At 45.6% G+C, this 72,089-nt stretch overlaps 2 long non-coding RNA genes across 2 annotated transcripts; one reads left to right on the forward strand and one right to left on the reverse strand.

The window, feature by feature from the left end:
• The first annotated feature begins 10,088 nt into the window (after positions 1-10,088).
• LOC145543827 (uncharacterized) lies at positions 10,089-39,372 on the forward strand. The gene is made up of 8 exons (XR_014081080.1): positions 10,089-10,227; positions 10,937-11,069; positions 11,246-11,575; positions 11,775-11,978; positions 12,738-12,842; positions 20,047-20,124; positions 22,691-22,774; positions 38,874-39,372. It is a non-coding gene; the product is annotated as an uncharacterized LOC145543827 (long non-coding RNA).
• Positions 39,373-49,745: 10,373 nt separating this feature from the next.
• Positions 49,746-51,267, reverse strand: LOC145543828 (uncharacterized). The gene is made up of 2 exons (XR_014081082.1): positions 51,036-51,267; positions 49,746-49,930 (listed from the first exon to the last, which is right to left on the reverse strand). It is a non-coding gene; the product is annotated as an uncharacterized LOC145543828 (long non-coding RNA).
• Between the last annotated feature and the right edge of the window lie 20,822 nt (positions 51,268-72,089).

The raw sequence follows: 72,089 nt of genomic DNA on the forward strand, positions 1-72,089 counted from the left end.
GTCGTGTCCGACTCTTTGCGACCCCGTGGACTGTAGCCGGGCTCCTAATTCCATGGGATTTCCCAGGCAAGAATACTGGGGTGGGTTGCCATTTACCCAGGGATGGAGCCCACGTCTCCTGCACTGGCAAGTGGATTCTTTGCCCCTGAGTCACAAGGGAAGCCTGCTTCTGTCTGTGCAAACAGTAATTTAGGCTTTCGGAATCTTATCAACAGTGGGGGTGGATGACTAGGCTCCAGAGAAGGGCTCAGTATTCAGAACCTGTTGGGCTTTACCCAGACATTTTCATTTCTAGCTTCCTGGATGCTATTTTATTGTAGTAAAATCATTTCCCCCTCTTTTCTTTCATTATTGGAAAACTTAGAAATAAATTTGAATTGGTCCTGTAGCAGGCAGCATGCCTTATATTCTGCACACTGATTTCATTTCTAGCATTTTGTATTTTCCTACTTGTATTTCACTTTCGCTTTGTCTCCCCTTCTCCTGCTTTACATGTAAATTAAAGAAATATATGTGTATATATCTATCTATCTGGCTGCACTGGGTCTTAGTTTCGGCACACGGGATCTTTCGTTGTGGCATGTAAACTCTTAGTTGTGGCATCTGGGATCTAGTTCCCTGACCAGGATCGTATCTGGGCCTTCTGCATTGAGAGAACTGAGTTTTAGCCTCTGGACCATCAGGGAAGTCCCATATATATAAATTTTTTTTTTTTACAGTTTTTTTTTGTAGTATAAATGACATAGAGTAAGCCACACATATTTAAAGTGTGCAATTTGAGTTTTAACATATGAATGCATCTGATAAACCGTCACCGCAATTAAGATACTGATCATATTCACCTCTGAAATTTCCCTCATGCCCTTGGGAATCCGTCCCTCCCATTCTCCAGATTACCCCTGACTTGCTCTCTATTACTGCTGGTTGTTTTAGAATTTTGAATAAATGGAATCTATAACACGTACTTTTCTTCCCTCCGAGTCTGGCTTCTTTCACTTAGAATAATTTTTTTTGAGATTTGTCTATGTTGCTTATGTACCAGTAGTTTGTTGTTTTTTATTGCTGAGTAATATTCCATTGTAGGGATATATCCCTCTTGGTTTATCCATTTACCTGTTGATGGGCATTTGAGTTGTTTCCAGTTTGGAGCTATTATGAATAAAGCTACTATAAATATTTGGTTAAAAATTTTACCTATCCGTATGCTTTCATTTTTCTTGGGTAAATATCTAGAAGTAGAACAGTAGGATTGTATGTTAAATCTCTGCTGAACTTTTAAAAAAATATATTTTACCAGCTTTCTTTTTTTAGTCATTGCTTCTATTTTTGTTTGTTTATTTATTTATTTTCACCTGCGCTGTGTTTTCATTGCTGCGTGTGGCTTTCTCTAGTTGCAGTGAGTGGGGGCTACTCTCTAGTGGCGGTGCTTGGGCTTCTCATTGCAGTGGCTTCTCTTGTTGCAGGGCGCAGGCCTGAGGTGCGGGCTCAGAAGTTGTGGGGCTTAGCTGCCCAGTGGCATGTGGAATCTTCCTGAACCAGGGGTCGAACCCGTGTTCGCTGCATCTGCAGGCAGATTCTTAACCAGTGGACCACCAGGGAAGTCCTGCTTAACTTTTAAGAAACTGCCAATTTCAGTCTGTTTGTCATGCTCTGTGACCTTGGGCAGGTGACTTAACCTCTCTGAGCTTCAACTTTGTCATGGAGCTCGATGATGTAGTTCCTGTTCATTTCTACCTTCACACAACTCTTTAGGACAGACAAAACCGTCTCGGTGAAAATGCTGAGGGCTCGCAGGAAGAAAAGTGAGGCTGAGAGAGCCAGTCTTTTTATTTCCACCATCATCAGACTCTCAGAGCTCTTTAATTAGATTGTTCATCTCCCCTGTGGGCCTGAAGGGGATGTTGGGTTGGGATGGGGGACACTTAAGGTTCCTACCAAATTTGACACTGCCCAACCCTTTCCCTAGCCTCTGGGCAGTGCTGATGCTGTCGCAGATGACAGGCCTGTGAGCTGCCCGCTGAGAAGGCTTTGGTCAAGGCGCTGGGATCTTTGTGTGACGTGTGAAGTGCCCTAATCAGTTCTATAGCCCACAAGTCAGCTGGGGAACCTCGTCCTCTGATCAAAGGCAACATTAAATGATGAAGCATACTCCAACCCAGCCTAACAGACTCTTAATATCCAGACGACTTGGCTAGCGGGGACACTTGCAGAGGGCTTGGAAGGGTGTTGCAGGTTTGTGGCTTTGATCTGAGGCCTTGTAGGGTTGACACTTCTGTGCCGTGTGTGATGGTGAGATTGTGTGTGTGTGTGTGTGTGTGTGTGTGTGCGCGCGCCTGTGCTGCGGGAGTGAGACTGTCAAGGGGATTTTCTTACTTGGTGTGACCAAATGGGCTTCCCAGGCGGTGCTAGTGGTAAAGAACCCACCGGCCAATGCAGGAGACTTAAGAGACATGGGTTTGATTCCTGGGTGGGGAAGAACCCCTGGAGAGGGAAATGGCAACCCACCCCAGTATTCTTGCCTGGAAAATACTATGGACAGAGGAGCCTGGTGGGCTACAGTCCATGGGGTTGCAAAAAGTCAGACACGACTGAAACGACTTAGCACGCACAAATACATCTGACGGGGACTGACGTGGTGAGGTTTCAGGAGAACAGGTTGGGAGGGGTGGGGAGATGGGGAGGATTCCGTGGGCAGGCGGGTTGAAGGAACTCCCCTGCACAGTTCCAGCCCCCTGGGTCTGGTGTAGGGGCTACAGATTCTCCAGCTTGGCTGAACCCATGCTGTGCACGGCCCCTCTGGGCACCTATGGGCGCCTAGCAAACAAGCCAGGGCCCGTGGATGCCCCCTCCTCCCCTTGACGTGGGATAACAGATGGCGGATTCTTGACGATTTGCAGATTCAGAAGGAAGCTGATGTTCAAGATGCGTCAGTTTGTCCAATCTCCCTGCCTCTGCAACTGCAGTTTCTCATTTACGTGCTGGAGACTGTGGCAGAGATGGGAGGTGAGGGAGAGTGCTGGGGAGGAAGGAATAATGGGGGGGGGGGGAAAGATTTGTGTCAGCAAATGAAAGAGCCAAATTTTTCATGTGTTTCTGGGGAAATAGAACTTTGCAAGGCTTATGCTTGACAGTAAATCAAGGCGGCTGCTTTGGGCAGCTGTTGGCTCTGTGTTTGCTCCAGGGGCTGGGATGTGGGTGGGATACAGGGCCAGGCAGAGCACTTCCTGGCTGTAGACATGAAAATGGTCCTAGGTATGGGATCTAAGAGAGAACTGAACCTGGCTAATGAAGGTCAGGCGAGGGACAGTGGAGGGCCAGGGGCAAGGACATCTGCTAACCCAAGGTTGTTCCCTGCTTGTTACCTCTCACACCGCGTCCAAGCCCAAGTTCAAGTTCTTTGCTGTGGGCAGCAAAATGTTTTAGACTTCCTGTTGCCAGGTGACGTAGGAAGAGGTTGGAGAGATCCTAGGGGATGGAATGAAAAGGGGAGCAGTTGTTCAGAGTGTGGATGGGGCCAGAGGAAAGTTCAAAAGCAAAGCTGGACTTCTGCAGGGCTAATGAGTTTGGAAAATGTTTTCGCAGAGCTGTTTCAGCTCAGAAGGCTTTCCGGGGACTAGGCAGCATCGTGCTTAGCTTTGCAATTTGAGGAAATATTTTGAAATGTAGAATTGATGGAGCATTCAGCTCCCTCCTACCTGGAGAACTTCCTCTTGTTTGATCCAAACCCTGCCTGGTCTACCCCTCAGAGGGCACCCCTGCAACCCCATCTCCAGGATGTTTGGTGTCTATGTCAGAGCCTGTTTATTGGTGTTTCAGTTTGACTTCCTTAACTGGGTTGGAAATGCTGTGAGGAGCCTGCCTCCCTAACCTGTTGAGCAGACTCAACAGAACTCATTGATTACCTATGTGCCTGTGTCCACAAGCTGAGGTGCACCTTCTGTGTGTGTGCGTGTGTGCATGCAGGAAGGGGTTACCTGTCTACCACCAGGGGAGCTTGGGACACCTTGGCTGATCATAGGATGTCTCTTGGGACCCCTGAGACCTCTGGCAGAATTGGTGAAGGGATTGACTTTGGAAGTGCATGCAGATCAGGCCCCCAGAATGATGGAAATGAGATTTTCAAAGAAGGAAATTGGTTGGTGGGAGAATGCATTGGTACCAGATTTCTGGAGGGTCATTGGCAAGATGCCTTAGAAGCCTTCGTTTTGTCTGCCCTTCAGTCCAGCCTTTCCATATCTTCCAAGGTTGTATCTAAGGAGGCAGTCATAGATACGTGTAAAAGTTTAGTTACTCAATCTGTTGGGGCCTCAGTTCCTTAATCTGTACAGTGGGGATGCTCAATTCTCAGCCTCCCTCCACAAAGGGCTGCCAGAAGGATAATGTGCGTGGTGCCCAGGCAGCTGTTGGTTGTCACTAAGACTGAGGATGGGGAGGCTGAGTGCCTTGCTCCAGGGCACAGAGCAAGGCACCCAACGGGCTGGGACAGGGAGTCAGTCCACAACACCCAGGAAGTGGAGGACGGGGTGCGGGGGCATCAAGAGTGCTGGGTGTGGGAGAGAGGCCAGGATGTCCGTCTACACACCTTCCCCTAGTTTCTCCGTTTGCTCAGTGAAGACAGTGGTCCACCCCGCTCCTCTGTCTGCTCACGTGGGAAGGCAGAGGCTTTCAGCTTTGGGGTCTCTCAGGTGACCCTGGACCCTTCCAGAGCCGTAAGTCATGGCGGGAGCCCCTGTGCATCCCCACAGTATCCCTCAGCTCAATTCATCTGGGCGCACAGCACCGGGAGGCCTTGGGAAACACACGTACACACACCCTCTCCCTACACACACCTCCCCCACACTCCCATTTATTCACGCACACTCACATACTTACACACGCTCACATACTCACACCTACACACACACACTCCCAGGTACTCATACACACTCACATACATACACGTTCATCTCCCTTCTTCCCAGTCTCCATGAAACACAATTCTAACAGTGTCATCAGCTGAGGTGAGCGGTTCCATTCTGGGCTCTGCCTCCGTTAAGTGAATCTGACAGGTCAGGGAACGTGGCTGAGAAGTCCTAAGAGGCTGATCAAGAGTGAAAAGCTTTTTGTTTGCTGGTTTGTTCTGAAATGCTGGCAGCAGGTTGGCAGGGGCGGTGATCAGTAGCTGGGTTACGGGAAAGAAGAGATTCAGCTGAGCCTCCATCTGCAGGCAGAGATGCAGAGCCCAGCCTGGGCTAGAGCAGGAGGCCCTGGGGACCCAGCAGGGGCTCTGGCTGGGGGAGCCCTGCTCACACGAAGACCCCACGAGGTGGTGGTGGGGGGACCCTGGCCTGGAAGTTGCCGCCAGTAGAGCTGCTTTTGTGACCGTTAGGGGCCTACCAGGCTTTGAGGCTCTGTGACTGTGGCCAAGGCCATCTCGCCTGACTGGGCCTCAGTTTCCTCTTCTGTAAAATGGGAAAATAAAATCCCTACTTCATTTGGTGTCGTGATGGTTTAATGAAAGAATGAAGGCCGAGGCTTATGCGGTACCTTGGAATGGGTGAATTCACTACAAATAAGTCCTGTGTGCGGACCCTTTGCCATGAGCCAAGAACCCCCACCAAGAGCCCCGAACCTGGGTAATCACTTTGAGTCCTCACAACAGCCCAGAACAATGAATATGATTATCAACATCTGCGTTTTACACCCGAGGAAACTGAGGCACAGGAAGCTTGCCCAGGGAGCCTGCGCTCGTGAGCGCCGCGCTTACTCACTGTGCTTCTCCGTCTCCCTGGTAAGTGGAGCAGGATGAAAAAGACTCTTTTTTTTTTCCCAGGAAGGCAGGAGATGGAGAATCAGCTGGAATTGGCTCTTTGGCTTCTGTCGTGGTTCACCTACCTTTCCCATATCCCATTTTCATGAGATGGCACAGTCTACCACGTTCTGGAAACTCTTTGGGGGCCTGAGTCCTGCCTCCTCTGCCGGTGAGCTCAGCTTGCAGAAGGAAAGGTGGGCAGCCAGCCATATTTTACACCATGAGATGGTGGATTGATCTCAGCCGTGCTTAAAAATTTATACTCTCCCCACCCAGACCTTTCCGTGCATGGCACATCCTTCAGTAGACACTCCACTGTGGTTCATAAAAACGACTCATCCTTATATCCCGCTCTTATGCTGCAGACTGGGAAAAACAAATCAGTTCTAGAACTTCCCGAGACCAGGAAGGAAGCTGCCCCAGTGGAACGCTGTGGTGGGTCCAGATGCCAGCAATAGAGCATTCAAGTCCCTGCAGATGACTCAGTCACCAGAAACGAAGCTCCTGCCTGGGACCAAGCGTGCATCTGCTTTGGCGAGCTCCGGGCCCCTGCACGTATCAGTCATCTGTCACCCGCCTTTTCCCCGCACGATTACCAAAGAACAGGAATGACGTTATGACGCCTTATTTGCCCAAATGACTTTTGTGGCCAAGTGGGGCCCCCAAATGATTAGGTATTATATTGCAAACATAATTTAGAAGACTATAGTTTCTAAATATCTCTAAATTTTATTTCTAATGTTTCTAAATATTCCAGGCTCAGAAAGGCTATCCTAGGATGAGCAGGACTGACTCTCTTCTTGATGTTGGAGTGTTCAATTGAATCCTGATTTGAAAGGAGAGGACCACGTACAGCCGGCTAGATCTTATATTACACCAGTGATTTACCCTATTAGTTGCTTTTATACAACAAGTGACAAGTAACACTGCTGCTTTTCGGCCAGTTGCATCCCTGAACCAAAGGAAAATCTGCTTTTCTTGGGTGTTCGATCACCTTCATGAAAATCTTTTGTTTTTTTCCTCTTGGAAACTTGATTTTCCTGACTTTCAGAAAGTCACTATTCTTTGGACATCTCCAGCCCCACCAACCCTTTCATCTTCCCTGTCCCCCTCAGCCATCTCTCCATCTTGCCTTCTTTATACTTTTTGAAGCGTGGATTCCAGATGGAAAAAGTGGTTCATCGTGCTCCTGGTTCTTAGCTGCAATGCTCACTGGACAACCTCTGAGCAGATACAAAGCCAGGCCACAGTTTCTCCACATTCTGGACAATTTTCAACTCTCTATAGAATTAGAGATGAAAAATAGCATCTTGCAGTTCTCTTGTGAAGACTGGAGATAATGCCCACTTGGCACCTAATAATGGTACTATTGATATTATTTTTTTTCCAGGCAAACCAGAAGTTCATAACAGCAGTTTTTCCCCTTTTCAGCTTGATTGAGGTATAATTAGCATATAGCGCTGTACACATTTAAAGTGTATAGCATAATGACTTGAATGATTTGACTTACATATAAAGTGAAATAATGACCATGATAAATTTAGTTAACATGTATCATCTCATGTAAACACTCATAATAGCATGTATAGGTATATATTAATGGACTTGAAAGTCCTATACAGGATTGCATGACAGATCAATTTCTCTTGAAAGAGCAAAAGGCTTTTTAAAAAAGGTTTCTATTATGAGATAATTATAGATTCACATGCAGTTGTAGGAAATAATACAGAAAGATCCCATATCCTCCTCACCCAGTTCTCTCCAAGTGTAACATCTTGCATAACTACAGTGAAAGTCAAAGTGAAAGTCACTCAGTGTCCGACTCTTTGCGACCCCATGGACTATGCAGTCCATGGAATTCTCCAGGCGGAAATACTGGAGTGGGTAGCATTTCCCTTCTCCAGGGCATCTTACCAACTCAGGATTCAATCTCAGATCTCCCACATTGCAGGCAGAATTTTTTTACCAGCTGAGTCACCAGGGAAGGCCGCATAACTATAGTACAATATCATAAGTAGGAAACTAACACTGATACAATCCATTGAAAATTAATACTAATACAATTCATCGACCTTATTCAAATGTCACTAGTATTACATGCACTCATTTGTGTTGTTTGTATTTAATTTGATTAGCATTTTATATTATAAATAATGTCAAGATCTTATTGGTCAAGGAGGTGCTTTTCCATTTTCTAAAGAATGACTGGGTTGTGATGGTTTATTGGTCTGTTTCCCCGAATAGCCAACAGATTCTTTTGGGGAAAGCCTGTGTCCTCTGCATCTTTATGTTCCCATAGCTCAGAGAGGGCCTGCCTCAAATAGATAACAATATAACAAACACTTACTGAGCACCTATCACTTTGCAGACAAAGATTCATATAGTCAAAGCTGTGGTTTTTCCAGTAGTCATGTACAGATATGAGAGTTGGACCATAGAGAAGGCTGAGTGCCAAAGAACTGATGCTTTGAACTACGGTGCTGGAGAAGACTCTTGCGAGTCCCTTGGACACCAAGAAGATCAAACCAGTCAATCCTAAAGGAAATCAACCCTGAATATTCATTGGAAGGACTGATGCTGAAGCTGAGACTCTAATACCTTGGCCACCAGATGTGAAGAGCCAACTCATTGGAAAGACCCTGATGATGGGAAAAATTGAGGGCAGGAGGAGAAGGGGACGACAGAGGATGAGATGGTTGGCTGGCATCACTGACTCAATGGACATGAATTTGAGCGAACTCCAGGAGATGGTGAAGGACAGACAAGCCTGGCGTGCTGCAGTCCATGGGGTTGCAAAGAGTCAGGCACTACTGAGCAAGTGAACTGAACTGAACTGATTGAGCCTCTATGTATGAAGCTGTGTTCTGAGTGCCTATCCCACAAGACACATTCTATTACTATTATTTCCACTTTACAGATGAGGAAACAGAGCCCTAAGATGCTCAGTAAACACTGACTGAGTGAGTGAGAGTCTGTGAGGGATCTGGCAGCATTAATCATTGAGGATGGCCCTTTTTCTTATGGTGAGTCCCAAGCTCCATAGTGTCAGAAAAGAAACGCTGCTCATTAATTCCTTAAATACGTCTTCCTCTTCTGGAAGCATCACGTAGGAATGAAGGGCAGTTTCCAGAGTCAAGGTTTATGATTCCAAAACTGGCTCTGCCACTTAGCTGTGTGGCTTTAGGCTAGCTACTAAAACTCTTTGGACTGCAGTCTTCTCATTTGTTAAATGGGATAGTAGTAGTACCTGCTTCAGAGGGTTGTTGAAAAGATTAAATCAGAAGCATCAAGTGCTTAGAGTAAGACCTGACAGTTTTCAGAGTAATGCATAACAGGGATGATACTTTCTGTACTTTTAACACCATCAATGCTGCTGGACTCCAGAAAGCTGATGTACAGAGCAATATGGCACCCATTTATGGATCATTCCCCCATTATAATTAAAGTTCCTACCCTCCTATGCTTCCAGGCACTGGACTGGAAGACTTTGGGCTAGGACTGAAGGTTTACTTGGTGATAATAACATTTATCTTGGGAGGACTCTTCTGGAAAATGCTAGTGACTCCTTCCTCCTTCCCCTCTTCATCTTCCTTCATAATTCCTTCCATAAATAACTGTTATGAGCTTGTTAGCTCCTATATCAGGCAGATGGGGACATAACAATAAGCAGAAACTGGCTTGATCCCTGTCCAGATGAAGCTTACATTCCAGTGAGGGGGGGAGCCGTTGCCTAGATAATGACACAAGGGCAGTGACATCACAGATGCAGCAAGCACTGTGGCAAAGGACAGGTGTGGGGACAGCTGAGAGATGCCCGACCTTGTTCTCTGCTCACCAGAGGGGCGAGGTGCACAGTGTGGCAGTAAGAAGCAGCAGCCACTGATGAGCCAGGCTGATCTTGAAGCTAAGCTGGGGAGAAGGTCCTGGTTTACAAAGTAACCATCATAGCTGACACTTGCCGTGTCAAGGTGCCCAAGTACTTTCCGTGTATTAACTCAAGCCAACCTATTACATCAAACCTATCGTCCCATTTTATAGACGAAAAAACCGAGGCTCAGATTCAATAACTTGTGCACGTGGAAGATGTTCGATAAGTAATGTACACACACCTGAACTTCTTTTATTTATTTTTGCCTGCCCTGGGTCTTTGTTGCTGCTTTTCTCTAGCTGCGGGGAGCAGGGGCTACTCTCTAGTTGTGGTGCGTGGGCTTCTCATTGCGGTGGCTTCTCTTGTCACAAAGCACAGGCTTTAGGCATCTGGGCTTCAGTAGTTGTGACACACAGGTTTAGTTGCCCTGAGGCATGTGAGATCTTCCTGGACCAGAGATTGAACCAGTGTCCCCTGCATGGTAAAGCAGACTCTTAGCCACTGGACCACCAGGGAAGCCCAACACATGGCTGAATTTCTAGTTGGTTTCCACAGACAATGGACTTTGGTAGGCATCTCGTGTGCTGAACATCCAGAGGGCAGGTAGTGACTATTAAAGGTCAATCATATCCCTCTTAAATCTTTCCTCTTCTAGGTGACCTAACCAACCAAAGAGAACTAACAGATTATAAATGATGCCTGCTTTCATTTCCAACATTATGCTGGCCTTGCACTAGGGAATTTACACCATTATTCATATAATGACACATACATGAGCTTTTTCAATTCCAACCTTTCTTCGGCAAAACAAAGAACAAACCAACCCAAATTCAACTAAGATAGCAGCCTTCATTACAAGTGGTAGATTTCAACCTCCCTCATCCTCTCTTTTTAAATGACTTTGGCATAATTTACATTCCATAAAATCTACCCATTTTAAGTGTACAGTTCAATGCTTTCTAGTAAAATTACCAAGTCAGGCATCCATCACCACAATCAAGCTTTAGACATTTTTGCCACCTCAATAAGATCCCTAGTGCCCATTTATAGTTAATCCTCGCTCTCTCTCTGAGCTCCAGGCAACCACTAACCTAATTTCTGTCTCTATAGATTTGCCTTTTTGGGACCTTTCGTTAAGTGTGGAATCATACATTCTGTGGTCTTTCATGTCTACTTTCTTTCACTTGGTGTAATGATTTTGTGGATTATCCATGCCGTAGTAGGTATCAGTTCTTCATTCCTTTTTATGGCTGAATAACACTCCGCTGTGTGGACAGATGGCACGCTGTTGATCCATTCATCTGCTGGTGGGCATCTGGGTCATTCCCAGTTTTGCGGTATTAGGAATGAAGCTGTTGTGATCCTTTGTGCAAAAGTCTTGGTGCGGACACCTGTGTTCATTTCTCTCAGGTCAGTATAGGCATGAACATGGTGGGGTCATATGGTAGGAGCATGTTTAACTTTAGAAGAGACTGCCAAACTGTTTCCACGGGGGCTGGACTGCTTCACATTCCCATCAGCAGGGAGGAGGGCTCCGATTTCCCCCCATCCTCACTAGCGCTGGTTCTTGTCCATCCTTTTTCTAGCTTCTCTTCTTAAAGGAAATGACTGCGCTTGACCTTGACGGAAGGCTTACCGTGCAGCAGGCACTGGGCAGGCTGCTCTTCCCCAGGCTTTGTCCCCATGACCCTATGAGCAGTTGTCCTCATCACAGCCCAGATGAGGGGCCTGAGTGTGTGGACATGTGAGGCGAGATGCTCAAGCCACGGGTGAAGTGATCACCTGGCAGGATGGGTGGACATGGGAGTCGGGCCCAAAGACAGCACAGCGAGAGATGCTGGGAGCAGCCGCTGGGGTCCGAGGTGGGAGGACAGGGCCTGTCTTGCTGAGGCCTGCGGTCCAGAAGAGACTGCGAGGTAAGGCTGGGAATTTTCCCCGTAGGACAGGAGGGTCACATGCCCCCAGGGAATGACCGGTTCCGGAGGCCCAGCCCCTCCCCAGCTCCTGTCCCCTGGAACAAAGAGGCCCTCAAGTCCTCCTGCCCTAACCCTGTGTGCCTCCCCCCGCCTTGGAGAGAAGCAGTGTCCAAAATAAGGAACATCTTGTTCTCCACAGGGATAGCCTCGCATGTGATGCCTCGTTGTAGGGCCCTCGGCTGTTAATTATGACAAGATTTCAAGGAAGAAAGTTTCCGCCCAGCCGCCAGCAGGTAGGAGGCGGGCCTGGGCTCCACGGCCCTCGGTAAATGACCTCGTTGAGTCGGCGTCTCCCTGGATTGCAATTACAATCCTTCAGGCCCGACACAAAATCATTGGGCTGGTAAGAGGAGAGTACCTGGGTAATGTGTTTAACAAAAACTAACCTGGTTAAGCCCCAACTCTATTGAAAATGAGAAAGTGCGAATGGGCCCGATCGATCCATCCGCAGCCCAATTTACTCCAGAGCTGGCTTTGGATTTCAGTTAAGTGGGCCGGCCCGAAAATGGGGACGCTCATTTTATTAAATTACCTCTTTGTTGTGGAGTTCAGATGATGGTGCTGTTTGTTGCATCAGCCGCAAGGGCTGGTGGACGGAAGGAACTTTGGTGCAGTGTGTGGACCTGTCAGCCCACATGCAGACCCCCTGCCCACATGAGTGTGCACACAAACCTCTCCAGAGTAAGAAGGATTAGTAAATATTTATCCCCACTCCTTGGGGAGTTGAAAGTACAGATGTGATCAAATACTCATTTACTCCCCACCCACCATCCCTCCCCATCCCCCTTGGCCTTTGGCAGATAAATGATGTTATTTGAAGGTATTCTTGAAATTTCTGATGGAGACTGTTTCTTAAGTGCTTTTAGAGCAGGCCTATACTTTGTAATACTTGTCATATTCTGGCTAGTAAACTCCTGGCCTTTAAAAGCCGGAACCTTACTCTGTTTCCTGAATCCGAGGGAATAGGTCATTAACTGTGAATTTCAAATGAAGCAGATTTACAGTATATATCACAGAAATAAGTTGATGAGAGATAGCGAATACCCAGGAATCCACGGAGCAGGAACAAACCGCGAACCTGGTTTTTCTTTTCTTTTTCAAGTTTTTGTGGCTGATTTGGCCAAGTCCGGGTCTCTTCTTCCAAGTTCCTGATAGAAACATCTTTCTGGTTCTGTTCGGCTCGCATCCCCATTCAGAACCCCACTGGGTAAGGTTCCTGGAGATCTTGACTGTGGAAATGCCCCTGTCTGGAGGTTAATTCTTTGAGATAAGGGTGGGGAGTGGGTTTGGCTGGGTTGGGAGAGAGGTTAAGGGAAGCACAAGTGAGGCTGGATCAGCTGGGTTGGGGGCCAGTTCTATGTGTCTGTGCTGGGCCAGGCTATAATACCCAGTTATTTAATCACACACGAATCTAGGTGTTGCTGGCGAATCCCTACAGAAGGGATTCTGTAGATGTACAATTGGTTGCCGTTCCAGTGAAGGATGTTACCCTTGATAGTGTAATGTCATCCAATCAACTGAAGAGCTTAGGAGCAAAACCAGAGAAGATTTCCCAGAGAAAAAATTCTGCTGCAAGACTGTTATATCAACTCATGCCTGATTTTTCAGTCGCTGGAAGATTCCAACCTGCTGCCTTATAAGATTTTGGATATGCCGGTCTTCACAATTGTGTGAGCCAATTCCTTAAGATAAATCCATCCATCCATCCATCCACTCACCCATCCACCCATCCATCCATCAATCCATCCATCCATCCACCTGCCTATTCATCCATCAACCTACCTATTCATCCATCCATCCATCCATTTCCACAGTTAGAATATCTAGGAACTTCTGTCCATCCATCTATCCATCCATCCATCCATCCATCCATCCATCCACCCATCCATCCATCCATCCACTCACCCATCCACCCATCCATCTATCCATCTACCTACCTATCCATCCATCCATCCATCCATCCATCCATTTCCACAGTGAGAATCGCTAGGAACCTCTGTCCATCCATCTATCCATCCATCCACCCACCCACCCATCCATCCATCCACCTACCTATTCATCCATCCATCCATCCTCCATCCACTCACCCATCCACTCATCCATCAACCTACCTATCCATCCGTCCATTCATCCTATTGGTTCTGTTTCTCTGGAGAACCTCGATTGATACAGCTGGTTTCTGGCAGTAATTTTTGGACCTTTTCTCTTCATCATTTCTGAATGTTCTTCTTCACTCGTTGCCATCTTGAAGAGGCAGGAGCAACCTATGCAAGTGCTTTAAGCAAATCATGGCCCGTGGGAGTGCCCAGGGGGCAGCAGCTAGTTTCCGCCCCCACTTTCTCTTTTTCCCTCTCTCCTTTGAGTCAACCTTAAATGAAGATAACAACCAATACAACAAGCTCGTGAATATGACAAAGGAAGTAGACTCCTAGATACAGAGAACAAACTGGTGGCTACCAGGGGGAAAGGGGGAGGGAGGAAGCGGTACAAACTGTTAGGTACAAAGTAAGCTACAACATGGGGAATATAGCAAATATTTTATAATAACTATAAATTTTTATAACTATAAACTATAAATTTAAAACTGTAAATCACTATATTATACACCTGTCACTTGTATGATATTGTATATCAACTTTACTTAAATTTTCTAAAAAACAAGGTAATAACCAACCGGTTTTTATCTATCCTTCTTCTATCCCCCCACCCACCCACCCATCCTTCTATCTCTAGCTCTCTACCCATCTATTCAATTTAGAAAAAAATTGGGAATAATATGCATTCATAGGACCTTAGCTTTGAAGGGCATTTTGTGATGTCCAGACTCTTCATTTTACTGATGAAAAAGCCAGGAAGCTCAGGGAGGAGGTGACTCACCAAGTGTAACACAGCACGTTAGGGTCAGCGTGCGGATGGCCCCCCCCGGGGTCCCAGCTCCCACTGCCTCTTCTGTGGCCCCAGTTACATTTAATCAGGGCAGAGTTGGAGAGCCTGGGACGGGGTGGGGGAGTCTATCTGGTGTGTGCTCTGCCCCCTTTCTGCCCTCATCCCTCTTCCTATTTCGGCCCGTGTGATGCCCTCTGGAGTAGCTGAGTTGGCTGTTAGTGACAGCTCTCTAGTGGGTTGTTTCTAGGGCGTCATGGTTAGAAGAGCCACCTCCTGTTGAATATTTACCATGTGCCAGGCACTGCACTTGGCACCCTAGGAAAGTCGTGATCAGGAGGTCAGCCCAAGATCTTAGCTGCTAAATGGCGCCTTTGGGAGGCCTCGCCCTGGCTCTTCTCCTGGAGTGGAAACCGCCTGTGCTCCTGGGAGTCGGAGGGTCTGCGCCCTCTGGCCAGCTGTGGCTTGGGCAGTCTCGGATTCCTTTTCCTTACCTGTCAAGAGCAGCACCAACCCTGCCTCCTTCTTGGAGCTCTGAGCACTGTAAAGCGCGTGGAAGATGTTGCCACCCTATGACTTGACTCTTCTCCCGGGCACAGCAGTGCCAACCAGCTACTGTTATATCCTGCTTCCACCTCTCTCTTTGTCTCCACAGGGTGAAATGTGCCCCAAGAGAGCCACCCCGGGACCAGGGCTGGGCTGAGGACTGTGGGCGCCTGGTGGGGGTTTTGATGTGTGGTCTTTGATGTGGGGGCTGGAGGATCAGGCGAGGATCCTGCTCCGGGGGGCCAGGATGGTGCCTGAGACAGTCACGTCTTTGTGAACCCTGCCTGGGGGCATCCGCCCACAGAAACCTGTTGACTCAGAGCTGCCTCTTGCAGGGAGAAGCAGCCTCGAGGGGAAGGGGAACAATGAGCTTGTCTTGTTAAGAGCAGAGTCAGGTGGGGGACAGCGCTATATGATTTGGGAAGCAGACTCAGGAGCCCTGTCAGTGCTTGGGAACGGAACTGGCTTCAACGCTGGCAGGGATGTGAGGCTCTGAAATGTGAGGAAAGGGCGTTGTCTCCTGCGGCTGTGTGATCGCGTCCCCACCTACTTCTCTCATCCTGTGCCACCTTGTTCTTTGCTCCCTGCTCTCTGGCCCACACTGGCTATGCTTCATCCTGCCTCAGGGCCTTTGCACATGCAGACTCCCGCCCTGAGATTTGAAATTTTCAAATATGCAGAAAATTACAGAACATGATTAATCAGATAAACTGGATACCCATCTCTGAGTTGATATTAACGTTTTGACACTTGTGCTTCAGACTCTCCCTTTTTTTTTATTGTGATAAAACCATATAACATTACTTTTGCCTTCTTAACCATTTTGAACTGTACAGTTCAGTAGTATATTTACATTACTGAACAATCGATTGCTAGAACTTTATCACCTTATAAATTGAAACACTGTAGCCACTAAACACTAAAGAAGGATTTACCTGACAGTCCAGGGGTTAAGACTCTGTGCTCCCAATGTGGGGGCACAGGTTCAGTCCCTGGTCAGGGAAGATCCTGCATGCTGCATGGTGTACCCCAAAAGAAAAAAACAGTGATGAATATGGGACAGTTCGTCCTTGCACGGGGGGCCAAGTCCATCTTCTCTATATCATTCTAAGTTTAGTCTGTGCTGTAGCCAGCACAAAGCACTCGTTTTTTTGTTTTTTGTTTTTGCACTTTTGTGTGTGTGTGTGTGGGGGATGGCCCTGACACGTGACTTTTGGGATCTTAGTTCTCTGACCAAGGATTGAACCTGGGCCCACGGCAGTGAAAGCACTGAGTCCTAACCACTGGACTGCCAAGGAATTCTCAGAACACTTGTTTTGTTTTTATTCATGTATTTATTGTCAGTTGCCCTGAGTCTTTGTTGCTGCGCACAGGTTTTCTCTAGTTGCGGTGAGCGGGGCTACTCTCTCGTTGTGGTGTGCATGCTTCTCATTGCAGTGGCTTCTCTTGTTGTGGAGCACAGGCACCAGGCATGCAGGCTTCAGTAGTTGCAGCTCAAGGGCTTAGCTGCTCCTTGGCATGTGAGATCTTCCCAGACCAGGGACTGAACCCACGTCCTCTGCATTGGCAGACAGATTCTTAACCACTAGACCACTAGGGAAGTTTCTAACCATTCATATTCAAAATTCAGAAGCTATGAAAAATTATGCCCTGTCCTCCTTTCCCTGTCATCCAAGCATCTTGTTCCTCTCAGAGGCCTCTGGTGTTACCAGTTTCTCGAATATGCTTTCTGAGATATCCAGTGCATGTGTACATCTGTTTATTACGCATGCATAGGTATGTGAAAGGCTTCCAAGGTGGTACAGTGGTAAAAAAATCTGACTGACAACGGAGGGAATACAGAAGATGCGGGTTCGATCCCTGGGTCGGGAAGATCCCCTGGAGGAGGAAATGGCAACCTGCTCCAGTATTATTTCCTGGAAAATCCCATGGACGGAGGAACCTGCTGGGCTACAGACCATAGGGTCGCAATGAGTTGGAAATGACTGAGCGACTGAGCACGTGTATGTGTATATGATAGCAGTAATATTTACTGTTCTGTCCGTTGCCTTTTTAAATTTTTTTCGTTATTTATTTATTTTTATTTTAATTGGAGGCTAATTACTTTACAATATTGTGGTGGTTTTTGCCATACATTCACATGAATCAGCTATGGGTGTACATGTGTTCGTTGCCTTTTTTTAAAGTAAAGCTTTTATTTTAGAATAGTTTTAGTTTTATAGAAAGCTTGCAAGGATAGTGCAAAAAGTTCCTATACACTTCTATCCAGTTTCCCCCAGTGTTAACAGCTTGCATTAGTATGGTCCATGTTTCATTAGTAAGGAACCAGCCCTGATGCACTTCTATGAACTAAACTCCATGGTTAATTCTAAGTTCACTGGTTTCCCTCTAATGTCCATTTCCTGTTCTCACTTGCCATCTAGGACATCCCACTGTGTTCAGTTATCTTGTCTCTTTGGCCTCCTCTAGTCGGAGAGTTTCTCAGGCTCCTCATTTCTGATGACCTTGACAGTCTTGAGGAGTATTCATTGGTTAGACGTTTTGTAGAATGTCCCTCATTTAGGGATTCTCTGATGTTTTTTCTATGCCTACACTGGGGCTATGGGAGGAAGCCCACAGAGATGAAGTTACTTTATTGTCACTTCACCTTGGGGGGGTCATATGTTATCAACATTACTTCTCACCATGACATTCCCTTGACCCTTAGGTTAAGGCAGTGTTTCCAAATTTCTCCACTAGCAAAGTTGCTCCCCCTGACCCCTTTCAATATTCTATTCTTTGGAAGGAAGTTGTGATGTGTAGCTCACACTTAAGGATGGTGGAGTTGAGCTCCACCTCTTTGGGGTGAGTGAGCATCTACATAAATTCTTTGGCATTTTTGTATGTGGGAGACGCATCTCTTCTCCCCATTTATTAATTTGCAATCCAGTCACTTATTAGTATCAGTATGGACACGTGGATATTAATTTTATACTATGAGCTATAATCAAAAATTTATAGGGACTTTTATTCTTATAGGATCAGAAGAAGATGAGGTTCAGGGAAGGAAGCTGGTAGTTTTTTAATTTTTTTCTTTTAAATGAAGGCAAAATTCACATAATATAAAACGAATCATTCAAGAGTGAACAATTTGGTGGCATTTAGTTCATTTACAGTGTTACGCAAGCATCACTTCTGCCTGGTTCCACAGCATTTTCGTCACCCCCCAAGGAAATCTCATGCCTTTTAGACAGGCACCCTTCATTCCCCTTCCTTCTATGCCCTGGCAACCACCAGTCTGTCTTCTCTCTCTGTGGATTTGCCTATTCTGGACTTTCCACATAAATGGAAGCATATAAACTGTAGCCTTTTGTGTCTTTTCACTTAGTATAATGTGTTTGCGGTCCCCCATGCTACAACCTGCTTCACTGCCTTTTCAGCTCAGTTCAGTCGCTCAGTCGTGTCCGACTCTTTGCGACCCCATGAATCGCAACACGCCAGGCCTCCCTGTCCATCACCAACTCCCGGAGTCTACCCAAACCCATGTCCATCAAGTCGGTGATGCCATCCAACCATCTCATCCTCTGTCGTCCCCTTCTCCTCCTGCCCTCAATCTTTCCCAGCATCAGGGTCTTTTCCAATGAGTCAGCTCTTCGCATCAGGTGGCCAAAGTATTGGAGTTTCAGCTTCAACATCAGTCCTTCCAATGAACACCCAGGATTGATCTCCTTTAGGATGGGCTGGTTGGATCTCCTTGCAGTCCAAGGGACTCTCAAGAGTCTTCTCCAACACCACAGTTCAAAAGTATCAATTCTGTGGCGCTCAGCTTTCTTCACCGTCCAACTCTTACATCCATACGTGACCACTGGAAAAACCATAGCCTTGACTAGATGGACCTTTGTTGACAAAGTAATGTCTCTGCTTTTAAATATGCTATCTAGATTGGTAATAACTTTCCTTCCAAGGCGTAAGCGTCTTTTAATTTCATGGCTGCAATCACCATCAGCAGTGATTTTGGAGTCCCAAAAAATAAAGTCTGACACGTTTCCACTGCCTTTGTTTGTAAGTACCACAATTTGTTTACCCATTCATTCTTTGCTGGACATCAGATTGTTTTCCATATGTCCTTTGGCTCTTGTGAGTAGCATTGCTATAAACATGCATATACGTGTATTTGCTTGCAGTTCTTTTGGATGAAATCGATGGGTCATTTTGAGGAATTGCCAAACTGTTTTCCAAAATGGCTGTGCCATTTTATTGATACATTCCTCCCAGCGTTGCCTGAGGTTTCCAACTTCTCCACATCCTTGCCTTCACTTGTTATTTTCATTAAAAAAATACAGAGCCATCCAAGTGGGTGTAAAGTGGTATCCCAGTGTGGTTTTGGGTTGCATCTCCCTAATGATTTGTGATGTTGAGCATCTTGTCATGTGCTTATTGGCCATTTGTATGTCTTCATCTTTTTCCCCCCAGGGAAATGTGAGAAGGTTAAAATAGACCTTTATTTATTCACTTATTTCAGCTTCATTGAGGTATAACTGACATATATAATTGAGAGGTATTAGAAGTGTACATCATAGTGATTTGATACACGTATAAATTGTGAAGGATTTTCTTCCCATCTAGGTAATTAATCCATCATCACCTTATTTATCTATTTATTTTTGGTGAAAACAGTTAATATCTACTCTCTGAGAAAATTTCAATTATACAGCGCAGTGTTATAAACTAGAGTCACAATGTTTACGTCAGATCTTCAAAACTTATTCATTCATTAGTACTGTCTCATCTTCAGACTCCACTCAAGTTTGCCCAGGTGTCCCAACAATATCTTTTATAGTAAAGGATGCAATTCAGAATCATTTAGTTATCATGCTTTTTTTTTTTTTCTTCAGTCTGGAACAATTTCTGTCTTTCCTTAATTTTCAGTGATCTTGATACTTTTGAAGATTGCAGGTCAGTTACATTGTGTAGTTACATTGTGTTGTCTGGTGTGTCTTCAGGATTAGACTCAGGTTTTGCACCTTCAGCAGGAGTGTCACAGAAGTGACGCTGGGGTTGTTCTCCGTGCCTCCTCTCAGGTGAGTGATTTCGTTTTTTCCCCATTACCGTTGAAGTTCTCTTTGAGACCCTGATTCAGACGGTGTCTGCCACTTCTTCACTATCAAGTTATTCTTTTTCTCTTTGTAATTAATATGAATCTTAGGAGGTAGGAAACTTTAAATATCCCTAACCTTATCAAACTCAATTTATTCATTTATTAATATATATCACTATTTCCTGTTTTATTTGCTGGGTCATAATCTGTTTTTATTTTTTAATAGACATTAATAGCCAATGCAGGAGACACAGGAGATGAGGGTTGGATTCTTGGGTTGGGAAGATCCCCTGGAGAAGGGAATGGCAACCCACTCCAGTATTCTTGCCTGGGAAATCCCATAGACAGAGGAGCCCGGCAGGCTACAGTCCATGGGGTCGCAAAGAGTCAGACATGATTAGTGACTGGGCAGGCACGAATTTTTAGAGCACTTTTAAGTTCACGGCAAAACTGAGTGGCAAGTAGAGATTCCCTATATGCCTCCTGTTCCCACATGCAGCCTTTCTGACTATTAACATGTTACACCACAGTCGTGCATTTGTTACAGTTGATGAATCTATATCAACATTATTATTGGCCAAAGTCCATAGTTTACATTGAGATTCATTATTGGTGTTGTGCAGTCTATGGTTTCAACAAATGTAGAATGACATATACCCACTAGTATCATACAGACAGAATATCACCATCCTAAAAATTTTCTGTGTTAAACCTATTTATCCCTCTCTCCCTGCTAAGCCTTGGAAACCACTGATCCTTTTACTCTCTATAAAGTTTTGCCTTTTCCATAATGTCATATATTTGGTATCATACAGTATGAAGCCTTCTCGGATTAGCTTCTCTAAGTTAGTAATACTAACATAAGTTTTCTCTATGTCTTTTCATGGGTTGATCATTTTTGTTAGTGCTGAGTAATAGTCCATTGTCTAGCTGTACCACAGTTTATTGAACCTTTCTCTTACTGAAGAACACCTTGGCTGCTTCCAAGTTTTCACAGTTATGCATAAAGCTGCTATAAACATCTCTGTTCAGGTTTTTGTGTAAATATAAGTTTTCTGTTCATTTGAGTAACTACAAAGTAGTGTGATCGATGAATTGTATGGCAAGAGTATGTTTAGTTTTGTAAGAAATTGCCAAACTGTCTTCCTAAGTGCACCATTTTGTATTCCTACCAGCAACGAATGGGGGTTCCTACAGCTCCACATTCTTGCCAGTATTTGGTGGTGTTAGTATTTTTGGTTTTGGCCATTTGAATAGATGTGTAGTGGTAACTTGTTGTTTTAATTTGCATTTCTCTGTTGGCATGTGATGTTGAGCAGTTTTTCATGTGCTTCTTAACCATAGATAAATCTTCTTTGGTAAGGTAATTTCTTTAGGTCTTTTGTCTATTTTTAAATTGTTTTTAAAATTTGTTTTCTTATTATTGGGTTTCAGAAATTCTTTGTATATTTTGAGTAACAGTCCTTTACCAGTCGTGTCTTTTGCAAATACTTTCTCCCAATATATGGCTAGTCTTATTCTCTTGATAGTCTTTTCCAGAGCAGAAGTTTTCAATTTTAATGAGTTTCAGTTTGTCAATTATTTCTTTCATGGGTCATGCCACGCCAAGGTCAAAAATATTTTCTTCTATGTTATCTTCTAGGAATTTTATAGGTTTGCATTTTACATTTAAGTCTATGATGTATTTTGAGTTAATTTTTTATAGCAAGTGTAAGCTTTATATCTAGATTAATTTTTTTGCAGGTGGGTGTTCAGTTGTTCCAGCACCGTTTGTTGAAAAGACTTTGCTCCATTAAATTGCCTTTGCTCCTTTGTCAACTTGACTGTGTTTGCATGCTGCTAAGTCACTTTAGTCATGTCTGACTCTTTGCAGTCCTATGGACTGTAGCCCGCCAGGCTCCTATGTCCACGTAATTTTCCAGGCAAGAGTACTGGAGTGGGTTGCCATTTCCTTCCCCAGTTGATCTTCCCAACCCAGGGATCGAATTCTTATGCATTGGCTGGGGGATTCTTTACCACTAGCACCCCCTGGGAAGCCCCCATGACTGTGCTTATGTGGGGTTATCTCTGGGCTCTGTATTCTGTTTCATGGTCCTATTTGTCTATTCTTTTGCCAGTATCACACTGCGTCTTGATTAATGTAGCTTTACAGTAAGTCTTGAGGTCTGGGACTGTCAGTCCTCCAACTTTGTTCTTCTTCAATATTATGTTGGCTATTTTGAGTCTTTCACATTTCCACATAAACTTTAGGATCACTTTGTCAATGTCTTCAAAATAACTTACTAGGATTTGGGGATTACATTGACTCTATAGATCAAGTTGGGAAAAATTGGTATCTTGACAATCTTGAGTCTTACTACCTATGAACAAATAATATTTCTGTATTTAGTTCTTTGATGCCTTTCATCAGAGTTTTGTAGTCTTCTTTACATAGATACTGCTTATATTTTGGTATATTTAACCTATTTCATTTTGGGGAATGGTGCTAATGTCAAAGGTATATTGCTTTTATTTATTTATTTTTCTGTTTTCTTGGCCATGCTGTGCAGCATGTGGATCCTAGTTCCTCAATCAGAGATAGAACCTGTGAAACCTATGGTGAAAGTTTGGAGTCTTAACCACTGGATCAGCAGGTAAGTCCTTTATATTGCTTTTCATTTCAAATTTCACTTATTCGTTGCTGGTATATGAGAAACTGATTGAGTTTAGTATATGAACCTTATACCCTGCACTTTTTATAATTGTTTATTAGTTCCAGGAGTTTTTTGTTTAAGACACATTTTTAGGGTAGTTTCACATTTACAGTAAAATTAAAAGGAAGGTACAGAGATCTCCTATATATGCCCTGCCCCCACACATGTATGGCTTCTCCCAATATCAACATCAATCACTATAATGGTCCATTTTTTTAGCCAAAGATAAACCTAATTGACATAATAATTACCCATGGTTCAAAGTTTGCTTTAAGATTCACTCTTGGTGTTGTCTATTCTGTGGGTTTGGACAAAGGTATAATGGTATGTATCCATTACTATAATATCACGCAAAATACTTCCACTGCCTTAAAATCCTCATGCTCTGCCTACTCATCTGCTTTCCACCATCTCCTGAGAAAAAAACCATTGATTTTTTTTTTTTTACTGTCTCCATTCTTTTACCTTTTCCATGATGTCCTATAGTTCGAATTGCATAGTATGTAGCCTTCTCAGATTGACTTCTTTTACTTCGTGAAATGCATTTAAGGTGCCTCCAAGTCTTTTCATGACTTGATGGTTCACTTCTTTTCAGTGTCAAATAATATTCCATTGTCTGGATATACCACAGTCTATTTATCCTATTGAAGGACATCTTCTTTTCTTCCAGGTTTTAGCAATTATAAATAGAGCTGGATTTCCAGGCACAGGTAGAGATCTAAGAGAGGAGCCTTGGTGGGTATTTAAGAGTTGGATAGGAGTCAGCAAAGTAGCCTGAGTACATCAGCTGCCTCATCTGTAAAATGGGTATAATACTTCTCTCATGGTATCGTTAAGAACTGAGTTGATTCTTGTTAATGACTCTAATGGGTAAGCTAACACTGACCTTTCCATTCCCCTTGCCTGCAACATGACTTCTGTACTTTTTACTGCTCCCAGACTCTCCTATCTCTCTTACTTCCTTTCAGTATATCTTTCCCACTTTTCCTCATCTCTGCCTCCCAACACACTTCAGGAAGGGGCCGTGTGATCCCTCTCCCCTCCTTTCAGTGGGGACCATCCCACTCAATGAACTCCTCCCTGTCACCTACCACCCAGTTTAAGAAAAATAACTCTACCATTGTTTTTAAAGTCCTTTGTGTGCCACACTCTCAGTCTTACCCCCTCACCTCACTCCTCCTCAGTAGTTTTAACAAGATGAATGTGTTTTGAAGAGTGAATATTGTCTACTTTTCACATCGTTAAGCCTTATAAAAATGGACCCTTGCATTCTTCTGCAAGCTGCTTTCAGCATTCTGGAAATGTTAACATACCATTTACATAATCAAATACTGAAATTAATTACCATTATTCTTTTCACCCAAATGTAAGCTAGAACTCCATTACCATGTTTCAATTCTACTGTTATCACAATGTTTTAACTTTATTTTGGTTTTTAAATCTTGCATGGTATTAATGGTTTGATCAATCTGTATTGCTTAGAAGTACTCACATATTCACCATCTTCCTTGCTTTCCATTCCTTCTTGATTTTCTAAGCTTCCATCTGGTATTAATTTTCTCCTGACTGAAGAAATCCTTTATCATTAAAAAAATGTAAGGATCCGTTTATGGCAAACCTGTTTGGTTTTCATTTGTTTAAAACTGTCTTTATTTTGGTCTCATTTTTAAAAGTACTTTCTCTAGATATAAAATTCTAGTTATGTTTTTTCAATACGTTGAAGACATTGAAAGTGAAAGTTGCTCAGTCGTATCCGACTCTTTGCGACCCCATGGACTATATAGTCCATGGACTTCTCCAGGTCAGAATACTGGAGTGGGTAGCATTCCCTTCTCCAGGGGATCTTCCCAACCCAGGGAGTGAACCAAGGTCTCCTGCATGCAGGCGGATTCTTTACCAGCTGAGTCACCAGGAAAGCCCAAGAATACTGGAGTGGGTAGCCTAGCCCTTCTTCAGCAGATCTTCCCCACTCAGGAATTAAACCGGGGTCTCTCGCATTGCAGGCAGATTCTTTACCAGATGAGCTACCAGGGAATTGAAGACATTACTCCACTGAGTATTGGCATCTTTAGTTGCTGTTGAGAAGTCAGCTGTCAGTCTAATTGTCGTTGACTTGGAGGTGGTCTGTCTTATCTTTATGTCTCTGGCTGCTTTTTGGACCTTCTTTTTTCTTTGGTGTTTTGCAGTTTCATTATAACGTGTTTACGTGATAGAGTTGCCAAAAAAAAAAAAAATACAGGAAGCCCAGTTAAATTAAAATTTTAGATAAACAATTATATTTTTAGTATAATATGTTCCAAATGTTGCATGGGACATGCTTTTACTAGAAAAAATTCATTCTTTATCTGAAATTCATACTTAACTAGAAATATTGTAGTTTTATTTGCTCAACTTGGTAACATTATTGGGTGTTCATTTCTTTATTTACCCTGCTTAGTCTTTTTTAGATTCTTAAATCTATGGCTATTTACCTTCATTATTTATAAATATTTCTCAGAGATGATAGTTGATTCAACAGTCATCTCTTCAAATATTGTCTCTGCTATATTCTTTCTCCTCCCTCCTTCTGTAACCACGATTAGATATATGTTACAACTTTTCATACTATGCTCTATGTATCTTAATCTCTCTTTGATATTTTCTACTTCTATGATTTCTGTTTTATTCTTCAATTGGTTCTAATTCACTGTTAAAGTCATTTACCGAGTGTTAAATTTCAGTCTTCATGTTCTTCATTTTTAAAAGTTCCTTTTTTGAATCCATGAAGCCATTTTTATAGACACTCATCAGTTACTTACATTTTCAAATGCCCTTTTAAAATATCATTAAATATGTTAGAATTATTTTAAACGGCACGTCTGATAATTCCAGTGTTTGAGGTCTTTGTGGGTCTGAGTCTACTACCTCTTGTTTCTGCTGACTCTTGTTCTGGATGTCTGGTTTCCTTGTGTGTCTTGTGATTGTGACCCTGAGCTCATATATCAGAACCTTACCTTTGGGTAATTTTTGAGACTGTGTTGGAGGTCAATTTCTACAAGGGATGTGCATTAACTTCTGCCAGGAGCCTGTGGTTATTACCGGCTTGAGACCACTTTAAACTAAACTCTTGGCTTGGTATTTTTGGACCACCAAAGTAGAGTGAATTTAGGCTGCAAAGCCTCTTATTAGGGTTGGCTTGTAGTTACAAATTCTGAGATGGACTTTTTCCCCCTGCTTCCACTCATTGCCGGTGTTCAGTATAAGCAATTTGCCTGTAATCCCCAGAGCATAGAGGGCAGGGTGGTTTTGGACTAGTCCACCTTGACACCAATGTATGTAAACTCTTTGGGCTTTATGCTGAGGGTTTTTTCCCTTAGAGTTCTCACTTTGGGTGGGCTCTGAATTTTGTCTCCCATCTGTACCCCATGCAGCTTTGGAATAACATTAACCTCTCTGAGTTCCACTGTTCACTTAGTTTTTGGTTCTGATAGGCATCAACTTCTGGAGACTTAGTTGATGCAGTTATTTTTTTTTTCCTAGCTGGCAAGTTTGGTTAGTTTTGGTTGGAGAGTCTAAAGAGTGTTTTAGTGCAGCATCCTGCTGGAAACACAAGACCCTCATTTCCCGTTAGCAATTTTTTAGTGAAAACCTGTGAAATTAGCTTCTGGGTGGTTTTCTCTTTTAATATGATATTGTTTTTGGACAGACAAGCAGAAGACACGGTCAGATGTAGTAATCACTTTATTGAATCTTTAATGTGGGCTAGCATGTTTATTCATTCATTCACTCATCATTTTTAAAAGCCTCTATTAGAGGATAGGCTTTTTGTTAGGTCCTGGGGATTCAGGCAGACTCCACCCCTGCCTACCGTCATGAGGCTCACAGTTCAGTAACTTGAACTTACAGTACTGTGCTAAGCACTTTGTTTTGTAAATTTTTTAATTTGGCTGTACGTGGTCTTAGTTGTGGCATGTGAACTCTTAGGAACAGCGTTCAAGGTCTTAGTCGAGGCTTCCACGGTCTAGTTCTCTGACCATGGAGAGAACTCGGGTGCCCTATATTGGGGGTGTGGAGTCCTAGCCACTGGACCACTGGGGAAGTGCTTATACACAGGATTTAATTTAATCCTCATCACAACCCTGTGGGTTGTAAACAATTATTTTATAGATCAGGAAAAGAAGGCACAGAAAAATTGCATAGGTTACAGAAAAATTACCGAAGTTTGTAATATAATTACAAAATTACATAATTACATAAGTTACAAAGTCAGACAGCTAGTAAGAAGGGGATCAGGTCTATCTGGTTACAAAGCCTTTGTCTTTAACATTATGCTCTTTGTTATGCCAAGAGAGGGCACTGTTGGGTATGCCAGGAAGAGAGGGCACTTTCTTTCTCACATATGTGGAGGGGTATGTAAGTAGAAGCCATTGTTAGTTTTCTTAGGAAGAATATGGGTGACAGTTTAGGTTAACTCATGATCAGAGCTTAGATTTCCAAGGCACAGGACTGAGCAGATGAAACCTCTTTTTCGGGACCTCCATAGTCATTTGTATCACACAATACTGTTGTTGGATGTGGAAGACAACCAGGAAGAGGGAATTAGCAGCATCCAGAGAGGTATCTCGAGGCTGTGGTGCTGTTGTTGTCACTTACTTCTGGAAAATGCACCCTGCATAGCAATAGTGTTGGAAGCCAAGTCTGTCCTTGATGTGAGGCCAGCTGGTTCCCTGGATGTGAACACCTGCGTTTCCTTGCTTGTTAGACTGTCAAACTTCCTGAGGGTCAAGCCTGGGTCACTCGCACCCCCATACCTCCTGCAGCATCCAGAGTAATACTAGCTGAATTCACAAATAAAAGGAAATAAACTCCTCTGCCCTCAGTAATTCTGTTGAAAAAATTTTTAAAGTAAGTAAAAAGCAAGGGAGAGGAGAGGGAAAGCTATATCCAATTAAACGGAGAGTTTCAAAGAATAGCTAGAGGAGACAAGAAGGCCTTCTTCAGTGAACAGTGCTGAATAATAGAAGAAAACAACAAAAGGGGAAAGCCTAGAGATCTCTTCAGGAAAACTGGAAACATGAAGGGAACATTTCGCCCAAAGATGGGCACAATAAAGGATAAAAATGGTAGAGACTTAGTAGAGGCTGAAGAGATCAATATGAGATGGAAAGAATACATGGACAAACTGTATAAAAAAGATCTTAATGAATGGGATTACTACGATGGAGTGGTTCCAGAGCCAGACATTCTGGAGTGTGAAATCAAGTGGGTCTCGAGAAGTACTGCTGTTAATAAAGTTGGTGGAGGCAATGAAATTCTAGCAGAACTATTCAAATATGGATGATGCCATCCAGGTGTTGCATTGATTATGTCAGCAAATTTGGAAGACCCAGCAGTGACCACAGAGCTGGAAAAGGTCAATCCTCATCCCAATTCCAAAGAAGGGTAGTACCAAGGAATGTGCTAACCATCAGACAATTGCACTCATCTCCCAGGCTAGTAAGGTCATGCTTAAAATCTTGCATGCTAGGCTTCAGCATTATGCAAACCAAGAACTTCCAGATGTCCAAGCTGGGTTTACAAACGGAAAAGGAACTAGAGATCAAATTACCAACATTTGCTGGATTATAGAAAAAGCAAGGGAATTTCAGAAAAAGCATCTATCTCTGTTTCATCGACTGCGCTAAAGCCTTTGACTGTGTGGATAATGACAAACTGTGGAAAGCTCTTAGAGAGATAGGAATACCAGACCATCTTACCTGTCTCCTCAGAAACCTGTATGCGGTCAAGAAGCAACAGTTAGAACCCTGTATGGAACAACTGATTGGTTCAAGATTGAGAAAGGAGTATGACAGAGCTGTCACCCTGTTTGTTTAACCTATACGCTGAGCACATCATGTGAAATGCCAGCCTGGATGAATTACAAGCTGGAATCAAGATAGGGGGGAGAAATATCAACAACCTCAGATATGCAAATGATACTACTTTAATGGCAGAAAGCGAAGAGGAACTCTTGATGAGGGTGAAGGAGGAAAGTGAAAGAGCTGCTTAAGACTAAATATTAAAAAAAACTAAGATCATGCATCCGGCCCCATTACTACATGGCAAATAGAAGGGGAAAATGTGTAAGTAGTGACAGATTTCCTCTTCTTGGGCTCCAAAATCACTCCAGATGGTGACTGCAGCCATGAAATCAGAAGATAATTGCTTCTTAGCAAGAAAGTGATGACAAACCTAGACGGTGTGTTGAAAAGCAGAGACATTACTCTGCTGACAAGGGTCCATATAGTCAAGGCTATGGTCTTCCCAGTGGTCACATACGGTTGTGAGAGCTGGACCATAAAGAAGGCAGAATGCCAAAGAATTCATGCCTTCAAACTGTGGTGCTGGAGAAGACTCCTGGAAGTTCCCTGGACAGCAAGGAGATCAAACCAGTCAATCTTAAGGGAGATCAACCCTGAATATTCACTGGAAGGACTGATGCTGAAGCTGAAGCTCCTGTATTTTGGTCATCTGATGTGAACAGATGAGACATTGGGCAAGTCCTTGATGCTGGGAAAGATTGAGGGCAGGAGGAGAAGAGCGTGTCAGAGATGGCTGGATGGCATCGCTGATGCAACGGACATGAACTTGGGCAAACTCCAGGAGATGGTGAGGGACAGGGGTGTGTGGCATGCTGAAGTCCATTGGGTTGCAAAGAGTCAGACACGACTGGGAGACTGAAACACAACAACAACAACAACTTTTTTATATTGTATATAAGGTACAAATATTTAAAATAGCATATAAATAGTATTTCTATGGGTTTTAAAAGTTCATGGTAGAAGTTTCATAAATATTAGAAATATAATGATGAAAAGACCATCTCCTGAAGTCCCCTCAACCTCTCCCCACCCCCAGCATCCCTTATTCCAGGAAAGCTGGCACTAACGTTTTGGTGGATTGCATTACAGTCTTTTAAAGGCAGGCCTGGGACCTGGGACCCTTTGCAGCAGTGCTGCAAAGCTTGCACCTGGACATACCTTTCCTGGAGCTACAAAATACAAAGAAACTATATGGGACTAAAAATAGCTGCATGCATGCCCAGTTGGGGCAAATTCTGGACCAAAAGATACAAAGACAAAAAAACACCCAACTACCATTTCTGAAGAGCAAAGAAACTGGGTATTGGGAGGAAAGCAAGATACTGCACATGTCCCCACCACAAAGGGGTGGGCAAACCACCTAAACCACTCCTGTAGTCCCACCCCTGGACATACCCCTATCCTCAACCCATATGAGGAACGAGCAAACTCCACTCCCACCGCCACCCCCCACTGCCCTGGGAGCCAGCAAAGGAACAGGTTACTTGTTTTCACTCCTTCCTGCAGCTGGCCCAGTTCAGTTCAGTCCCTCAGTTGTGTCCGACTCTTTGCGACCCCATGAATAGCAGCACGCCAGGCCTCCCTGTCCATCACCAACTCCCAGAGTTTACCGAAACCCATGTCCGTCGAGTCGGTGATGCCATCCAACCATCTCATCCTCTGTCGTCCCCTTTTCCTCCTGCCCATAATCCTTCCCAGCATCAGAGTCTTTTCCAGTGAGTCAACTCTTTGCATGAGGTGGCCAAAGTATTGGAGTTTCAGCTTCAACATCATTCCTTCCAATGAACACCCAGGACTGATCTCCTTTAGGATGGACTGGTTGGATCTCCTTGCAGTCCAAGGGACTCTCAAGTCTTCTCCAACACCACAGTTCAAAAGCATCAATTCTTCAGCGCTCAGCTTTCTTCACAGTCCAACTGTCACATCCATACTTGACCACTGGAAAAACCATAGCATTGACTAGATGGACCTTTGTCGACAAAGTAATGTCTCTGCTTTTTAATATGCTATCTAGGTTGGTCATAACTTTCCTTCCAAGGAGTAAGCGTCTTTTAATTTCATGGCTGCAATCACCATCTGCAGTGATTTTCGAGCCCCCCAAAATAAAGTCTGACACTGTTTCCACTGTTTCCCCATCTATTTCCCATGAAGTGATGGGACCAGATGCCATGATGTTAGTTTTCTGAATGTTGAGCTTTAAGCCAACTTTTTCACTCTCCTCTTTCACTTTCATCAAGAGGCTCTTTAGTTCCTCTTCACTTTCTGCCATAAGGGTGGTGTCATCTGCATATCTGAGGTTATTGATATTTCTCCCAGCAATCTTGATTTCAGATTGTGCTTCTTCCAGCCCAGCATTTCTCATGATGTACTCTGCATATAAGTTAAATAAGCAGGGTGACAATATACAGCCTTGACGTACTCCTTTTCCTATTTGGAACGAGTCTGTTTTTCCATGTCCAGTTCTAGCTGTTGCTTCCTGACCTGCATACAGGTTTCTCAAGAGACAGGTCAGATGGTCTGGTATTCCCATCTCTTTCAGAAGTTTCCACAGTTTATAGTGATCCACACAGTCAAAGGCTTTGGCATAGTCAATAAAGCAGAGATAGATGTTTTTCTGGAACTCTCTTACTTTTTCTATGATCCAACGAATGTTGGCAATTTGATCTCTGGTTCCTCTGCCTTTTCTAAAACCAGCTTGAACATCTGGAAGTTCACGGTTCACATATTGCTGAAGCATGGCTTGGAGAATTTTGAGCATTACTTTACCAGCGTGTGAGATGAGTACAATTGTGCAGTAGTTTGAGCATTCTTTGGCATTGCCTTTCTTTGGGATTGGAATGAAAACTGACCTTTTCCAGTCCTGTGGCCACTGCTGAGTTTTCCAGATTTGCTGGCATATTGAGTGCAGCACTTTCACAGCATTATCTTTCAGGATTTGAAATAGCTCAACTGGAATTCCATCACCTCCACTAGCTTTGTTCGTAGTGATGCTTTCTAAGGCCCACTTGACTTCACATTCCAGGATGTCTGGCTCTAGGTGAGTGATCACACCATCATGATTATCTGGGTCGTGAAGATCTCTTTTGTACAGTTCTTCTGTGTATTCTTGCCACCTCTTCTTAATATTTTCTGCTTCTGTTAGGTCCATACCATTTCTGTCCTTTATCGAGCCCATCTTTGCATGAAATGTTCCCTTGGTATCTCTAATTTTCTTGAAGAGATCTCTAGTCTTTCCCAGAAGCCCCACTAAAGTCTTGCCTGAATTTCTTGTCTGGTCTCTAGTCAATTTCTATTGATTGGAGAAGGTCAAGAGCTCTGGTTGGTGTCATTTTTTCTACCTATGATAATACTGGCGTCCTGCTGCCTGTATAATTTGCTACTCTGTGCTTATCACTCAGGAGTCTTTGGAAGCCTTTCCCAAATCCTTAAATATTCTTCAAGGACACAATCTTGAATGGCTGTTGGATGTTTCAGACCTTTTGAGGTCTGAGCTGGTAAGAGCTGGACTGCACAGAGAACCTACCATAGGGCCTGTGGGATCTGGGAGGTTGGAAGTAGACCATCTCCATCTCTGCTGTGGCTGTCACGGTTCATGGAACATCCACTCTGTGCCTGGGCTCTGGGTGGCAGGCAACCCACCCCTCCATCCCCCATAACTCTCTGAAGAAAATTCCTTGGAGATAGAAGCTCTGGAAGGTGCAGAGAGGTGAACCTTTCCTTTTTGCTGAGGGGCAGACAGCTAGAAAATGGTGAACGATGATGTCTATTTCCAAGCCTCCTGCACTGATTTGCAACACCATTGCTGACAGTTGAAGGAGCTGTTGTACACACCAGGAAGAAGGAAATCGTAACATCTGAAGTGGTTGGCTGCTGCTGGGGCCACCCTGGGAGGGGAGAATTGGAAGCTTACTCAGTGTGTTACAGCCCCGGCTTCCCATCTGAGGACTCACGGCCTGGCCCATCTCCCTGCTCCACACGTTAGCTGTGAGGTTAGCTGGCTCGGGTCACAAGCTCAAGGCTGGCTCTCTCCTCAGGTTGGCAGAGGAGCCCCTGGTGGGAGACAGGGAGAAAGGGGACGAGAAGTTGGGGGGACCAGGCAGTGAAACATCTCTGCCTATGCTTCTCTCTGAAAGAGCCTTTGGTGGCTCATTAGCATGGAGTAGAGGATAATTAGTTGACTAATTATGAAGGGGGAAGTTTCCCCCCACAAGCTATCCAGTTACATCCAGGGACACAGAGTGTTGTCCTCTTCAAGACCTTTCCCGCTATTGTTCTTCTCCAGAGACTAGGGGTTTCTCGCCTGTATGATAAAGGCTCCTATCTGTGCCAATGGTGACACCATTTATCACCCTCAAAAACTGTGCCAAGAACACTGGGTGGGGGGGTTATTGTGCGCAGTAACGGCTATTACATGAATCGGCATTCCTTTCCAGCCACAGGCTTAAAAACTTCCTGGTTATAATTAGAACCATTTCTAAGTGTTCTGACACATTCAGGGGGGCTGCCCAGAGCTCGCTGAGCTGTGGGGAGCAGAGCCGGAAAGCTGGGTTCTAATCCCGCCCTTGGCTGCTGTGGCTGTTAGCTCTGCTTCATTGGGAACCTCGGGGTTGGGAGTCCTTGGACCATGAAAGAGAGAGTTGCTTCCTCGAAGGTCACTCCCCACCCTTACCCCCATCGCATCTTGATTTTCTTTCAGGGCTTCTCTCCCTTTCTGCTGGGGAGTCAGGGGTGATAAGTTTGGAGGGTTAATGCCAGCCTGACCCCATCAAATGTTTGGATTATGCTGTGGTGTGCTGTGCTGTGCTGAGTCACTCAGCAATGTCTAACTCTTTGTGACCCCATGGACTATAGCCCACCGGCTCCTCTGTGGTTTCAAGCATATTACATACATGGAATTATGCAGTATTCAGTCTTTTGGGATTGACTTGTTTCATGCATCATAGTTCTCTGGAGATTGATCCAAATTGTCCTGTGTGTCATTCGCTGGGTATACTACTGTGTATCAATAGTTCCTTTTTACTGGTGTGTAGTGTTCCAAGGTGGTGCAGTGGTAAAGAATCTGCCTGCCAATGCAGGAGATGCAAGAGAAACTGGGTTTGATCCCTGAGTGGGTAAGATCCTCTAGAGGAGGAAATGGCAGCCCACTCCAGTATTCTTGCCTGGAAAATTCCATGGACAGAGAAGCCTGGCGATCTGTACAGTCCATGGGGTTGCAAAGAGTTGGACACTATTGAGCATACACAGACATTATCAATAGTTCCTTTTTATCAGTGTGTGGTGTTCCCATGGTATGGATATACTGCAGTTTGTTGAACTGTTTACCTATTAAAGGACGAGCCTGGTGAGCTGCAGTCCATGGGGTCTCGAAGAGTAGGACACGACTGAGCGACTTCGCTTTCACTTTTCACTGTCATGCATTGGAGAAGGCAATGGCAACCCACTCCGGTGTTCTTGCCTGGAGAATCCCAGGGACGGGGGAGCCTGGTGGGCTGCCGTCTATGGGGTCGCACAGAGTCGGACACGACTGAAGCGACTTAGCAGCAGCAGCAGCAGCAGCAGCAGATTGTTTCCAGTTTTTGGCTGTTACCAGTAAAAATGTTATAATCATTCAGGTAGAGTTCTTTTGTGTGTGAGTGTAAGTTTTCATTTCTCTGGGATAAATGCGCAGAAGTGCAATTGTTGGGTCATATGATAATTGCATGTTCAGTTCTTAAAGAAACTGCCAAACTCTTTTCCACAATGGGTGCACCATTTTACATTCTTAACAGCAGTGTACAAGGGATTGTTTCTCTGCATCTTCATCGGCATCTGGTGTTGTCACTATTTTTTATTTTAGCTATTCTGGAAAGTGTGTAGTAATATCTGATTGTGGTTTGTAAGTTGCCTTTCCCTAATGTTTAATGATGTTGAAGATCTTTTCATGTGCTGATCGGCCATCTGTAGATCCTCTTTGGTGAAATCTCAAGCAGTTTTGATGGGCAGTGCTTGGTCACATACCAGGCCTCATCCATCCCTCTGCCCAAGAAAGTAGGCTCTCTCTCTCTCGACAGTTCTGCTTGTCAGTGAACACGTCCTGCTTAGGTCAAACTAATGCATTGGGAACATGCCCTGTGCCCATTTGTAGACCTTTTGTTATTTGTAGCCTCTACAGTAACTTAAACTAGGCGGTGTGATACAATGGCTTTATCTATCAGGAGTACCCTGGCTGGTGCTGGTGTCTCTGAGTGGGGCTGTGACGGAGCAGAAAGCGAGCAGAGAGGAGAGGCCCCCTCCCTCCTCTCCCAGCCTTGCAGACTCTCTTTACCCACTTCATGGCAGAGCCTGCTGGCAGAACCGATGCAGGCGGCTGAGTCCCCACCCGTATCACAGAACAGATAGAGAAGTGCAGGGTCTGAGTGAGAGATATTAGATCTGTGACTGGCCTCACAGCCAAGAACCCTGGCTCTGGAATCAGACATGCCGGGCTTGCAATTCTGGCTCTTTCCAGCTTTATAGTTTGGAGCGGTCACTTTACCTCACTGAGGCTCAGTTGTCTGAGAGGTGAAATGAGGATAAAATCCCACAATGAAGAACAGGGGCTTACATGAGAGAATGTACGTGAAGCAGTTAACATTGTGCCTGGTACATTATTGTTTAGTCCCCAAGTCATGTCTGACTCATTTGTGACCCCGTGGACTGTAGTCTGCCAGGTTCCTTGTCCAGGGGATTTCCCAGGCTAGAATACTGGAGAGGGTTACCATTTCCTTCTCCAGGGGATCTTCCCAACCCAGGGATCGAACCCCCATCTGCTGCATTGCAGGCGGGTTCTTTACCACTGAGCCACCTGGGAAGCCCCACCTGGTACCCAGAGTATCCAGTAGATAAAACTTTGTAACTCATACTCTTCTAATTGGCATACATGTAAGTGGTCCTTGGGATTGGAATAGGAGCCTATCACCGTGGATACAGTGGTGGCTAAGAGACCAGAGACTTGGCTATAGTTTCCACTCTGGTTGCTTGCCGTGTGACCTTGGACATATCACATACCCTCTCTGGGTCTCAGCTTCTTAAGCTGTGAAGTGAGAGGTTAAATGCTCCAAGGCACTTTTCTGGGAGATCAGACAAGGCCCCCTCTATCCAATGTACACAAGTTGTAATTGTAGCAAACCTTTATTTGCACTGAGGATGGAAAATAAACTCAAGGACATTTAGTGGGTGAGAAGCAAGACTAAGCGTACTCAGGGTTCACATGGTCAGAAGAAGGTCTGCTGGGAGTTCTTCTGGAGAAAAGCTCAAGATACTGATGAAGAAAAGGTGGGTAGGGAGGGAGAGACCCCTTCCCAATTTGGAATCTCAGCAGAGCCCACTCCTCTGGTCTGGCCCAGTGGGTCCCTAACCTGGCTGACCATTGTCATCATCCAGACAGGCTGTAAAAACGTACATTCCTGGGTTCCTCCTCAGAGACTTAGTTAATAGGTCCAGGAGCAGGACCTTGGACTGTCTCTAACAAATACTCCAGGGAGGTCTGCTGGAGGCTGTTTCACAGATCAGTGTTTGGGAACCTCACCCTGATTTGTAAAAGGCATTATCCCTTGTCACTGCAAGTGATGTCTCTCCCTGGCCTGTTTCCACAATCATATGGACATTAATAAGAACAGGTGATGTTTATTAAACACTTAGTATGTGCCAGGAGTTGTTCCAAGCATTTACACACTCACACACATCTATACAACCATCTGTGTAGTTGCGTTGTAGTAGTCTTTATGAGTATACACACACACATATCCCTTCTAACAGCCCCAGGGATGGGTAGGTGATATTAACAGCCCCATTTTACAGATGAAGTAAAGCGAGTAGTTAAGAGGCTAGGTAGGTGGCAGAGCTGCTGCAGCTGGGTCACAAGGTACCCATAAGATCAGGGCAGGGCCACAGCGCAGGTCCCGGCAGAGTGATCTGGGGGCTCAAGCAACATTTGTTCATAAATGTGGAGTCAGGAAAGACTGCGTGGAGGGGGTAGCCTTGGCTAGTTCCTGTGGTCCTCAGACGGGAGAACGCCTAACCTGTGATGACAGTCTGTTCGCCGCTGGCTTCCTTCCCTGTCTCTGAGACTTCTGCTTTATTGACGTGAGGTGTGTGCAGCCGGGGCCAGATGCTACCAGCAGACCCAGGGGACCAAGCGCCCCACTACGGGCCAGCAGTCACTTCCTCTGCTCTCTGATCACAAGGAGCCCATGTTCCCAGGGCTCTGCTGGGCTCCAGTTCTGAGACCAGGGATGAGCTAAATGTCACTCAGACCCCATCTGGGCTTGAGATGGGAGAAGCTGAAACGGGCTGACTTTGCTGCCGGCACGGTTTAGAGTTACACACAAGGGGCTTTCTGAGACGGGTTTGTGGGGGACAGGCTGGTGCTGTAGCAACCGTTTGGGCTCTGGGATTGGCCGGGCCCACAGTCAGGGCAAGGATCTGTGATCTCAGGCAAGTTACTCAACCCCTCTGTTCCCTTCTCCATCCTGGAGATAGAGATAATGACAGCAGCCCTTGGCTGCCTGGGTTGTGTGCCCTGAGCTGAGTCAGGGAGAGTAAAGCACCCTGCATGGGGCACAGCACATTAGAAGCACTTAATAAATGTCTGTTTTATTATTATTTAGAGACCAGTTAAGGCACATGCGATACTCATTTCTCATTATTTTCAGCCTCAAAAGTGGAAGCGGTGGGCCACGCTAGGGGAAATTAGCATTCGTGTCTTTTTTTAATCCACCAAATATTTATGAAGTGTCTACTGCTCAGGGCTCCCTGTGGAGATACAGCTGTGACAAGGTGACCACAGTCCTTGCTGGTTGGGAGCCACCAGCCTAGAGGGTGGGGTGCCACAGTGACGTGCCCTGGGCCGGGGTGGGTAGGCACAGGGAGTGTCCCAGGTGCTCGGAGTCTTTTTGGGGTGGGGATGGTCAATAGCTTCTCAGGACCTCCAGGAAGGATGGGAGCTGGGGAGCCAGGACCCTGGGTGGGATGTGGGGTGAGGGAATGGTGTTCCAGGCAAAGGGAACAGCCTTTGCAAAGGCTGAGAAGGGAAAGTGCCAGACATTCCAAGAACTGAAAGCAAGGAGGGAGATGAGGCTGGAAACACGTCAACAGGAGGACTGGAGGGAGAGACCAGCAAGCTGGCTGAGAAGTGGAGGGGCCCAGGCCAAAGCTCGCTGTGGCTCATGAGGCTCCCTGGCTGTATCTTCACCCTCAGCTGCCTGTGGGGCAAACAAGCACTTACCTGTACCCTGGCTTCCTTTGTGTGTGCTTAAGTCATTCTTGGTCATCTCGGGACTGCGTTTCTGTTCAAATTATCCTTGGCACCCTTCTCCCTGCCCCTCCCCTATTATTTAATTGAAAACCATTCATCCAATTAGCAACTGTCTGGATGGTTTTGGTGTGGTTTTGCCTGGAAGTACTGGGCTACATTGGGCGACATCTTGGATTTTTTTTCCCAGCTCCAAGAGTCTATCATTGGATTCCCACATTTGTCTTGGCCTGAGAATGTTCCAAGGCGGAGATCAGAGACCAGGAGTTTAGGAGCCTCTTGTCTCTGGGGCTGACCATTTCCGGCAGCACGGCTGAATCTTGGGCCTCTATCGCTGCCATTTCTCCATCCAGAAAGGGCCCATCTGACCTTTGAAGAAGGGCGCAGTGAATATGTGATGTGTATGGTGTTTAATTTTCTAGCTCCCTTCCTCAGACACTGAGGCTCCTCTCTTTCCTCTGCACAGCCCCTCAGTCTTTTCCCCCCTAATGTTCTTTTGCGTTTCTCTGCATCAATAAGGAGACGTGGCAGGAATCAGCAGGGATCTCCATGTTTACCTGGGTCCTCTGTGCTGTCCTCTTTTTGAGACTATCCTATTTGATCTTTTCTGAGTCTACATTAGGTGCCTTGGTTCTCAGAGTCAATATAAAGGCTGAACTCTGCAGGGCTGTCGAATAAAAAGGGCCTGGATTGTAGAATCAGGAGATGTGTTTGTGTCCTGGATCGCTCACATATCTGTGTCTCTTGAGAAACCATTTTCCCTCTCTTGAACTTCAGTTTCCTCATATGCATTAATACAATGGAAAACAAAAGGAATAATAATACAGAACATTCATTGTACTCACTTTCTTCCAGGCACCGTGATAAACCTTTTGCTCTCAGTAAGTCCTTGTAGTAAACCTGTTGGCATTATCATTCCATTTTACAGACACAGTAACTGAGGCTTAGAGAGTACCTGACTTGCCCGAGATCACAGATTGGCAGATACAGGACTTCAACCCAAGTCTATGCGGTGCCAAGACCCATATGATACTCTGCCTGGCGACTGTTTCAAGGATGAAGGGGTCACAAGTATTGAACCCACTTTGGCAAGTTTATAATGAAATGTCAGCTGAAAGGATTTGGAAGACTAGAAAAAGCAGTTCTGTCTTGAGTCTCTGGCACTACAGTACTCATGTCCTACAGCAGAGTGCAGTGTGGACAGACAGTAATGAAGTGTATGAATGAGAGACCAGAAGAAGGAAGCAGGGCGGTCTGCAAAGTGGTACCCTGTGGTTGTTTCACTGCAAGCTGTAGGGTTTGCCAGCCTTTGACATCATCTGTAATGCTGAAGCAGGGGTATTCTTGACAAGCTAATGCAACGGTTGGATTTATTCCATTTCAGGGTTAAACTAATGGCAATCGGTGAAAACATTTTCTGGAAATCAGATATTTGGATTGGTTCTACTCTGTAGGGTCTCGGGAAGGGGCGGGGGAAAAGGATAAGCAGTCACTGGAAAAGCACCGCAGCTGGTAGATCATTCTGTCCTGTGCTGCGGAGACCCTGCCCTCGGGTCAGGAAGGCAAGCGGATGTGACTAGGAGACACCAGAGAGAAGCTCTATTGAGTAAATAAGGCCATTGAGATCGAGTCATTTTTCTGACCACAATTCTCTTCCAAAATACTGTGGCTGTTTCTTAAACTGACAGATGCATGGAGCCTCATCCAGGCCACACTCTCTGGGGGCACCACAGGGCTATTGGAGCTGTCTCCGGCTCCACAGTTCCTCTCCTCTGTGGGAGGAGACGAGCCTTGCGGAACCTTCTTGAATGTGTCCTTTGGGCAGGAAATAGCTGCTCAGGAGGGGAGGACACCCAGCGTTAACTTGCTTGATCAGAGGACACAAGTAGCCACTTTCTGGGCGGAAGAAGGATAGGGGCAAGAGTCAGGACCCTTCCCTGATGCTCTCGCTTGGGGCTCAGGGTCCTCATCACTGAAGAGGGAAGGCTGGGCCCTGGTCCCCGAACTTCCTTTCCCCCAGGGGATTCCCCAGGGGATGACTGGTCAGATATTTGAGAACGTGGCCTGGGCTTTCTCTAGAGAAGATCAATTTTTGGGTTCCATTCATTGTATCCAGTGAACTTGATAAACCGATGGCTGGCTCTGATCCCCAGAGCACCAGTAATGTGTCAAGATCAGGGAGGGCAGGAAGCAGTAAGGAGCCCAGCATCTGACCTCGAGGTGACCTGGGGGCCAGTCCAGAACTGAAGGGCTTTGGAGACCAGGTAAGGGCTGGGGTACTTGGAGGATTTGGGTGAAGGCTTTTTTAGAGGAGGGGCTTCCCTGATGACTCAGCAATGCAGGAGTCATAGAAGACTTGGGTTCGAACCCTGGGTCGGGAGGATCCCCTGGAGGAGGAAATAGCAATCCACTCCAGTATTCTTGCCTGGAGAATCCCGTGGACAGAGGAGCCTTTCGGGCCACAGTCCATGGGTTCACAAAGGGCAGGACATGACTGAGCACGCATGCACATTTTTTAGAGGAGGCAAGACTTGGACTAGATCAGGAAAGATGGGCAGACATCAGAATCCCCCCAAACACTTTCTTTTAAAAATGTTCAAGCAAACAGGACTTCTTGTTTGTGTCCTCAGTAAAGGGTCCAAAAACAGTCAAAAAAAAAAAAAAGCAAGGTGAAACAGAGGTGTCAGGAGTTCTCCAAGGATGCCAAGACTGGCAAGACTGGCAGCTGTGGGTCCTGTTCTCCAGACCCCAGGGAAAGAAAGGGAGTCGGGCACTGGTGCTGACCCTTTAAGCAGTTTGCCAGCCCGGGGGTGGGGAGCACTGAAATCTTCCTCTGTAGCAGTAATGAGGTTCCAGGGTGCTGGATAGGCATTGGAAGAAACAGAAGAAACGCCAGTGGTACCAGGTGAGCAGGGACCAAACCTGGCTGCATCTCAGACTCAGTCTGGGAGCCTGAATCAGACGAGAGGACTGACTCCTTGGCAGACCTGAAGAATCAGCGCCTCTGGGGGTGGGAGCCTGGAATCTGCACTAGGTGGACCTCTCTTCTGGGCTGTTCACTGCGGGAAGCATTGGCCCAGACCTTCTGAATTTCCCCACCAGCCTTCCTGTCCCGGTGTGACCCTCAGACTGGGGCCTATGGCTGTGATGTTGTCGGAAACCTGGGCGGCCCCCCTCTCCCCACGTTTGTGTGAGGCCCCCCCCAACCCTCATCTCAGCAGCTCTGGCCCACAGGGCAGCCAGCCCCCTGGATCCTCCCCAAGCTCTTCTCTGAAGCAGGAAACACTTGGCATCTCCAGTGCTCCTTTATCCCAGTGGAGAGAGACCAGAACATGGATAAATGCAATTGTGAAAGCAATTTTTCTCAGACCAGGATCATAGAAGACAATTCCTCAGCATTCAAATATTATAATGAGTCCAAGTTCCACTTCAAAGCGGGCTAATTTAATAATAGGAAGAGCCGGGGCTACGAGGAATTCTAATTAGATTTCTTTCCACACTGCCCCTTGAGTTTTTTTCTGAAAAGCAGCCAGAGCTGCTTGATTGTGTTATGTTTGGGTCCAGCGTGAAGAAACTTGGAAGCCAAGCCTGGCTGGGGGAAGACCATTCATCTGACTGAAGCCTGACAATTCAGATCCTGTTCCCAGCAGGAGAGGGGTCTGGCTACCGTGAACGTCAAATAGGATTTGGGGTGGCAGGAGTGGCGGTAGGTGTGGGAGGGGACTTGGGGTAGCAGAGGGCTTCCCGTGCCAGCTTGATGAGATGGGAAGATGGGTGGGTTAGGAGAGTGAGATCTGGAGCGAGACTACTTTTTCCTTTCCCAGCAATGTGACCTAAGTCTGTGGTGTGACCTCTCTGCTCCTCAGTTTCCTCATCTGTGAAGTGGGGTTAATGATAGAGCCTACCGTATAAGGCGGATAGGAACACTGAATGTACTAGGACACATGTAGTGGCTAATATAGCACCTGGCACAGAGAACTGTTATTATTACTCTCTAATGTAAGGAAATTAAAAGATGGAAAAGGCTTCTCAAGGTCAGGGCTGACTTAATTTTGCATAAATCCACTGGGCTCAGAAGTCAGCTTGGAGGAAGTACCCAGGAGAAGGTCTATTTCTGCTATTGTTACAAGATCAAAGAGATCACAGTTCAAGTCTTGGTTTTGCCACTTAGCTGTGTGATCTTGGACGAGTTGCTTTACATCTCTGGGCTTCAGTGCCTTTGGCTGTAGAGGAATGATAGCAATGATGAACAAAGGGAGGTGTGACACTAAGGGAAGATGTGTGCTAGGAGCACCTAGTAGGGCCAGGCTCATACTGGGGCCATAATGAATATTATTACCCAAACCATCCATTCTGTAACACAAACCTTTTCACGTGTTTCACCTCTGGAATTTTGATGCCTCTTATGATTGTTGGTGTCTTACAGTTGCTGTTGTCTGGGCAAACACCGAAAGCTTCAGAGTCAAGACTTGCAGAATGGGAGCAAGAGGTGTGGTAGAAAAATCCAGGGGGAAGTTAGGAACACCATGGTTGGAGGAGAGGATTTGGCAAATCCTCCACGTTTGGCAGCATTGCCCACAAAGGGTCAAAAGTGAGCTAGTGCTGTTGAGGCCTCTGATGGACACTTGGAGGTTGGGGATTGGCCTTCAAACTTGGGGTTGAGGTGGGATGGACGGCGGGGATGTCCAGGATCCAAACTCCTAAGGATCCACTCCTGACCCAGGTGGGATGCCAGGCGATGTTTAGACAGGAAGTGGTTCTACAGGAAGCCCGGGCCTGGGAATTTTTTCGATCAAACAGCACTCAAGCTGTGTTGTTTTGCGTTTCACCTGGTGCCAATTCCGCACAGGATGTGAAGTGTGTTAGGGCTGGAAGGGCCTCTTTGGTTGCTTTGTGGAGGAGGAAACAGTGCGGTAACTGCTGTACATGGGTTTTTCCTCACTTCCCAGGTAAACTGTCGCATCCTGGGGAGAAGGAGGGACCTGCTTGCTCACCTTGGAGCCCTCTCAGGGCTTGAGCGAAGATGCCCTGGCTGCTGCAGACAGCCTTGACCTGCCGGAGACAACTGTAACCGTTTAACACACGTGGGGGATCTGAGGCTTTCTAGGAACTAGGCACTGTGCTGACTGCAAATACATTTTCTCTCTCCTTATTGTAGCAACAGCAATAATAGCTGTTGCTGGAGGGCTCACACGAGCCAGGCACAGCGCCAAGCCCTGGACAGTCTTCATTTCATTTGATGTCTGTAGCAGATGGGCTAAGATGAGGGCTTTTGCCCTCAGAGGACATGGACTCAGATCTTTGCTTCTTCCTTGTAACAATGGGAGTCACTTAACCTGTTCAAGCTTCCGTTTCTCCATCTGCCAGGTGGAGGTGATCCTAGTGTCTTGGGCTATTATAAAGATTAGAAATGCGTGCGCTGCTCCTCCATTGCATCTGGCATATTTAGTGGGTGTTCAACCAACTCTAGTAATTGTGTGAAAAGCAAACTTCCTGGCAGTCGGAAAAGTTAGGCATCACTGAAGATGAGGAAACAGAGGCCCAAAGAGTTAAATGACTTGCTTAGCATCACACGGTGACAGGTGGCTGGGCCGGAATTCAAAGCCGGGACCACCTGACGCCCACCCTTTACTCAGTGCTCTGATACTTCCTCAGCAGCCAGAGCTGCTGTCCTCCTCATGTGGCAGGCCCTGGGGAAGAGCCTGCAAGACAGTGTCCCCAGAGGTCCCAGGCAGAAAGTTTGCAACAGCTTGGCCATGTGGTGAAGGGTGTGGACTCTGCAGTCATCCTGCCAGACTGACACTCCCTGGCTGTGTGACTTTGGGCCAGTGACTTAACTTCTCTGGGCCTCTGTTTCCTTATTGGTAAAATGAGGATTAAATGCAATAAGAAATGTAAAGTGCTCAGCCTTGGGCCTCCTTGTGTGTCCAGAGCTCAGAGTTGGAGCTTCCCAGATACCACCTGTTGTTGTTTTTTACGGTTATTATTATCACCCTGGTGTGGTCACCCATTTGAAGGTGGGCCCTCCACCCTCCTCCCTGGGAGCCTTCAGAGCCAGAGAGTGGCCCAGCAGGACCTCTGGGGCCATGAGGCATAGCTATTTGAAGTAGGGTCCATTTCAGTCCTGTCCACTTCTCCAGCCAGGGAAGAGGTCCAGTCTGGCTGGTTGGCAGTCCCAGCTGCCCAAGTCAGGTTGGTGTTTCATGATAGTGGAGGTTGGATGCTGGCATCTGCATGCCTGGCAGGAGGATCCAGGCTCCTGATGCCCATCTGGTGACATTGTTTAAAGGACTCTATTCCTGGGGAATGCCTCTGCCATCCTCCAGCACTGACCATGAGCCGTATTGCTGGGCTGCAGCCTTCAGGCTCTCCACGGATTCCATTCTCCGGGGAGGAAGAGGTGAAGGATTTCCAAACCGGGACAGAACCCAGAGTGGCTGGAGCAGACCAGTGCCTCTATACTCAGAGCCTGAAGACATCAGGCAGCAAATGAGAAACATTTGGAGGGTCTCTGCCTGATTTCTCTGAGCTTGAGGCTCAAGAACATATCTTCCCTACTTTAACTCTCCTCTCTTATTGTTCTAGACATAAAGAAAATTTAGATAATCCAGGTTAGCCCAAAGAAGAAAATGAAAGTTCTCCACAAAGTCACAGTTTGAGGCTGATGCTTGCTAATGTTTCGGTGCCTATCCTTTCTGTTTTGTTTCTATGGGCAGGTACACAAGTAGACTTTTCAAAACAATCCTGGGAAATTGAATCTCTGTCTATGTAAAGTGCTTAGAATGGTACCCAACACATGGTAAGTGTTTGACAAGTATAAACTATTATCACTATTTCCATTTTATAGCCTGATTTTTCTCAAATAGAATTTCAGTTCATGAGAATGGAAACCTTGTATGCCTTCTTCATTTCAATGAGCTAGGGTTTACCACATAATAGGTGCTCAGTAAACATGTTTTGAATAAACAGATGAATAGACATTTCTTCACCTCATTAGATTTTCATCTGTGGTTAATACATTTTGTTGTTGTCGTTTAGTAGCTAAGTTGTGTCTGACTCTTGAGACTCCATGGACTGTAGCCTGCCAGGCTCCTCTGTCCATGGGATTTCCCAGGGCAAGAATACTGGGGTGGGCTGCCATTTCCTCCTCCAGGGGATCTTCCTGACCCAGGGATTGAACCCGTGTCTTCTGCATTGGCAGCTGAACTCTTTACCACAGAGCTACCAAGGAAGCCCACCCTGTTACATTTAATAGCAGCATGATAATGCATTGCTGAATTTGTTTCTAAACTTGTGCCTGGTGCTTGTTTTAAAAAGTCACTGCCAACCTCCTAACTCTCCACCTCAATGAGTGTCCTCTCCTAGACTTCATTCCTATCTGCAAGAGACGGGGGATTTTGGGTTCCCTGGAGCCTGGGGACCCAATATCCCCTCAGAGAAGCCAGAATCAGCCTGTGGGCTGCCAGCACCCTCCTGGGCTCACAAAACCGCCAATCATCGACTTAAACCGTCTAGGTAGTGCGCAGACGAGTAAAACCCCAACTCCTGCATTTTTGATGAAGTTGACATTATACAAATGCTCAGGGCTTACTTGGTCAGACCTGGCAGTGAGGGGCTGAATCAATAATGAAACAGTGGGAGGAATAAAACATTAAACAGGGAGTTCTGCAAGGCAAGCAGCTGGGGGGGAGGTGGCGGTTTCAAGTCAGGTGACCCAGCATGGGCCGTGGCCAATGGTCCCTTTTCCTTGGCTGCTGGGTAGGGAGATGGCGTGGCACACAGATTATCCTTGATTCCTACAAGTGTGGTAGGTGCCATGTGGATTCCTGGGAAGACCTCTAGACCAGAAGTCCGGACACAAGGAGATAGGATTCATTTTGTGGGCCCAGGCAGATGGTTTTTGCCCAGCTGCCTCAGTTGGGAGAATAGATTCTTGATGAGGATACCTGTGTCCCACGTGTGAGAGTCAATGCACTCAGCATGAACTTGGGGATGGGATGGTCCAGATATATAGCCTGTTAAGAGCCACAAAAGCAGGACTCAGGAAATCCATCACTTGGATCTGTTCTAGCTCATTTTCAAGCTTCTCTCTATTCCAAGATTCTTGTCCCTGGGGTCACTGAGAAAAGCCTTCTTCTGGCTTCTGTTCCATCCACAGGATATTTGAAGATAATGCTGTGTAGCAAAGGGGACTCCAAGTCCCAGGCTTCATCTTTCTCCCCTAGGTCACATCGTTGGCTCTTACCACAGGACCCTGAAATTTGGGACAGGAATCTGCCTGCTCCCCAAAGAGGGGTGGGAAAGGGAGGAGAGAGGAGCCGAATGGGTTGAAGTGAACCGTGGGTGAAGCCACCAGGTGGGAGGTGTCTCTGCATTTACTCCATCACATCCCTCCTTGGCCTGCTTATTTGCTTTCCAGAACCTGAATCCTCGAAGCCTGGTCTGTGGCCCTGTGGCATTGGCAATGGCTGAATGTTGTTGGAAATGTAACACCTTGGCTCCACACACACCTACTCAAGCTGAATCACATTTCAACTTGAAGGGTCAAGGGGGAGAGGACACCCCTGGGGGCGGGGGTGGGGTGGGTGGAGGGAGCGCTGCTCTCAGAGCAGATGCTGGTTTCACTGGAGGTGATACCTGGGAAACGCCTTTCCTCTGGGGTGGTTTATCTCTGTTTCTTCTTGAAACCAGTTTGAGTCAAATGACACTTTCATCTGTTGGTTTAAAGGCTTTTGAAAGGACTTCCCCACTCTACTTTTTCTGTTGTGAGAGTAAAAACAAGACATTCAACAAACATTCACTGAGTGCCTTTTACGGGCCAAAACCTGGGCCTGGGCCTGACGGTTGGAGGAGGGGATCCTAGGTTCGTGTATGATCAATCAGGAAACACCTGAGGATGCTGACCGCAGCCAGGTCAATCCCCACACACAGCTCCAACTACAGGAACAGCCTCTTCAGACATCTGGCTTACCTCTCGTACCTGCATTCACAGTGGATCGGAATCATAGCAGAATCGCCTGGGGGATTTTTCTCAAAATATGATCCCCCTCAGCATGACTGCCTCAGTAAGGCTGAATCAAAAAAAGCTTCCCTGGTCATTCTGATTCTCAGTTTCGACCTGCTAAGATCTACAGCTCTGTAAGGTGTTCCAATGATTTCCTGTCCTTCAGGGGCTGAGATGGCTTGTCTGTCATGATCAAAGCATCATTGGCCATCAAAGCTCATTCCTTGGGGGTGGGGAGATGGCTAACTGTGCACTGACATGCACTCCCTTTTTCCTGGGAACGTAGCTGGACCACAAGTACCATTCTCCTTTGGAGTTGAGAGATCAAGTGACTATATTCTAGCTAATAGAAAGTGATACACGCCTCTTGGGGGCTGAGCCTGGAGAGAGAGGTTGGGTCTTCTCTCTGACCTCTCTACAGCTAGCTGGGACCTCAACCACGCAGATCACAAGCTCCCAAAGGATGGCAGAGCCACAAGATGGAAGGAACCTGGGTCCCTGAATCACCACATAGAGCTGAAATACTTGCCAACTGTCAACATTAACCTCAGATATGAATGAGAGACAGAAATATACTTTTTTTCTTAAAGTCACTGAACTTGGGGGTTTATTTATGTAATGGCAGTATACCTTGCCCTAACTAATTCTTCCCTCTCTGCCCCACTTATTTTGTCCCAACGCATTTTAAGCTCAATGTTCAGAATTTCAGATTTAGCCTGTACTACTGCACTAATAGCTTCCCTGATAGCTCAGTTGGTAAAGAATCCACCTGCAATGTGGGAGACCTGGGTTTGATCCCTGAATTGGAAAGATCTCCTCGAGAAGGGCATGGCTACCCACTCAAGTATTCTTGCCTGGAGAATCCCATGGACAGAAGGGCCTGGTGGGCCATAGTCCATAGGGTCACAAAGAGTTGGACATGACTGAGTGACTAACCCAACACGTATAGGGCTTTTGCTCAGTGCAGCCTAAACTTCAGTATGTAGTCAAGTTCTTTTGCACCTGATTTTAATTTGTTTACTTTGGTTTATTTTATGAACAGTTCTATTTGTAAGGACTGATAGTTATAAGCTTTTATTTTCCCTTACAGATCTTCCAAAGAATAGAGAAATTGTAATTATTATTAAAAGACGCTTACTCCTTGGAAGGAAGGTTATGGCCAACCTAGATAGCATGTTTAAAAGCAGAGACATTACTTTGCCAACAAAAGTCCGTCTAGTCAAGGCTATGGTTTTTCCAGTGGTCATGTATGGTTGTGAGAGTTGGACGGTGAAGAAAGCTGAGCGCCGAAGAATTGATGCTTTTGAACTGTGGTGTTGGAGAAGACTCTTGAGAGTCCCTTGGACTGCAAGGAGATCCAATCAATCCATCCTAAAGGAGATCAATCCTGGGTGTCCATTGGAAGGTCTGATGTTGAAGCTGAAACTCCAATACTTTGACCACCCCATGCGAAGGGCTGACTCACTGGAAAAGACCCTAATGCTGGGTAGGATTGGGGGCGGGAGGAGAAGGGGACGATAGAGGATGAGATGGTTGGATGGCATCACCGACTCGATGGACATGGGTTTGGGTAGACTCCGGGAGTTGGTGATGGACAGAGAGGCCTGGCGTGCTGCAATTCATGGGGTTGCAAAGAGTCGGACACGATTGAGCGACTGAACTAAACTGAATTATTATTTTATAGGGAAAAATATTACTCTATCTTGCAATTACCCCATGGGTCCATTGGACACTTTTGTAAATCTAAGACAGATTTGGGATTTTAGTGATCTTATTTTTCCTGTCTCTTGAAACACTTCTTTATTTCCTCATCCTAGAAATCATTTCGTCATTACTTGCCAACTATTCTCAACTACACTACAAGACTGAAATGATAACAAAAGGGAGCAATGGTGGATTATTTAGAAGAATGATGTGACACGGGTCAGGACTGTCATGTCATCTACAGTTTTCTTACTGTACTGCTATGGCAGGCAGTATATGTGCAGGCCTGCTAAGTTGCTTCAGTGGTGTCTGACTCTTTGTGACACTATGAACTGTAGCCCGCCAGGCTCTTCTGTCCTTGGGATTCTCCAGGCAAGAATACTGGAGTGGGTTGCCATGCCCTCCTCCAGGGATCTTCCCAACCCAGGGATCGAACCCATGTCTCATGTCTCCTACGTTGGCAAGCGTGTTCTTTACCACTAGCACCACCTGGAAGTTAATGGGCCCTCAAAGATGCCCACATCCTGACCCCTGGAACTTGTGAATACATGACCTTGTGCAGCAAAAGAGACTGAAGATGGGATTAAGTTAAGGACCTTGAGATGGGAGATGATTCCGGATTATCTGGGTGGCTCAAATAATCACAATGGTCCCTAAAGGAGTCAAAGAAAAAGATGTGACTCTGAAAACGGAGCAGCATGAGAGAGATACAGCATTGCTGGCTTTGGAGACAGAGGAAGGCACTGAGAGCTGAGCAATGTGTCTGAAAGAGACAAGGAAACGATTCTCCCATGGAGCCTCCAGAAGGAGCACAGCCCTCACTGACATCTTGATTTCAGCCACCTCCAGAGCTAGATTCTAATATGTTGGTGTGGTTTTAGGTCACCAGCTTCATGGTGATATTTACCAACTGCAGTAGGAAACTAAGACAGTTGCCCCAAGTATTGCATTGCATTGTCAGGAGATATGAAGAGAAATCTGGAGACACCAGTTTATAGGCTGACTTCTGCTTTCATTGAACACAACTGAGAAATGAGAATGTTTTCCTTTTCATCCCCAATGACAAAGAGAAGAAAATGGACAGAGGAAAGCGTTTTGAAATAATTGGTTTATCCAGAAGATGAATGCAGAGAGCCAGATAGCATCACTTTAGACTCACGTTACTGAGGATGGTGAAACTGATCACGTAAGTGAAATCTCAGATCATCAGTCTTCAGATGATGATGTCTTAGATGAATTTTCTCAAACTCAAGAATCAAAGGTTAAGCCATGTATTTCTAGGGAAAAAAGAAAATACGGAATCCTCATCTAGTCACTCACTCAACCAGCAGGACAAGAATCCAGACCATCCTCTTTTACTACAGGATGTATCACACTATTTTCATCCTTTGTGATGTTTGTGCACCAACATCTACTTGATATAGTTCAGAAGCGGACAAAAGCTAAGGCAGGTGTCAACAGAAGGTCATTGGGAGGAAATACTTGGAGTATAAATTTTAAAAAACTAGATTCTCATTCTGGTTGGAGATTAGAAATATAAAAATGCAATTCTTTTGCATTTATGGAGTGAAGAAGGTGTCCATCTTCAGCAAAATTAAGAGCCATCAAAGGTTTTAAAAATTTCAAGTACCGCATTTTGGATTTCCAAGTGTAAGAAGAGAAATCAGAAATGATGAGACTCTAGAATCCAGTGAAGATGTACTTTGAATCTGAAATCAGTATTTACCCAAATGTGTGTGTTCCTATTCATGCGTGAAAGCTGATGACCGTTAGTGAGATGTTAGTTACGTTTGGAGGATGTTGCCCATATCGGATACCTTCAAAACCAGGAAAACATGGAATAAAAATTCTAAGTTTAAATTCTTATTCGAATATCTAATAGAGCTGTTCTTCACTCTCCCTTTATTCTTATTTCTGTAAAATTTTTCAAAAAAGGACTTAAAATATTTTAAAGTGGTTCATGAAGTCTAGATGGTAAATGATAATGACTACTTTTCTGCATGCACTAAATGAAACAATCTTTCTCTCCATTCTTCTTTTTGTCATAATCATGCCACCGAGACCAGGGGGCTGTTTGAGCCAAGGTACTATGAGGTGTGCTGTTAAGACACGCCTCACCGAGCCTCTTCAAAGACAAGACTTGATAGAACATTTATGTGTGGAATTGTCTCCCAGGCTTGGGACAAACCCTGCAGAGCCCTCTCTATCAACTGCCATCAGCTGAAAAGCTAGTTATGTAGGGCCCAGTCTCTCAGATAATATAGAAAGGCAAGGGCAGAAGCAAATCTGGGCTTTCTTCTCTCTTTCTCTATTTCTTTATTTACTTCATCCATCCATCCATCTATTTGAACATGCCTTCCGAAAGATTTGTCTGGGTCTTACCACTGTGCTTGATCAGAGGAGTGGTTCTCAAAGTGTGGTCTTTGGGCCTCTGGGGGGCCTCTGAGACCCTTACAGAAGGTCTGTGAAATGGGCCTCCTAACATGAATTGAGGCAGTGGTACCCAATGTACTAGGGTCATTAAATTCTTCATGGTGATGCACTCACAGTAAAAATGAAACAAAGTTAGTTTTGTTAAATCTTCATCTTTGAGTACACATCTCTTTCGTATTCTGTGTGAGGAAATGGGGAGACACATACAGAACTCTGCGTACGGAAGTCTGATGGTTGCCTTGACAACAAACACTGGTGGATTATTTGGGTGGTGTGTGAAACTAGATGCTTCTTTCATGGATCACTGTGTTTGTTTGAAAGACTGATTGACAAACCACCGTTATGCGGACTTGGGTATCTGGTAGATCTTTCCTTGAATACGAGTCCAAAGAGTCTGTTACTTCAAGGAAAATAATGGACAATATTTGTTGTCAATGATAAAATTTGACCTTTCAAGTGAAAAATTAGAATTTTGAAAAGCTTGTATCTGCCACTGTGAGCTTGACAGCTTCTCAAGACCTGCAGACTTCTCTGACGAAATCTGTGGTGGTATTAACAAATGTGATTTTTGGTATAGTATAATGAAATGTGTAAACATTTGGAAGATCTGCATAATTCAAGAAACCATTGTTTTCAAAGTGACTAGAGTATGACGCTTTCATTTTCCAGGGCTGCCTTAACAAAGTACCGCTAACTGGTACCGTGCCTTAAACAACAGCATTTTGTTTTCTTCTAGTTCTAGAGGCTAGAAGTCCAAGATCAAAGTATTGGCAGTGTTGGTTCCTCTCAAGGGCTGTGGCAAGAAAGTGTTTCATGTTTCTCTCCTAGCTTCTGGAGGTTTGCTGACGGTCTTTGGTATTCCTTGGCTTATAGATGCATCACCTGATCTCTGCTGTTATCTTCATTTGGCAACCTCCCTGTATGTGTCTGTGCCCAAATTTCCTCTTTTTATAAGGGTACTAGGCATTTTGGATTAGGGTCTTCCCTACCTCAGTATGACCTCATCTTATCTAATAATATCTTCAATGATTCTTGCCACTTTCTGAGGCCCTGGGGGTTTAGGACTTTGACATACGGATTGGGTGTCAAAGGAGGAGTGGATTCAATTCAGCCCATACACATGAGGCACTTGATGTCATAAAATCATGCACGGTTAAAATATTCATTCAAAGTTCAAGACAGATCAAAGTATTTAAAAATACAATGTAAAAAAATTCATGGATGTGGTTTCAGATTCCACATTGTAACTAACCTTTATAAAACTGCTATTGTTGAGTTTTGGTGTAGTAACAAAGAAGAATATGCATAGCTATCTGAAAAGGCTTTTAAAACACTCTCGCCCTTTCCAACTACATATTGTGTGAGGCCAGATTTTCTTCATACACTTCAACAAAAACAACATATTGAAACAGATTGAATGCAGAAACAGATGTGGAAATCCAGCTGTCTTCAATTCAGCCTGACATTAAAGAAATTTACAAAATAAAGCAATACATTCTTTCATTAATATTTTTGTTTTGAAAAAATACAGTTATTTAAAAAATTCATTAGTTCAAACAAATAATGGGTTTATCATCAGTACTCAAATGAATTAGTAAATGTTTAAAATTTTCTGTTTTAATTTCTATTATGGTAAATATCTATAGCATGATCTCTCCCCTGGTATTACTGACGTTGGTTTGATAATTCTTTGTCATTGGGGCTGTCCTATGCACTGTAAGATATTAGCAGCATCTCTGATCTTTACCAACTGGATGCCAGTATCGCTCTCTGCTCTTCTGCTACTTTCTGGAAGTTGTGACAACCAAAAATATCTTCAGACATAGCCAAATGGCCCCCAGTGGAGAACCTCTGATCTATAGATATAGCCAGTATAAACCAAAGCTCTTTGGGGTCCTCAATAATTGTTAAGAGTGAAAAAGGATCCTGCAACTAGAAAGTTTGAATGCTATTGATGTAGCGGGCAAATCATTCATGGCACTTGCCCTCGTGGAACTTAGGGTTTAATGGAGACAAACATGAACCAAACAGCAGCAAAATTGCAACCTTGGCCAAGTGTGTTTGAATATGATGCATACGATGCCGCAAGACCTCCTCGTCCTCTCTACTTGAAGGAGCTGCCGTGAGTTAAGAGGAAATCCAGGGAAGTCTGGAGTCCTGATTGCCATCAGAAAGAAGCTTCCAGAAGGACTGGGAGGTCAACAGTGTTAAGTGATGCTGAGAGTTTGAGTAACATGAGAAAAGCTTCATTAATCAGTCCTCGGTGATAGACATTTTACTATTGTTGTGTTTACTAAAATAATTTTGGCTGAAAACAATAGAAACTGACATCTTTTTTAAAGGGAAAAAATGGTAATTTAATGGGTACTGAAATAGCTGATAGATTCAAAAGAAGTGTCAAGTTGGGCAGGGAAGTTGGCCAGGATATCTTAGCACTAAGGGGCCATTCATTAACCTACTTTCAGGCTCTATTTAGACTATTCGAGTACTATTAGGCAAGGAGTCTAAGCTGAGTGGGGGTTTTTGGAAGTCAAGAGATAAATGGGGAGGGAGGTGGGAGGGGGGTTCTGGAAGGGGAAAACATGTACACCCATGGTGGATTCATGTCAATGTATGGCAAAACAAATACAATATTGTAAAGTTAAAAAATAGATAAATAAACTAATTAGAAAAAAATGAAAAAAAAAAAGAGATAAATGGAGTTTGGACCCATCTCACATTAGTCTTCGCGGACCTACTCTGAAGTTATCCACTGGTCCCTGGGTGTATTCCTGGGAAAGATATGCTTGGAAGCTGGATGAACCCTTACATTGTTTCCCAGGCTTGTGGAGGTAAAAGCCAATATGGTAAGAGATGAAAAGTGGAAGCCCTTGAAACTCTCTCCTACTGCCACTCCTGGCCAAGATGGTAAATCAAAAGCAATAGTGTATTTGAGGAGAAATTGCAGGGATTAGTGCCCCCAACAAAGACTTGAAGGGTGCATGAGTGGTGATCCACATCGCATCCCTATCCAACCCACCTATCTAGCTTGAGTGGATATGGCACACAGTAAACGTACCAAGTGGGTACCCCAATCCCAGCTGTTGTGCTGGGTGTGATATACTTACTGGAGCAGATGAACAGAAACTCTGGAACTCAGTCTGTGACTATTAACCTAGTGAATGCATTTTTCTCAGTTCCCATCAGTAGAAGAGGGCAAATACTGTTTGCTTTCACATGGCAGGGACAGTAGTATGCATTTATTGTTTTGCACCAGGGCTACATTCACTCTCCTGATTTCTGATATGATATAGTCCTTAGGGATTTTGATAGTCTTGATACTCTGCAGAATATTTTATTGGTTCACTATATTGATGATATCATGATAATGGACCTGGTGAGCAGGAAGTAGATACCAAGACACCCTCAAAAGACCCATATGTTCCATAAGGATAGAGGTTATAAACTCCACAAAGGTTCAGAGGCCTGTCATAAAATTGGTGAAGTTTGTAGGGATACAGTGGTCTGGGGAGTGCGAGTATGTCTTCTCTAAAATAAAGGACAAATTGTTGTGTCTTACACAACTCACTCCTAAGAAATAGACCTAATGCCTGGTGAGCCCTTCTGGATTTTGGAGGCACTGCTTACACACTAGCTAAAACTGCCCTGACTCATTTATTAGATGACTTGGAGGCTGCCAATTTTGAGTGGGTCAAGGGCAAGAGAGACCTCTGCAATGAGTCCAGACTGAGATGCAAGCAGTGTCTGCTTATTCATTCTGCACAGTGCCTAGGGCCCACAATACATTTAAGGGCCCATAAAACATTTTACTTTAGCTTATTTTAAAAGCAAAAGGAAAAATGAATCTAATGATCATGAATTCAGCCTAGATTATATCCATCTTTATACCAACAGAGTTGTAAAATACACTTTTTAAATATATTTTTTTTTTGATGAAAGAAAGGACCCACAGGGACTTCCTTGGCGGTCCAGTGGTTAAGACTTTGCCTTCCAACGCAGGGGGTAAAGATTTGAGCCCAGGTTAGGGAGCTTAGATCCCACATGCCTTGCGGACAAAAGACCAACACATAAAGCAAGCAATATTGTAACAAAAATGTAATAAAGAATTTAAACAAAGAGAGGACCCACAGAGCAAACATGCCTGGCCCCCATGAAAGCCATAGAGCCGCTCTGGGTGCTACTCTACCTTTGGGATCCAGTTGATTTGATGGTGTTAGAAGTACCTGTGGGCTTCCCTGGTGGCTCAGATGGTAAAGCATCTGACTTCCATGCAGGAGACCCAGGTTCAATCCCTTGGTTGGGAAGATCCCCTTGCCTGAGAATTCTATGGGCAGAGGAGCCAAATACCTATGGCAGATCAGGGCACCATTAGAGTATCAGGTCAGTCTTATTAGGACAGTCAGAGCGTGGGGACCCTAAGGTTCTGTGTCAAGGCCACGCCCTCTTTGGCAGAGAGCTACTCTTCATTTGAAAAGCAGCTCCAAGCAGATTGAATGTTTAACGGTGGGACACAAGTGCCTATGCGGCCAGAGCTGCCTGACCACTGTGAGCTTGCATCTTGTCAGAGGCTCCAAGCCAGAAGGCTAGTTCTAATGCTTCAGTTTGGATGATGGAGATGGCTAATTTGGGATTGAGGCCAAGTGAGTCCAGGAGACACAAATCAAGAACAGATAGAGAAGAACCCCACATAACTACCTTCTTCAAACTGACACCCCTTTCATAGTTCACACGTGTCCTTGGTGGGGGTTCTTTAAGACTGATCAAAGGAAGAACTTGGCCTGGTTCACAAGTGAGCTGAAGCAGTACATGGAAAGCCAAAACTGGATTGTTGCCACCCCACTCAGGGGTGACCCTAAGAGATATGGTGAAGGGAAATCCTTGATGGGCAGAGCTGTGTGCAGCATGCTCTGTGGTCCACCTTGCACAGAGAGAAAAGGGACCTGAGATGCAGGAAGACATGACCTTCTGGGTGCAGCTAATGGCTTGGCTCTTCCTTCTGGGGAGACCAGAACCAAAGCACAGGGCTTACCTTTTCTTCCAGCCACTCACTGACTCCCACACCAAACTTCTCAGGTGGATATTTTTGTTATCCCCATTTTACAGATAAGGAAACTGAGGTACAGAGGGGTTTAGTAACTTGTTCAAGGTCTGATAGCTAATAACTGGAGCACTGAGACAGAGTCCAGCTTTAGACTAATTTTTATAGTAGAGTAGAGTCAATCGTGCCATATTGGAAGTCGGGACGTCTGGGTTTGAATCCCAGCAATGACGCTAGTATCCTGTGCCCCTTTGGATGTGTATTCCAGGTCTCTATTTCTTCTTCTAAAATGTAGCATTTGTTGCACAGCACCGAAAATATAGCAATCATTTTATAATAACCCTAAATGGAGTATGGGACTTCCCCAGTGGTCCAGTGGTTAAGAATCTGCCTGCCAGTGCAGGGGACACGGGTTCAATCCCTGGTCCAGGAAGAGCCCACGTGCAGAGGAAGCAACTAAACCTGTGCGCCACAACTACTGAGCCTGCACACCTGGAGCCCACACTCCACCACAAGAGAAGCCACCGCGATGAGAAGCCCGCACACTCCTACTAGAGAGTAGCCCCTGCTTGCCGCAACTAGAGGAAAGCTTGCAGCAACGAAGACCCAGCACAGCCAAAAAAATGAAAGAATAAATAAATAAATGGAGTGTAATACATAAAATTTTGAATAATTATGTTGTACACCTGAAATGAATATAATATTATAAATCAACCATGCTTTCATGAAAAAAAAAAAAACAACACCAATAAAAAGTAAAATATAGTGTTTGGACTCTTATTATCAATAATGCTGCTTCTTGCTCAAAGTTCCTTGATTTCTCTGGGCCTTCCAGGGGTTCAGTGTGGGCTAGGTACGGGGGATGCAAATATGAATAAGCCATAGTTCCCCGGGAAGACTCTGGCCCCTCTACTTAAGCTACTTCCATAAAGCCTGCATTCTTCGCCTACCTGAGCAATTATGGGTTTGGAGGTTTTTAAATAATGATTTCAGCATGTGCTTTGTATAAACAAAGGTTGGGGCAGGGAGATGAAGGGAATGTGGGCCTGGCTCGTTTGTGCAGCTAAAAATAGAAACGCACAAGTCCTACAATGATGAGGCAGAAACTTAAAACAAATTTCTTGGAAAATTCCCTCCCCATGCCACACGGCCCAGGTATTTCCCCCTCTCTGCCTCGTGCAGATGGAGCAAGGGAACTTGGGGTGAGGGCCGGGTATCACAACACACACTTCCTTCCTGGCACCAAGGGGGAGGGGCCGAGGAGACCGAACTGGGAACAAAACGTCTGTTCAAGAGCCTGATTCAGGCTGACATGGGCCTTTGAGCTCCATGAGTGGCATTTACGGCCACAGATACGGAAAAGAAAATAAATCTCCCAGGCCCGGCATCTTGCTTTAATTAATAACATAATCAAGTTTCTGGCCCCGTGGAATGGAAGGATTTCAACACTCAAGAAGGCCCCTCTGGCAGCAGGCAAGAACTGGGCCCCCTGGCCAGCCAGCCTCCCTAAGCAGGGAGATCAGGGAGGGTGGGCTCAGGCCGCCAGGGCAGGACAGTAGGAGGCTGGCTTCCGGGTGTGAGGCTGGGGTTCAGAACCACTTCCTGCAGGGAAACAGGAAGTATAGTGGTTGTCACAATCCCTGGTATCTCTTGTGCGTTTATTATGTATCCTGGGCTGTCACCTTTATTTCTCCCAGTTGGTCTCTACAGAACAACTGGGCTGGCTGCTCTCCCCATTTTTCAGATGAGGAGACTGAGACCCAGAGATATTTGGGTGATTGGCCCAGAGTCACACAGCTAGAAGGTGTGGAGCTGGGATCCGAATGATCTGAACTCAGGCTGAGCCAGGAGAGAAGGTGTGGAGCTGGGATCTGAATGATCTGAACTCAGGCTGAGTCAGGAGAGATGGAGAGGATGGAGCCGAGGCTCACAGAAGGACCAATGGGCGGGGCATCCTGTTCTCCCCAAGGCCTTGGGATGATGTCTCTTCAATCAGCATTGCCCACCCTCTCTGTTTGAGCTGATGTAAGCGTCTAAGGTTGAAAATGTGTGTGGGAGTTGAGGAGTGACAGCCAGATTTTAAAAATGGATTTGGAAGGAGAGAAGTGGTAGATGCCAAGGAAGGCAAAAGAACATGTGTCAGGAGCCTTGGGGGCTGGACTGAACACCCAGAGGTCCTGCCAGGGCTCCCTGAGCCAGAAGCAAAATGGAGAGAGGCCCCTGGTTGGCTAGGAACTCTGTGATCCTCTGGGTACTAAGCCAGGCTGGGGGTCAGATTTCTGCATTCCCTCCCGATGTGAGAGGCTGCTGTGCATGGCCTTCCTGCCTGACATGCGTGGCTCTATTTGGAGGCTCCAGTGAGCTAAACAAATGCAGGAAATCACCAAGTCAAGATTTGGCCCTGATCTACCTTTCTCTTCCTTCTCCCCTTGCACACTCCATGTCTCAGCTAAGTGGGTCTCAGCTAAGTGGCCCAGGTTTGCATGGCTGTCCCCATCACCTGGAGGGTTCACTCCGTCATCGCTGATGCTGGAGTCCCCTCTACCTCTCACCTGACAGCTCCAAAACCACCTCCTCCAGGAGGGCTTCCCTTCAGCCGGACGTAGTTCTCTTACCTTTGAGCATCCATGACACCACATCTCCCCCCTCTCATTACTGGGATACTTTTTACCTTGTAATTGAGTCACTCAATTATTCACAAATGCTTATGGATACTTGCTTTGTTTCTGGAATATTATTCGACCCATGTCCTGTACCTCCAGATTTCTCAAAGGCAGAAGCCGGTTGTAGTTGTGATGATAATTAAAATAGTATTTTCCAGTTGCTGAATGCTTACTTTGTGACCAGGCAAATAGCATTTTATAGGAGTTATTTTGTTTAGTCCTTGAAACTATGGGGTTGGTGTTACCATCCTCTATATTTTATAGAAGAAGTAACTGAGACAAAGAGAGGTTAAATTGTCCAAAGTCATCAGCTAGTCAATGGTAAAGCCTTGACTTGAACCCAAGTAGTCTAATGGCAGAGTCCAAGCTCATAGCTACTAGTTCAACTACCATAAATGGGACTTCCCTGGTTGTCCAATGGTTAAGAATCCACCTGCCATTGTAGGGGATATGGGTTTGATCCCTGGTCCGGGAAGATTCCCCAGTGTTGAGGAGCAACTAAGTTCATATGCCACAACTACTGAAGGCTACCTGCCTAGAGCCTGTGCTCCGCAACAAGAGAAACCACCGCAATGAGAAGCCCACCCACCACAATGAAGAGTAGCCTCTCTCTCGTCACAACTAGAGAAAGATGCACATAGCAATGAAGATCCAGCACAGCTAAAAGTAAATAAAGAATATAAAAAAATACCATGAAATGTGTGAAAGTGGCTGGTGCGGTGCTTGGCCCACGGCCATGGATTCTCAAACATTACTTGACAGTGAACTCCCCACACAGGGCCCAATAATTGCATTTGTTTCTAAAGTTTGTAGATTGAATCAATGAAAAAAGTATCTTGGGAATGAACTCATGGGAAGTTCCAGGAGCTTTCCTGGTTATCTGCTACTGTATAACAAATCATCCTGAAACCTAGTGACTTAAAATAACTGTTTAGTATTATCTCTGATGATTCTGTGGATTTGATGGGGCTCAGTTGGGTGGTTCTGGCCTGAAGTCTCTCCAGTGATTACAGTCAGATGGCAACTGATGCTGGAGTCACCTAAAGGTTCACCTACCTAGATATTCAAGATGATTGAAGCATCTCTCTTGCCAGGTAGCATCTCCATGTGGTTGGTTGATCTTCATAAGGAAGCATGGTGGACTCAAGCTGGTTGGATTTCTTCCATGGTGTCTGACTTCATCCAGAGCAAGCACTCCAAGAGGCCCAGGCTGAAGCCTTGAAAGTCACATGACCCAGCCTTGGAAGTCACATGACCCAGCCTTGGAAGTCACATGACCCAGCATTGGAAGTCACATGCTATCATGTTGGCACATTGAGTACTGGAAGTTGTGTTCACTGGTTCAGAGGGAGGATATTTTTAGAGACTAGTTACCATGGAATCAGGGCTTTCCCCAGGGACTCAGTGGTAAAGAACCCACTTGCAATGCAGGAGCCTCAGGAGATGTGGGTTGGATCCCTGGGTCAGGAAGATCCCCTGGAGGAGGGCATGGCAACCCACTCCAGTATTCTTGACTGGAGAATCCCATGGACAGAGGATCCTGGTGGGCTACAGTCCATGGGGTCGCAAAGAGTCGGACACGACTGAAGCAACTTAATGCACACACATCATGGGAGCCGCACTAAATCATGAAGGTCCTCAGGTCTTCAGTCACTCTGGCATGGCTGAAAATAAGGATCTACTCTGGAGACTTGGGTCAAGTGTTAATTTGCAGGTAAACTTCTGAGTGAGGAGAGCTGACACTTCTTTCACCTGTAATGTTTCAGGCATCCTCACATTCCCAAAGAACAGCCGTTTGTCTAAATTTGGGCCCTGGAAATTTTAGTTCCTGGTTCTTCCAGAGCCAAATTCCCCAAGTCCAAGTCAAATGGGCAAGTTTTTACTGAGCACCTACTATATGCTCTGCCCAATGTAATAATAATCATTCACATTTTTGAGTGCTGGTACCTGACATTCTTCAAAGTGCTCATAAGTATCGCTGGGCATAATCCTCATAACAATACCATGTGGTAGGTATTTCCATTAGCCTCATCTTATTTATTTTTTTTCAAACGTTAAACTCTTCATTTTGTATTGGGAGTATGGCCAGTTAACAATGTTGTGGTAGTTTCAGGTGAACGGCAAAGGGACTCACCCATGTATGTACATGTATCCATTCGCCCTCAAACCCCCCTCCCATCTAGACTGGTGCACAACATTGAGTAGGGTTCCGTGTGCTCTGTCATAGGTCCTTCTTGGCTATCTGTTTTAATTATAGCAGTGTGTGCATGTCAATCCCAAGCTCACTAACTATCCCTTCACCTCGGTAATCATAAGTTCATCTTCTAAGTCTGTGAGTCTCTTTCTTGTTTATAAGTAAATTCATTCATATTATTTCTTTTCAGATTCCACATATAAGGTATGTCATACAATATTTCTCCTTCAGTCTGACTTACTTTACTCAGTATGACACTCTCTAGGTCCATCCATGTTGCTGCAAATGTCATTAGCCCCATTTTAAAGCTGAGAAGAGTGAGTCACAGAGAGGTTAAGTAACTTGCCTAATTTCTTTTAATCATCAGAAAAGTTCAAGATTGGAACTCTTGTATGTCTGGCTCTAGAGTCTATGCTTTTTTTTAAATTACAAATTATTTATATATTTGACTGTGCCGAATCTTAGTTGCAGCACGTAGGATCCAGTTTCCTGACCAGGAATCGAGTCCTGGCCCCCTGCATTGGGATTGCAAAGTCTTAGCCATTAGACCACCAGGGAAGTCTCCAGAGTCCATGTAAATTCCTGGTCTGTTAAAAAGACTTGACCTGGAAGATATTGTCCCCACTGTCAAGAAAAGTCTAGTAGAGAAAAGAAGATTCGAAATACTTTGTTAAATATTTGTTTGGGAAGCAATTCTGTTATATTTTACTGGTCGATGGAAAGGTATCTGTCTCTCTGTAATGATGGTATGACATATTTCATTTCACAAGAATTTCTTCTGAACCATCCATCTGAGTTAGGAGGAAATGTTTGAAGTAAGATATCATAATTAAAAAATCTTCATCTGATCAGACGACAGTGGGTCACTAGTTATACTGGTAAACTCTTGCTGGGTAAGAAGCCACACCAAAATGTAGTGGCTTAAACAGATATGTGTTTGCTCAGGAATCTATGTCTTGGCAGTTTGGGCCAGTATCAGCTGGGTTGTTCTTCTGTTGGTCTCTGCTGAGTTCATTCACATGACATTTACATGTCACTCATGTATCATTCACGTGTTCATTCGTATGTCAGCTGACAGATGATTGTCTCACTTACTTGTCCAGTATGTGGTTGGCTGTTGGCCAGGGTGGCAGTGATGACTGAGCTATGTCTCATCTTCCAGCAGGCTATCTAAGGCTTGTTAACATGGGTATCATTATGGGGCTCCCTAGAGTAGCAAGAGTAGGCAGTCCTAATGTCTTTGCTTATATCACATTGCTAATGTTCCATGGACCAAAGAAAGTCATATGACCAAGCCCAAATTCAAAGGTAGAGGAATAGAATCAACTTCTTGCTGGAAAGAGTTAGAAAGTCATGTTGAGAAGAGTCATGGGTCTAGGGATGAAAGGAATCTGTGGCTACTTTTGCCGTCTATCAGGTTGTTTTTCCTAAAGTCAAAAGATACCTGTAGGTAAATAGAATAATGGCTCCCCCAAAGGTGTCCACGTTCTAGTGCTATATTCATGAATGTGTTAGCTTACATGGCAAAAGGGACTTAGCAGATTAATTCAACTAGTAATTTAAATAATTCATTATAACATTATTAATAATTAAACTATGAAATGAATTAAAGTATTTTTAAATGATTTTTTTGATGTTGACCATTTTATAGTCCTCTACTCTACTGAGCTATTGAAGGGATGGGAGATGTGTACCACTTTGAAATTCTTTATTGAATTTGTTACAACTTTCCTTCCGTTTTTTGTTTTGGTTTTTTGGCCATGAGGCATATGGGATCATCGCTCCCCAACCAGTGATTGAACCTGCACTCCTTGCATTGAAAGAAGTCTTAACCCCTGGACTACCAGGGAAGTCCCTAATCAAAGCATTAACTTAAATATCTTTAGATGGGGACATTATCCAGATTATCCAGATACTGCTGCTGCAGCTAAGTCGCTTCAGTTTTGTCTGACTCTGTGCGACCTCATAGACAGCAGCTCACCAGGCTCCGCCATCCCTGGGATTCTCCAGGCAATAATACTGGAGTGGGTTGCCATTACCTTCTCCAGTGCGTGAAAGGGAAAAGTGAAAGTGAAGTCGTTCAGTCGTGTCCGACTCTTAGCGACCTCATGGACTGTAGCCTACCAGGCTCCTCTGTCCATGGGATTTTCCAGGCAAGAGTACTGGAGTGGGGTGCCACTGCCTTCTCCGGGATTATCCAGATAGACCTGATGTAATTACAAGTGTTGTTATAAGTAAAAGATGGAGGCAGGGAGAGTCCTGTCAGAGAAGGAGATGTGATAACAGAAGCAGAGGTCAGAGTGATGGAAAAGGGAGATGCAGGCAGCTTCTAGAAGAAAAGGCAAGGAATGAGTTCTCTCCTAGGGCCTGCAGCAGGATCGCAGCCCTGCCGACATCTTGCTTTTTAGCCCAGTGAGACCTCTGACCTCAGAACTCTAAGATAGCACATTAATATCACTCGTCACTAATTTGTGGTAATTTGCTACATCATCAACAGAAAAATACAACACCTGACAGCCACATGACCTTTTTCTTAAGACCAATAATAACTGTTTGTCATTAGTCAAAAATAGGTAGTCACATTGATTTTATTAGAGAGAACAAAGACCTGGGCTTTCAGATACCCACTCCATGAAGTCTTCAACTCCTAGAACATAAACGCTCACTGGGAATGCTTTCCTCTTAAAATCTATCCGAGAGGAGTTTGGAAGAAGTATTTGACAGATCTTCAGGTAAAACCAGGGTTAGAAAGAGCAGGGTTGAAAGAGTACTGCGAGAAGAGTACCATATTATGTTTACGAGTTGCTTTCCTTAAATCTTCCAATCTTTTAGGACTATTTCACTCTTTCTTATTTATCAAATACTTTTCATAACAATTTTTTTCCCAAAGAAAAATGGACTATAAAAGGCTTTGACCATTACCAAGTTTCCACTGCTCCCCTGCTGGCTGCACATTCTATTTGCTGGTAAAATCTCTAAGAGGAAATAAGAAGCTTCTCTCTTATTAATCAGTAGTGACAGCCATGTCACACACAATCAACAGAACAGAGTGAGACGGCCCATCATTCTGAAAGTGAGTGCGTGGAAGGAGCCCTCTTGCCAACGGGAACGCACTGGGGATTCATCAGTGGAAATCATGAGCGAGATATGGAGGTGGCCTCTCCAGTGGGAAGAAGTACCAGGCTGTCCCATTGGTGGCACTTCTTACTAATACACCCCAATTTCTCTGGTTAAGATTTCAACCAGGGACTCCCCTGATGGTCCAGTGGCTAAGAATCTGCCTTCCAAGGCAGAGGATGCTGGTTCAATCTCCGGTCAGGGAACTAAGATCCCACATGCCTGTGGGGCAACTAAGCCTGTGCACTGCAACTACTGAGCCCACGCGCCCCAGAAAGACCCCACAGGCTGCTACTAAGATCCGACACAGCCAAATAAATAAATGCATTTTTTTTTTTTAAAGACTTCAGCCACCAGATCAGAAAGTGGAAGATCCATTTGCTTCTGTCATGAGTTGACAGAATATCAGAGGTTGTAGCTGTATCAGGCTGTCTGAGCTGGAAGCAACTTCAAAGAACAAAGGCTCAACCTTTTCTTTTCCAGATGGGGAAACAAAGCCCAGAGAGAGGCATCTTGTTCCAGGTCAGCGAGAAAGTATCTCTTAATTTTTGGACCCATCTCTGGGCTGCTCTTTAAGCAAAAAAAGGGGAGAAGGGAAGGGAGAAAAAATAGAAGCGGAGAAGAAAGAAAGGGATAAGGAAGTAAAAGGAAGAAGCAAAGGGGGAAAAATGAAAGTAAAGGAAGCGAGTGTTCTCCAGACCAGCAGATCCCAGATGCCTTCTGATGATCAGCTTCAACGGGTAAGATAAAAGAAAATAAAATCTTTCCTAAAATAGAGCGTGAGTGAGAAAGGTTAAAAATAATGCAAAGTGATGGCACAATAAAATAAAGTGCTGGGTACCTTTATCTTTCAATATCTGGGTATTTCCGATACTCAGATATTGCTGGGTACCAATATATACCCCATATGTTTATTGTAAGGATCAGGTGAGATTGCAGATATAAATGTGCCAGATTGTGACCAGTAAATTCCTCTTAAAAAACACCAGGCTGTCTGACCTTAGGCAGGTCACTGCTCCTCTCTGAGCTGTTTCCTCGAAGTTTGCTGAGCAGCTGGTGTTGGCAAGAACTGAAATTGTTGGGACCCCAAAGAAAGAAAGGGTTTCCCCAGTGGCTCAGCGGTAAAGAACACGCCTGCAATACAGGAGACACAGGAGACGCGGGTTTGATCCCTGGGTTGGGAAGATCCCCTGGAGGAGGGGAGTGGCAACTCACTCCAGTATTCTTGCCTGGAGAATTCCATGCACAAAGGAGCCTGGTGGGCTACGGTCTACAGGGTTGCAAAGAGTCAGACGTGACTGAATCGACTGAGCACGAGAAAAAGAGAGAAAACAAAGTGTTTCTCTTGAAGAAACTCTCTCAGTCCATTCCCTGGTTGCATTCATCTACTCAGGCTGACGGCAGTGGGAGATTTATCTAGAGAATGTGAGTGGCAAACCCCTTTTGCCTTAATTGACCAGATGCTTCTGAGAGTAAAGGAGCTGGTGCATTCCACTTTCTGCCCCACCCACTGTGCCCTGCCTGTTGGCTGAGGCCCCCAGTCTGGGATGTCACCTCCTGCCTGGCCACCCTGCGGTCCCCTGAGCCAACAGGCTGAGGCTGGGCAGGCGAACTCCATTTCTGGCTCATCAGTGACTCATTTTCAGAAGTTGCGCCTTGGGGAGCTTGTTAAAAGGCCGTTGGCATCCCCAGGAGGGGGGCTCAATTTGCGTTTATGAATGAACTGCTCCAGAGAAATCAATGAATATGTCACTCAGGTCAAGTAAACAAATGCGTTTTCTCCTCGGGGACCTGGTGCAGGGCCGTGAGCCTCCCCATGGGCTGGGGGCTTCCGAGAAGCCACTCTGTCTGGGTCGAACCCCAGCTTTGGGTCAGCACCCTGGGCAAGGCCCTGGCCCCCACTGAGCTCCGGTCTACCCCACCCCCACTTCCTGAACCACACCCTCACCTTGAGGGGCCATTCTCTGATATTTTATGGATGAGAAAATCCTACAGAAAAAACCCTTCTGCAGCTTCTGCATCCCCATCTTTTCTCTTCCTTGCTCACTGATTCAGGGGACATTTATTAAGAACCTACTATGTGTCTGTCACGTATATGCTAGGGACAGGGACTCGATGACACCTAAGACGTGGGCCCTATCCTCCAGGGACTCATATTCTATGCTCCAGAATAAGCCTTTTAAACACACCAACGGCCAAGCTATCCGGGTATGTTGGAGGATGTCCACTCCTAACTGCCTGCCTTCTCTTTTTTGTTTTGCATTAGATGTGCTATTATTTTTTGATATATAATTTTATTTACTTAGTTTTGGCTGTGCTGGTGTTCCTTGCTGCGGAGGCTTTTCTCTAGTTGCAGTGAGCGGGGGCTACTCTCTAGCTGTGGTGCTCGGGCTTCTCGGCGTGGTGGTTCTCTTGTTGCAGAGCACAGGCTCTAGGGCGTGTGGGCACGGTAATTGCGGCTCTCGGGCTCTAGAACACAGGCTCAATAGTATGGCAACAAGGGCTTAGTCACTCCCAGGCATGTGGGGTCTTCCCAGATCAGGGATCGAACCCATATCTCCTACATTGGCAGGCAGATTCTTAGCCACTGAGCCACCGGGGAAGCCCAGATTGTGCTATTCTTATCAAATTTTTCTTTTTCAAAAACTGATCTGTTGCTTCTAAACACGTGAAAAAGAGATGACTTTGGTCGTCCATGTAAAAAATCGTATGACTTTGACTTTTTACTGACCCAACATTCAAAAATCTTTATAGGTTGACCGAGTTCCCACGACATTTCGAGTTCTTTCCACACTGGCACTTGCAGGAGGATTTGAAACCAAACCTGGACCTCATTTTAGTAAATAAAGCAGCAGGTTATCTGCAGAGAGAAGGTGTCTACTTATCAGAAGACGGTGTTCCCCCAACAGGAAGTGAGCCCCACTGGTGTCTGAGGCTCTGGCTTCCTCACACAGAGGGGAGGAAGCTCTTGTCCATCCGAAGAGGGTTTCTCAGTATCAGCTGTACTCATATTGCACCCAGAATATGACATGGTGAGCATTCATAAAAAGAAACTCTTTTCCCAGAAACTTGAGGCCTCATGGGTACACGTTTAGAACACTAGAAGGAAATTACTAACAATAGGAGTCAGTTATTTTCTAAAAAAAAAGTCTTTCTACAGTACATAGTTTTAAAGTTAAGAAAGGTATCTCCATCTTTTTATTTTCTCAAGGCATATAAAAATTAAATAAAATTACCAATTCTGGAAATCAGACATTTTGTGATAAATCCCTAAGGATTTACTACCTCAAAATGGTGGCACACAATATGAGGGTCATAGAGAAAATCCTGATGGTCTTAGAGTTCCTGGTTCCAACTGTTCTAAGATCCAGTCATATTTCTGCTGTTTCACAAGATACTGACGTGCATTCATTTTTAAAATTGCCCTGTTTGGCTAAGCAAGTAGCAGTTGGATTCCTGTGGCTACCTTGCAACTAAAAAGAGCCCTGACTAGCATGGACCTGAAAGGATTCTGAAATATTTTCTCAGCATAAGTTGGGCTATGTTTGGCTACAAGTGACTGAAGGAAGGGCTTCCCAGGTGGTGCTGGTGGTAAAGAAACCGCCTGCCAATGCAAGAGACATAAGAGACTCAGGCCTGATCCCTGGGTTGGGAAGATCCCCTGGAGGAGGGCACGGCAACCCATTCCAGTATTCTTGCCTGGAGAATCCCAAGGACAGAGGAGCCTACAGTCCAAGGAGTCACAAAGAGTCAGACACGACTGAAGTGCTTAGCACAGCATGCACGCACAACTGAAATAAATCTGAAAGAGATTTCACATGACGAGAACACTATTTCATTTAACCAGATGTCTCGGGGTTGATTCCAGAGGGCATGATGATGGGACCAGGGACCCAAGTGCTTTCCATTTTTTCTCTGCCAACCCCAAGTGCTGGCTTCTCTCATCAGGCTGGTCCTCGTGTGATCACAAGATGGGTGCCATGAGCAGGAAGGAGCCTTTCTCCTCCCTTACCTTTTTTCTTTTTTAAGCCAGAGAGGAAAGTCACCTTCCCAGAAGTCACCTCAGCCAACTTCCTTTCAGGTCCCATTGACCAGAATCAGGTCCCATGACCATTTCTAGCTGCAAATGAGGCTAGGAAAGTGATTAGCTGGTATTTTTAGCCTCTGAGGTAGAAGCAGGTTGGCTGATGAGGAAAGAGGAGCAAAGGCTGCTGACAGACAAGTGATAGTATCTGTCACACTCCCTTTCACGTCTTCATAATCATTGTGAGGGAAGAGAAAGGTGTATACTGGACAAGTGATAGCTTCACAAGGAATGTATTTGTTGGAGGAATATATTCCACACAACATTGTGGCTGCCTATGTGTGCCTGGTGGCCGTGTTTTGGGAACTGCACATGAGCTCCCTCTGCTACAAAGCAGGATACGGTTTTTGAACCGTTAACTGAGGGGCCTTGGTTTCTGGTATTCCCTTCTTCCCCTTGACCCCTCCCTTCAGTTCACTTGACTTTTCTGTTCACCGCCTCAGGGAAGGGGTGACACAGCAGAAATGCAGGGAGAAAAAGAATGACTTCTTAGCTTTGAGTTTCAAAAACTTACGTTAGAAATAACTCCCAAAGCTGGGGAAAAATTAGAGAAAGAGAGAGGGAGGAGTTGGTGGGTAGGGGCAGGGAGCTGGCCCTGGAGAGATCACACGGGCAGGAGAGGAGTTGAGTTCAGCTCCATCCGGAGGAAACCTATGGCTGACCCCAGGGGGCTGCATGGAGTGGCATGCACACTGCAGATGGCCCAGAGTCCTCGAGCCCACCGTGGCTGGGTTGCTGGCCCATGAGATCTTCCCAGGGACCGCAGCAGGAGCCTTGCTCATGGACCAGCCAGCTGGCACTGTGCCCACCTGTGTTCTTGGGGACAGCCCCCTTTGACATTCCAGAACACTCAAGTCCCCAAACATAGGGCTCACTGGAGGCAGAGTAGGGGGAAAGGGCCAGCCCCAGCCCCAGCCCATCTCCCCAAACTTGGTTGGGACTGAATAGAACCAGCTTGTGATCCATCCGGAGCTGGGAGTGTGGACACTCTTCTTGATAGGATGACAATGACAGAGAGAGGGGAGGGCTGGGGTCAGCACAGCAGGGAGCCTCCTGCAGGCGGGCACGGTGGCAGGTTCAGACCCAGCGAAGGGAGAACCTGTTCCCCATTTTCATTAGTTATCCCCCCATATCTGGAGCTGGACCCATCACGAAATGCTTGGGGCCACTGGTCAGCACCTCTGGGCTGTCAGCCGTCCCCTCTCTGAAGAACGCTGCTGTAATGGATTAACCTTGCCCTTGCATGTCTGTCGACTTGGCTTTATTTTGAGGAGCTGAAAGTGCCTCTCCCTCTCTTACAGCATGGTGACCCCATTCCAATCTGAAGGTAGGGGAACGGAGGCCCACCGTGGTTATTAACTAAGTTCCTGTCGTGTGTGCATGCTAAGTCACTTCAGCCATGCCCAGCTCTTTGTGACCCTATGGAATGTAGCCCGCCAGGCTCCTCTGTCCATGGAATTCTCTAGGCAAGAATACGTGGGTGGGTTGCCATGCCCTCCTCCAGGGGATCTTCCTGACCCAGAGATCGAACCTGTGTCTCTTATGTCTCCTGCATTGGCAGGCGGGTTCTTTACCACTAGCACCACCTGGGAAGCCCTAGTGGTGCTCCTATCAGCTCTATGCTAATGTCCTCCACGTATGTTCCTTATGAGACTTCACTCAACTCTTACAACAATCCTATGGGCCAATGTGGTACCCTATTCCATTTTACAGATGAAGCGGGAGAGACTCAGAGAGAGGTTCAGCAACTTTTCCAAGGCCACAGAGCAGAGCTGGGATTCCCACCGGGTCCTCTGTCTCCTGGATGTTTTGCCAGGCTCCCAGTCCAACGACTTGTCCAAGGTCACACTGTAACTCAGGAGCGGGCTGAGACCTCCCCCTTACTCCTGGCCCACGCTCTCCCTGGCGTTCCATAACGCCTCTGCTCTCGCTGCGAAGAGCCGCCAGGGCACCGAAGACGGGGCAGAGAGGAGGGCAGAGGCTGGGCGTAACACTCCTCACTGCCTCCTCCAGTGTCTGTCGAGGTGGCAGGAGACAGCTCACAGCCCTCTCGCGCCTGCCCATCCCTGCTCAGCTGACCCAAGAAAGGGCTCCCACCGCAAACACCCCACTGTTTACTTGCCCCCGTGGAGGGTGACAGGCGTCATAGGGCCTGCGAGGGGAGACGCGGCGACACCAGCCATCACCTGGAATACATTACGGCAGCTGTGACTAATTAAACTTTGATTTCCTCAAATTTCGATCTTCTTGGAAATTCCTTCAGAGCCCCACGGTGTTCAAGGCTGTGGCAGAAAGCAAACACCAGTCCAGCCGCGGGGGCCGCCAGGCGGCCCCTTCTCGGCTCACTCCCTCCCTTCCTCTCGGCCCTCCTCTGCTTTTCTTCCCGAGGCCTCACCAGGGAATCCCCCTAGATCGTCTCCAAACCATGGCCCCAGAAGATTTGGGGTTTGATTTTGGATTTCCACCTAGGTGAAAAAATGCTCCTTCTGTCCTCCTGGGGTGGGGGGGCAACAAGGATGTGGCAGGAGGGGGCTGCATCCTTCACTCCCACGGGGCGCCTGCAGGCATGAAAACACCCGTCTGGGTGGCCTGCATCCTTGGGTTCCCACCTGCGGCTTGCTTCGAGGTCACCTCAGGCGGCCCAGTGTCCTTAGACCCAGAGAAACGCGGCTAGGGCTGGCGGGCAGGAACGGGCACACGAGAGGCACGTCGGAGTGGCTGGAGGTGGCTGCTTCTTCGTGTGGTCGTGTGGGCCCTGTGAGGCAACCACGTCCTCCTGGCAGTCCAGGAGGGTTGGGCTGAGGCTGACGGCCACCATTCACTGCGCATCTGTTATGTGCCAAGCCCTCCCGTGGAGGCATTCGCATCCTTTCTCGCCAGCCTTCACAGCAGTCCTGTCAGGATAAGGCAGTGATGTCCTGTTTTACAGATGAGGTCAGAAGTCAGGAGGTCCCCTGAGGTCAGAGAGGTGACAAGGCTGGCTCAAAGCCACACAGCAAGAGCTGAGATTGAGACCCTGGTTTGTTTGAAGCTAACACCTACATTCTTACTGACGCATCCCAAGGCCTTCACTGCTGGAAAATGCTTTGTGTCTTCTTTCAAAGTAGAAATGGCAGACCGTTGCTTTGGAAGTCTTGATTTTGGTCCATGAATTTTTCCTTCTTAAAAGATTAAAGAGATTTTTAAGATTTTCTTTCTTAATTTAAAGGCATCAACAAATACTTGTTTCATACAGAAAAATTGGAACATAGAAATAAGTGAAAGATGAAAATCAACATCCAGGATCCCACCAACCAGAAACCACAGCTGTTCTCATCCTGCTGTCTGCATAGTGTGTGTGTGTGTCTTTCTGTTCATTTGAAAGCTATTCATGGAGTACGTGCAGTGGAGATGCCGATGTGATGAGAGGGGAAGCCTGTGGACTCCGTGACGCTGCACGGCTCAGTCTTGGCCCTACCACTTACTGAATGTGACCTCAGCAAGCTTCTTAACCCCATGTGCCTCAGTTTCTTCACCTGCAAGATGGATATAATGGCAGCATACAACCCTGAACCGCACAAGGTTATCACAAGGATTCATGGGAATAAGGCATGGATAACACTGACACAGTGCCTGGCACATGGCAAGCTCTCAATAAATGCCAGCTGTCACTCTCTGTGCTAGATTGCAAGCAAAAACAGACAGGTCTCGGGCTGCACGAGCCCTCGCTCGAGCGGGGGAAGAAAGATGTTAATCAAATCATCACCCAGGCCAGGGGCAAGTTGCCTTCAACGTGCTACAATGAGCTATGAGGGCTGCACCCAGGAGGCTGATGTGGGCAGGGAAATCCTGAAGGATTTGTGTAGAGCTGAGTCTAGAGCTGAAATGTGAAGATTGCAGAGACATGAACTAGGCCAAGTTGGGAGGG

Source organism: Giraffa tippelskirchi, chromosome 3 (genome assembly GCF_054371585.1).
Source record: "Giraffa tippelskirchi isolate mGirTip1 chromosome 3, T2T-mGirTip1v1.2.pri, whole genome shotgun sequence".
Lineage (NCBI taxonomy): Eukaryota > Metazoa > Chordata > Mammalia > Artiodactyla > Giraffidae > Giraffa > Giraffa tippelskirchi.